General features: G+C 35.0%; 1 non-coding gene across 1 annotated transcript; it reads left to right on the top strand.

The window, feature by feature from the left end:
• Positions 1-45177: 45177 nt before the first annotated feature.
• LOC148761776 (small nucleolar RNA R71) lies at positions 45178-45284 on the top strand. The gene has a single exon (XR_016027773.1). It is a non-coding gene; the product is annotated as a small nucleolar RNA R71 (small nucleolar RNA).
• Positions 45285-72089: the final 26805 nt, after the last annotated feature.

The following is a 72089-nucleotide window of genomic DNA, read 5'->3' as shown; positions in this document are numbered from 1 at the left end:
GTTATTATTCACATTGTAATGTGGTGATATTGGCTTGGTTAGACAGAACCTTACCTTAGGAATGAACCCTCACTGTTATAAAGACTTATAAATGAGTTAGATTCAAGAAAATGCCCAAAAAATTGGATTTTGTGGCAAAAGTATCGATACATTTTCAACAGAATGCTACAGGAGGCACTTTTTGTGAAATGTATCAATACATTACCAAGGGTATAGATAGATTCATTGCATGTATCGATGCAATTGTTACAGAATTGGCTTCTTAATTGATTTTAGAGAGGTTTTCAAGATTATATGGTTTATAATGATTTATGTAAAGATGTTTCCATGCAATGTTATTAATAGGATGATTAAATGCTATGTTTCATGAACATCATGGTAATGTGAAGGATTTGTGAATCATATGCATTTATAATTGCATGGTTATGAAAATCTCATATCCCCTAGCTTGTCCCCTTCCCTGTATCTACTCATAGAGTCTTTATGACTCACATGTCATTTTCCCTCACTATTTTTGTTGTAGATCAATGACAGCTCTTTTGCTAGCAGCCAATGTAACAGAGATGTGATCCATTCATTTCTCATTAGTAAGTGTCTAGCAGCTGCTCAATGCTTAGCAAGTAGGGTCTTGTTCTATTGATGAGTCACTCTATGTTATGTTTATGTTTTCAGGCCATGGACATGTTTTATGGATTATGAGTATGTTACAATAATGTAGCCAAATGTTCGTACATATTAAATTATGAATGTTATGTTAAATGTGTAAATTGGCTTAAGAGCCAAAATGGATACTTGACGGTGTTGAGACATGTAAATGTTGTAGTGCACTAGAAATGTTGCACTCTGACGATATATGAAACGTTGCACTTACACTTATAAGTTGAAAAGTTCCATATATGTCTAATGTTGCATATAATGGTATGCATGAATTGATATTGTATGCCTATGGTTATTTATGTATGCTTTTGCCTTGATGAATGATAAAGAGACTTGCTTGGGCTTAGCAAGCAATACCTGTCTAGTTTCATGCGCCGACCATCTTCCACCACAAAATGAGATGTGACAAAGTTGGTATCAAAGCTTGAGGTTCATAGAGTCTTAGGATTTCTTTGGTTGTTAGCAGAATGATTTAAGTCATATGTAGGAATTTTGTAGGAATCTTGTTTTTGATTTTTGTACCCAAGCACAAAGCAAGAAGAAGAGACCTACATATAATTCTTTGTTTGTCGACCCACTATATGCTTAAGAGATATGTCTAGTATTGTTGTGAGTCTATAGTGTTGAGTTTTACAATATACGTTGCTCTTGTCTAGGTGAGATATGTTACCTAGAACATGAAGCTCCAGTAAAAACTACTGATAGATCACGTATGCGTACTGTTAGAGGCTGTGGTAGATGCGGTAAAGCCTCTAGTTCACGGAGGATTGATGCCTCCTACTGTACAGATAAAGGGACAAGGTCCCGAAGTAGTAGTTGAGGGATAAGCTCTCGAGGCAGTAATGCCTACAGCTAGGATAGTGACTTTAGAAGATTTAGCTGCCAGCTTATAAGGAGTCAGTTAGACCATGGAGCTTCTTGCTTAAGAGATATTGGATCAAAGGCGATGGGGTGACGATCATCCTATTGTTTAGGTATCCGCTGGGTCACAAAGTCAAGGTGACTAGCCATATGCTAGTATGGTTAGAGTTGGGACCGAGGATCTACTATAGGAGCTCATGAAGCTAAAACCTCTTACATTTTCTGGATTAGATTCGTTACATGATGCCTAAGATTTCTTGGATAACATTGAGGTCATATCCAACACTTTAAGTTGCACTAGCACTCGGATGGTGGAGCTAGTTGCATTTAGACTAGGTAGAGTAGCTCGGCAGTGGTATGATCTACTATGCAAAGGTAGATCACCGAGTGCTGCAATTATTACTTGGCAAGAGTTTAGTATAGCTTTTCTAGAGTGTTTTCTACCTGTTAGTGTCAAGGAGGATAGAGCTTGTGAGTTCGAGATGTTGGTACAGACTTTGGGTAAGGTAGTGTAAGACTATATATTAAGTTTATTGAATTGTCTCAATATCCGCCTTACTTATGGCTATTGAGGAGATTAGAGTTATGAGGTTTGTTAATGAATTGGTAGGACCTTTATATAGGGTCATAGTGCCCTAAGAGTTCACTGATTACTTTAAAGAAGTGAACTATGCTTAGAGGCTAGATATGAAGGATATGGAGACCAAAAGAGGTCAGGATAAGCCCAAGAGGGCTAGGATTGAGGGCCAATAGGGCCAAAAAAAAGGATTGCAAGCATCCCTGTAGAGGAGTGGCTCTAGTGGTAGTTTTAAGAAGAGTAAGAAGGTTGCCAAACCACTGAAGCGATTGGTCAGAAGATAGTCTAAAAGAGATAGAGCATTATGTTATTCATGTGGTAGGAAGAATAGAGGGCAATGTCTCCAAAGATTCACCTCTTGTTATTCATTTGGGTTGATTGGTCATTTTACTAAGGATTATCCCAATGGTCAGAGGACTCAAGGGTCAACATAGGGATAGACATAGCTATCTCTACTTGCCCCATCCGTAGTCGCTCAGAGTAGTAAAAAGGTTGAAGGAGCTAGGGGTCAAGATGTTGGTAGTTCATCCCAAGTGTATTGCATGACCCTAGTGCTACACATTCATTTGTATCCCTATACTTTGCATCTAGATTGAGTATAAAGCACTCCAAGAGGAAACAAGACTTGGTAGTTACCACACTCTTGGAAAAGGTGTTTGTGTCAAGGCATGTGTGTAGAGATTGTATGGTTTGGATAGGGAGTAAGGACACTTCAACAAATCTAATTTTGATAGACATGTTAAAGTTTTATGCGATATTGGGTATCAAAAGTTTGTCACCCAATTATGGTTAGGTTAATTGCCATTATAAGGTGGTACACTTTTTCTGAGAGAGAAACTATTTAGTATCCAAGAGGATTGTAGTATGGTGATGAGTAGTATGATTTCAGCTTTAAAGCCTAAGACATTGATTGGTCGTGGATGTTAGGGATTCTTGGAATTTGTTAAAAACACCCAAACGATGGTGGGTGAGGTAGTTGACATGCCAATTGTGAGGGAGTTCACTGATGTGTTTCTTGAAGAGTTGCCAAGATTATCCCTAGATAAAGATATAGAGTTTTGCATCGACTAGGTACATGGTACAAGTTTGATATCTATAGCACCATACCGAATGGCACAAGTTGAGATTAGAGAGCTCAAGGATTAATTAGAGGACTTGTTGGACAAGGGGTTCATTCCTCCTAGTGTGTCACCATGGGGTGCACCAATGCTATTCATAAAGAAGAATGATGGATCAATGAGACTGTGTATAGATTATCGATAGTTGAACAAGGGGACGATGAAGAATAAGTATCCTTCACCACGCACTGATGATTTGTTTGTTTAGCTCTAGGGAGCCCAATGTTTTTCTAAGATTGTCTTGAGGTCCAGCTATCATCAATTGAGAATTAGGCGAAAAGTTGTTCTTAAGACTACCTTTCATACTAGGTATGGGCATTATGAGTTCTTGGTGATGTCATTTAGGCTTATGAATGCCTCGGCTGCTTTTATGGACATGATGAAGTGAGTGTTCAAGCCATACTTGGAATAAAAATTAGAAAGAAAAGTAAAGAATACTTTATAATGCCATAGCTGCAGTTTACTGGTCATTTTCATCCCCACCAAAATCATCATTAGAGTCTAAATCCATAAGCAATAAAGGAAATGTAGACATATCAATCCCAATATGTTATGCATAGGCTCTCATCATTTGTTCGATTACTTGATTCTACCTCTCATGGCGATTGAGATGACGACTCAATGCACTCCATCCGTTGAACAACACTACAAGTAGGAGCCGATTGTAGAGGTAATGGGGTAGCTTGCGAAGAACTACCAGCTATCAGTGCAAGCTCTTCCAAATTTATTGAAGTGGGATAATGAATTTATCATGCAGTAATAGGCTTTATGTATAGATATAACATATTTGTCATGGGATAAAGGTAAAAAAGAAAGGAAAAACTTGTTCTAATACACCCATAGTTAATAATAGACGTTGATTTACATTGATTTAAGGTGTATATATATATATACAATTTACATAACTAATTAAAGTGAAAAAGTTTTGCATAAAGAGTTAGCATTGTGTTGTCAGTGTTGTCAACCTCAAGTTCACAATATAGAGATTTAACAGCAAACTCAAGAATTCACCACGATATAATTTATCGAAGCCAAACAGATAAATATAAATCAACAGATATAACAGGTAACACCAAAACTAAAGTACCCTAAATACACATAGAAATCCCTCCAACTGTAGAGGGAAAAGTCATGGAGAAAAATTCGTATAAAGTATACTTTGAAAAATAAGCAAATTACAAGATTTCAAATCTCAAGCCCTTTCCCAAAACTCATGATTCATAATTATTTAAAGAATGCAAAAAAGTTACATCTTTAGAAAACTACCACAAAATCTCATTGGATTTGATAAAGTATAGTAATTCCTTGTCATAAAGACACTTCAAGAACCATCCTTAAGAACACCCAATAATTAACTATGCTACTTTTCTTCTGTAGTTTTTGTGGAGCAAAAATTCTTACTATTCTTTTTGCTAACATAACCCTTCTTTTTTCTCTCAAGTTATTGCTTGAGCTTTTCTCTTATCAAAACCCTTGTCAATTAAATGACTGCAAGGGTAGAATGGGGTTGGACGTTTGTGGGTCATTATACCCTTAAAAATATAACAATCTCCCTCTTTAGCCCATCGACAAGAGATTAATTTCTTAACTCCTCACTTGGAGTCCACCGCAGCTTGCTTGCTGCATAACTCAAGCTTTTCCTTAATAATTACTTTGGTTAACATATCAACAGTGTTCTTATTTGTGTGAATATTTTCAACATCGTCATTTGTTACTCAATCACCAAATGTAACCAATGATACCTTACCTCAATGTGTTATGTACGATTGTGATACATGGTGTTCTTTCTTAAATCAATAGAACTTTAGCTATTACAATGTAACATCTTGTTTTCTGGAGAGATCGTGACCAGCACTAGGATTTATGTGAGTATAGCCTACTAGACCTTAGTAAGCCACTTTTACATCATTCAATCATCAATGAATCACATACGGTTCATTTACCACCATCAACATACTTGAAAACATTTATCATAATGAATATAAATTCATGCATGCCTAAACGTCTATACACGATTATGGAACTTCTCAACATAAACTTTCATTAACAATATCTATAACATAATCATTGCACGTAAACTTATAATGCACCCCTAAGTGTTGATATAGTCTCTTCGGCCTTCATCCATAACAATTACATAATGTCTTTATAAGAAAAATGTCCTTCATGGCTTAACATTCAAACATAAATAAGTATCTTTAGATATTAATATAAAAATTGACTCGTCAGTAAAACATGACCAACCTTCTAGGCATTAAGTGGGCTGCTATACATCTACCAAGAAAAACGAATGGATCATGCCTTCGTGACTTGGGTGGCTGAAGGGCTATCATTGATCTGCAGCACAAATAGTGGAAACTAATGTGTGAGTCACAAAGACTCCATGAGTGAATACAAGGAAAGGGACAAGCCAAAAAGGGAACGATTTTCATAGACATTAAATTATGTAACCATACGATTCATAATCTCATCAAATTTCCTTCAAAACCATTGAAATGTGTAGTTCAGTACCTTTGCATAAGAATTCAATTCAAATATTACTTGCATAAATCATTTAAGATGAAAAAAGAGTTAAATAGCTTGGAAACCAACTTAAAACACATTTTTGGAGGGAATGTATTGATAGATTCGACGAATCTATTAATACATTTCACACAGTTCTAAATCTATTGATACATTAAGAACACGTATTGATAAATGAATCATGAACTCAGTTTTTGTAAAACCCCTAACTTTCATTTCTTGGATTAATTTAACAATTAACTTGGTGACCTTAGGAAATGCTTTTATTGACTTGAATTCAATGGTTTTTAAACTTAAGGAATGATAAATAAAAGTCATGGAGGTTATGGAATGGAATTAGGCATGGAAAAGGCCAATTTTTACTAGTTCGAACTAGAAGGGTCGATCTCGATGCATAAGGCATCGATCCCAAAAAACATAGTGGGGTCAAAATGTATTCTGGATGTGCTAGGATCAACCCCCACCTTTAAAGGGGTCAATCCCTAAGCCGCAAAGATAGAAAACATGTTCTATTTTAGACTAGGATTAACCCTCACCCTTTAAAGAGTTGATCTTAGAGTGCCTAGACAAAAGAATAAAACCTAAAACCTTCCTTAACCTAAGGCTCATTCATTTATTTCATTTCTTTTTGTTCTGCCACCCATTTTCTCTCAAATTTCTCACCTTTCATGACCTACAAAGTTCTACTATCAAACCCCGGATTCTAAATGCTAAAGATAAGGATTTTCACACCAATAACTTGGTTTTTCTGCTTTTTCAACTCCTCTCTCTAAAAACTAGAAACTTTTTCTAAATTTTCAAGGCTTGACTAGATTGCTCCATAGAAAGCTCACCAAGAAAGAAAAAAAAGTTAAAGTATGTTCTTTAGGTAATGGGTAAGAGGTTTGGATGAAAGATTGATGGAAATGATTGGAATTAAGTGAAGATTAATTAAGCTGGAATACGAGTATATACTTATTATCAATTTAGGTTATCATCTTCTGAAAAATTTATATGCTTTATCATCTTTTGAAATATATATGTCTTAGCATCATCTGAAAAATTTAGATGCCTTAGCATCTTTTGAAATATTTAGATGCCACAGCATCTTCTAAAATATATAGATGCCTTGGTATCTTTTGAGATATCTAGATGCAGTAGCATCTTTTGAATTATTAGATGCCTTAGGATCTTTGGAAATTGCTAGATGCCTTAACATCTTTGGATTTGGTTGCGTGTCACAACACCTTTGGATTATGGCCATGGACCATAGCACAAATGCTGTTGATTTTGCACACGCTAGTGTACGTATTGAACAAGCAATATAGATAGTAAGTCTAGATTAATGTTCCCACAAGGATTTGTTTCTAAAGTTTCACTAAGTACTAAAATTATATAGCAAATTAAGCTTATCTAAGCTAATCGACAATTGAAAAGCTAATCAAAGACAAAATTTAAAAAAATGAACAATAAATTAACCAACAAAACTAAATATGTTGAGAAAAGTAGTAGATTAAAGACTTTTTAGAATCATGGGTTCATTCAACATTTCATCTGGTACTGGTTTTTCTTATTATTTATCTTTGTTGGGTGATTTTACTAACCTAGAATCCGAAGCTATGGACAAGTCTTCGTCGAGATGCTTGTACACGTACCTAACTGAATTAGTTCACTATATGTTTATAGGAATTAATTAAATTATGCTTTTTAAGCAAGTGTTGTAATTTGGCTATGTATGGCAATTGGCTTATGTCTGCCCGAATCGCGAATTAGATCACCTGATTGATGTGAACATATACTATTCAAATCTTAGTCTAACCTAATATCTTCTTGTCAATTTTCAATTAGATTCACAAATCAATTAATTGTTGATCAGGTAATTAAAGGCATTAAGAACATACTTGAATAAGTAAAACGATACCCATTCATGATAAATAATAGAAAAACAAGTAGTCAGACTACATGATGAAATCCACCACAATCCTAGATACGCAAATTAGTTCATAATATCTATTAAAACACTATCCAAAGACTTTAGCCATGAATTCAAAACAAGAAAACATGAATAGCACAAAAGGAGAGAAATAAACTAATGTTGAAGCTTGGTTGATCGTTAATCTCTCTCAATTGATTTTGAATTCTTGATTGATTCGTAGCTCTAATTCCCTAGAAAAATTGTTATCGTCTCCCTCTAAATGCTTTCAAAAGATTCCTTAAATATGTACAAGATGCCCTACTTTCTAATTTTTCGTCAAAATTTTAATTTTGGAAACTGAGGTGGCATTGCGGCCATGATTTCTTGGCGTCGTAGTACAGTGACTGTCATGACCCGAAACTTCCCATCGGGCCTGTGACAACCGCCGCGAAGCCTCGACAAACATTCTTCACCTCGAATGCTAATAGAAACCTCGCAAGGCTCTCGTATAAGCTTTCGCACTTCCCCGGTGAGCAATAGTTATCAAATATCATAATTCGAAGGATTACGAGTCATTTCCAAATCAGAACGTAGCATATTGTTTTCTGGCTCACAGGGGCATTTTCATCATTTTTCATTAAAAATCTTAAAACTTGCTAAAAATGTAGTAGGTAAGCAGAAAATATATAATTAGTGATTTAAAAACAATTAAGTATCTAAAATGTTCAGTTGAAGTGAAAATTTGACCATTTGAATATAATAAAAATATTCAATAAAATAAACTATTTTTTTGTAAAATAATTTTTATAAAGCTATCGGTAAATAATTCTTATAGCGTAAAAGTTAATTATATTCATATATACTATAAAGCAAATACCAAAGCATAAAATTACTTTTACAGTGACACGTGGGCCCACATTTAACCAAAATGTATCGAAAGCTGAAAACCTACAGCTTTTGCCTATTCAAGTCCAAATGAAAGTCCTTGTCAAAGTCAGCTAACTATGGAATTCCCCGAGCTTGAAATGTGAGGAAATGAGGGTGGTGAGATTATAAAATCCCAATGAGTAAATAGACACTATCTAAACTATCTAAAGGCAAGTAAATGGAGACGAATTAAAATAAGTCATCATATTGTAATTTTGTTACCTTTCAACTCATTTCAACCAAATAAACAACTAGGCTTATGATTTCCTGAAAAGCTTGGCTCGTGCCAAAAATTATTCTCATACTCAGTTATCAGGGATACTTGGATCGAGGGTTATCCCAACCGAGTCCGCCAAGGCTGTTAAATGTCTTTACATCCGATATTTTAGCCATGCCTTGGCGTTGGGTGAGTTTCACTCTCACGCGGTGGTCCACGTGAAGTGCACTCATATGTTTACCTCAGGAGATACTTCATCCAACATCTCCCCTCGGAGGTAAATATATAATTAGGTTACCGTGCCCCTGTCATAGGCAGTCCATGGAAACCCCCACCACTGCAGTGACTATGGATTATTTTATCTATCACCTGATTTATAAAATCTTTTTCTACACGACATTGTAATTTATCGCAACCTAGCCTCTCAAGGCTGAATACACAGTACAAATGATTCTAACACCAAAAATCAGTTTCGCCATTTATGCTCATTTATTGTCATAAGCCATTCAATTTAAAACCATAAATTTACAACACAAGCAAGAAGTCTTCAATTACTCTATTTTTAAAACCAGTATTCAATTTTTCAGAAAATTTATAAAATTATTTTATAAAATCACAATTTCTCCTAAAACATAGCAATTTACCATTTAAACCCATTTTTCACAAAATCACACAATTGTATAAAACTACTCTAGATAATTAAAACGATTTTAAATTCACTCACAATTCTAGGAGTCGATGTACTCCTAATCCTAGTCTCCAAGCACAATCTCTGTACTTTTACTAGTGTAATTTACTCACCATTTATCCACAATGTACAATACATAATTCACCACATCAATGCTTGATCATTATAAAATCAATTCAAGCTAGGTGTATATGCATGATATGATATGCAACTTATCCGACTATTGCTTAAATACGGTGCTGACCTAATTCGGCCTATTATCCGATTAAATGACAATTGTGTCCGATTTGGCTCCAAATTGCTTCATTTCATTTCTAATATTTCAATTCACTAAATACAATTCCAATAATCTAAAATTCAGCCTAACAACCCTCACAATTCTTCTTGAAAATTTCGGCCATTGTGGTGCACTATCACTAAAAATTTCCCATTCCATTTTCTCACCATAAATCATCATTTCATCAATTTTTCAACCAATTCACTTGATCACAAAATCAATTCATTACTTCTACACTTCACATAGGGCTCGGCCATTGAAGGTTCATGGGGAAAATGGATTCTTTTCTTGTTGTTTTGTTTCTAAACATGCTTAACTAACTAAAAACAATAACATAACATTGAATCAAATCAATCTAACATCATTCTCTCTCCATACCCATTCCAACCAGCCATGAATTCATCATGAAGACATGTTTTTCAACCATGGAAATTAAGGGAAAATGCATGGGTAAGGTAAATCACTAGCAAAATCAAACAAATTTTACCTTTACTTGATCAAATCCTTGAATTTCAACACTTTCTCTTTGATTTTTCCTACCTAGGGTTTGTTCTTCCTTGGTTTCTCTTCTCTTCTGGTTTGGCTGACCACTATAGGAGAAATGGGCTGATTTTTATGCCTTTTTATAGAGAAATAATAAAATAATAAAAGCATGACACATGGCATTTTCTTATTGGTTCAAATTTTAAATATTTGACTTTTAATTCTTTAATTCTCTACCACACATTTCTCATGTTTATCCATTTCCATGATGAATAAAATCTCTTAGGTTGACAAGTGTCGAGGGTGAAAATTTACCGATTTGCCCCCGAGGTGGCTAAATTACCATTTCGCCCTTATACTCCAAATTATATTAGAATTAAAATTTTTCACTTCTAAACCTCAAATCATACTCCAATACTGAAATCATACTCCAATAAGTCAAATGGGGCCAAAAAAATCTTTTTTAAAATTCTCATTTTATCCCCAGGTGGCAAATGATCATTTTACCCCTAGATAGTGAAAATTCTGGTTTGACTCCAAATTGATCCTTGAACTCCGAATTACCATTTTGAGTCATCCCTGGACTGTGAAACTCTTAATTTCATCTTAAAATCCCTATTTTTATTTGTTCAAGGTATAAATCGACTTACTTATACTTATAAGCACAATACCGACTTTTTAATATTCTTCCGAGGCTGTTCAAATATACAATCACTCTATCAGTCTCATGTATAACATGGTAGATAATTAAGGGCTGGGCTTGACAACACTGCCCCCCTTAAAATAAAATTTTGTCCTCAAAATTTCACTTATCAAACTCAAAGAAAAGGCGGGGTATTATCTTTTATTCAATGCTCAACTTCTCCTGTTATCTCCTTTATAGGGGATCTTGAGTTGCTCCTCGTATTTATTTCCAACTCAACTTGAATACTTCACTTATATCTATTATTACCCTTTAGAATTTGATCAGCAATAATCCTCTCAATCATGAGTCTTTGTGTCATTTCGCAATGTGGTTTTCCAAGATAAAGAGTTTACGCAGCCTCCTATTTATAATCGGTGACTGCAGTCACTGACTATAAATAAGACTCTACGTCAACTTCACTATTCCGCTATTTACCACAATTAGCAAAGGTAAATTTTCTATCACAGATGCATGATCAGGATACTGACCCCAATATATCTATATTATCTACGTGATATGCCACAGTTATCCCTTAGGGCATATTTCACTACCAATATTCACATGTCTTTGCCATGATAATTTCTCGAACAAATTAAAACTTGTAGGGGAAAACATACTTTACAATTTATATCTCCCTCTATAAGCATCTCCAAAAATCCTCATGTCCTATGTCCCACCTTAGGACAGTCTTCCCATATGGTTTAATAGATCACAACTTCATCACACGCCTAATAATTCATTTTTTATAGTATCCCACTATTCTCATAGTCGTAACCAATTATATTTCTCATCTTAAAATTTTACGGTATCACCTTCTAATTCCCTCCATACTCAAATTTATAATCCTTGACTTAATCCCGTTAACTGGTGATCAATTTATAGTACTACAAGGTTTAATCGTTATTAAATCTAATAATTCTGAAATCATTAATGGCTTCCTATTTCAACCTTCAGTACTTATTTAAAATAATCGATCTTGCCACTAAGATAATTATTTATCATCAATACTTATAATACTAATCTACCTTTTTCATACTAAAAGATTTTTATACTCCTTCTGTCATTTAAACAACTACTCCATCACCCGTATATATTATACAAGACAAAAGTTAACTCTTAAGCCTTTTATACAGGGGATTATTATCCTTCTTATACTACATCTATCTAGGATTACAGTATTACAAGCTTCAACAATGCACTAAACATCATTAGGATCATTATCATCTTGATCCTTTTTCGAGTCCATTTCAAGTTTTCACTTTTTCTTCTCTTTCCATTTACTTACATTGCTCCCACAGCCTGGGGGAGAATGTCTAACGATAATCACTTAATCTCTTATACACCTTAAAAACAAACAAGTCTCTATATGCAGACTCATGCATTCTATTCGACTTAATTTAACTTAACGTGAGGCCACGCAGTGTCAGTGTGGATTTCTTAAAACAACTTTAAAACCAAAAACTTTAAAATCCAAACCTTTAAAACGAAAATCTCTAATCTTTAAATCATGCTCTGATACCAAAAGAATTGTCACGACCCGAAACTCTCATCGAGCCCGTGACAACTGCCGTGAAGCCTCGACAGACATTCTTCACCCTGAATGCCAATCGAAACCTCGCAAGGCTCTCGTATCAGCTTTCACACTTCCCCGGTGAGCAATAGTTATCAAATATCGTAATTCGAAAGATTACGAGTCATTTCCAAATCAGAACATAACATATTGTTTTCTGGCTCACAGGGACATTTTCATCATTTTTCATTGAAAATCTCAACACTTGCTAAAAATGTAGTAGGTAAGCAGAAATTATATATTTAGTGATTTAAAAACAAATTAAGTATCTAAAAAGTTCATTTGAAGTGAAAATTTGACCATTTGAATATAATAAAAATATTCAATAAAATAAGCTATTTTCTTGTAAAATAATTTTTATAAAACTATCGGTAAATAATTCTTATAGCGTAAAAGTTAATTATATTCATATATACTAGAAAGCAAATAACCAAAGCATAAAATTACTTTTGCAGCGACACGTGGGCCCACATCTAACCAAAATGTATCGAAAGCTGAAAACCTACAGCTTTTGCCGATTCAAGTCTAAATGAAGGTCCTCGTCAAAGTCAGCTAACTATGGAATTCCCCGAGCCTGAAATGTGACGAAAAGAGGGTGTTAGGATTATAAAATCTCAGTGAGTAAATAGACACCATCTAAACTATCTAAAGGCGAGTAAATGGAGATGAATTAAAATAAGTCATCATATTGTAATTTCATTACCTTTCAACTCATTTCCAGAAAAGCTTGGCTCGTGCCAAAAATCATTCTCATACTCAGTTATTAGGGATACCTTGATCGAGGGTTATCCCAACCGAGTCCGTCAAGGCTGTTAAATGTCCGTACATCCGAAATTTTAGCCATGTCTTGGCGTTGGCTGAGTTTCACTCTCACGCGGTGGTGCACGTGAAGTGCGCTCATATCTTTACCTCAGGAGATACTTCCTCCAACATCTCCCCCCGGAGGTAAATATATAATTGGGTTACCGTGCCCCTCTCATAGGCAGTCCACGGAAACCCCCATCACTACAGTGACTATGGATTATTTTATCTACCACCTAATTTATAAAATCTTTTTCTGCATGACATTGCAATTTATCGCAACCTAGCCTCTCAAGGCTGAATACGCAGTACAAATAATTCTAACACCAAAAATCAGTTTAGCCATTCATGCTCATTTATTGTCATAAGTCATTCAATTTAAAACCATAAATTTACAACATAAGCAGACAGTCTCCAATTACTCTATTTTCAAAACCAGTATCCAATTTTCTAGAAAATTTATAAAATTATTTTATAAAATCATAATTTCTCCTAAAACATAGCAATTTACCATTTAAACCCATTTTCCATAAAATCACACAATTGTATAAAACTACTCTAGATAATTAAGACGATAATAAGTTCACTCATAATTCTAGGAGTCGATGTACTCCTAATCCCAGTCTACAAGCACAATCTCTGTACTTTTACCATTGTCATTTACTCACGACCTATCCACAATGTACAATACATAATTCACCACATCAATGCTTAACCATTATAAAATCAATTTAGGCTCGGTGTATATATATGATATGATATGCAACTTATCCGACTACCACTTAAATATGGTGCTGACCTAATTCGGCCTATTATTGGATTAAATGACAATTGTGTCCGATTTGGCTCCAAATTGCTCCATTTCATTTCTAATATTTCAATTCACTAAATACAATTCCTATAATCCAAAATTCAGCCTAACAACCCTCACAATTCTTATTGAAAATTTCGGCCATTGTGGTGCACTATCACTAAAAATTTTCCCATTCTTTTTTCTCACCATAAATCATCATTTCATCAATTTTTCAACCAATTCACTTGATCACAAAATGAATTCATTACTTCTACACTTCACATAGGGTTCGACCATTGAAGGTTCTTGGGGAAAATGGATTCTTTTCTTATTGTTTTGTTTCTCAACATGCTTAACGAACTAAAAATACTAACATAACTTAGAATCAAATCAATCTAACATCATTCTCTCTCCATATCCATTCCAACCAGCGATGAATTCATCATGAAAACATATTTTTCAACCATGGAAATTAAGGAAAAATGCATGGGTAAGGTATATCACTAGCAAAATCAAAGAAATTTTACCTTTACTTGATCAAATCCTTGAATTCCAACACTTTCTCTTTGATTTTTCCCACCTAGGGTTGTTTCTTCCTTGGTTTCTCTTCTCTTCTGGTTTGGCTAACCACTATGGGAGAAATGGGCTGATTTTTATGCCTTTTTATAGAGAAATAATAAAATAATAAAAGCATGACACATGGCATTTCCTTATTGGTTCAAATTTTAAATATTTGACTTCTAATTCTTTAATTCTCCACCGCACATTTCTCATGTTTATCTATTTCCATGATGAATAAAATTCTTTGGTCTTGACAAGTGTCGGGGGTGAAAATTTACCGATTTGCCCTCGAGGTGGCAAAATTACCATTTCACCTCTATACTCCAAATTATACCAAAATTAAAAATTTTCACTTCTAAATCTTAAATCATACTCCAATACTCAAGGCATACTCCAATAAGTCAAATGGGGCCAAAAAAATCTTTTTTAAAATTCCCATTTTATCCCTAGGTGGCAAATGATCATTTTGCCTCTAGATAGTAAAAATTTCGGTTTGACTCCAAATTGATCATCGAATTTCGAATTGCCATTTTGAGTCATCCCTGGACTGTGAAACTCTTAATTTCACCTTAAAATCCCTATTTTTATTTGTTCGAGGTATAAATCGACTTACTTGTACTTCTAAGCACAATACCGACTTTTTAATATTCTTATAGGGCTGTTCAAATATACAATCACTCTATCAGTCTCATGTATAACATGGTAGATAATTAAGGGCTGGGGTTGACAGTGACAAGTTTTGGTAGCGCTTCGATGCCGTGCTCTTAGCTTTTTGTATTATGCACCCATCAAACCCAACACTATAGCCACAAGTTTCCAACACTACGGCGGTGGTCCCTTCAGCACTGCATGTCACGACTCAATTTTTGGGCCATGATTGGCGCATGGACTCAATGGACATAGTCCACTAAGCCCAAGCATGCCTATTTATATATATTCTTGTTAATCATCCCGTCAACTATTCTTACATTTACATCTCATTGTCTCGACCCTTAGGTACTTAAATAGTAAGTTATAACAATCAAAAGACTACATTTATCGTAGCCCAAAATAACATTAATCATTACCACTCATGGTGGCTTTACCAATTAAAATATACATATATGGTCTAAGGCATACATCTTAGTACTTTACATCATGTACATATTTATAAACCAAATGACTCTGGCTTCCAACGGAGTGACCAAGGTGAAGGAGCGGCTACAGAATGCCAAGGTAACTACTAAGGATACGAAATTATGAAGACACCTCGACCTAGTTATCGGCTGCCTCATGATCTGAAAACATGAAGTGAAAAACGGTGAGTATAAACCTAGTGAGTGAACATAAGAAGGGAAAAAGCGAACGGGAAGGAAAGTTTAAAGAAATCATGATGCATTTATTTTCAAAACAATGCAATTTAGTTTCATTCTTATTAAAACCCCTCGTTAAACCCTTAACTGGTTAATCACTTGATAATATTGATTCCATACATAACAAAGAATTTGAAGAATGAAAGCTTCACTGATACATAAGCAAGTCAAATGAAATGACGGGTCCTCGCTGCAGCGGAAAGGTATTCTCGTTACAGCGAAATTTGGGCTTAAGTTATTAGCTGGACAAGGGTTTCACAACTGGTCGAGGGTTTCTCTGTAAACTTCCTCATTTCAAACTTAATTAAATAAACCCCTAAAGGTTGGGAGTCCATGTCAAGACCCAATTTTTTCGGGCCATGACAGGCGCATGAGCTCAATGAGCATAGCTCACTAAGCCCAAGCAAGCCTATCCATTTACCTTTGCTTAAAAAATTTATCATATCATGCATACACACACACCTTTTTCTGAGTGTGAACATAGCCAAAACACAATGGCATTATCAATAATAATATACATGCACTATATCAGCCATGTATTTAGCAATTTACATTGCATACACATATTCACATTGTTAGACTGTATTCCCAATACAAAAGAACCCATGACTTCCAGCGGAGACATTTACAATAAAAGGGATTACTATCGAATGCCAGGCATATACCTAGGAGATGCACTACGGGGACTCCTCGATCTAGGGTCCAATAGTCATCTGATCTGAAAACATGAATTTTTATAAAATGTGAGTACAATACTCAGTGAGTGAACAAGAAGGGAACAAGCATACCATAAGGAATGCTTATCGAAATCATGATGCATTCATTTTCTCAAAACCATGCAATTGTTTTAGCTCCTTTAAATCCCTCATGTAAACCCCACATGAGTAAATCACTTTACAAAAATCCATGCTCAACTATGGTACCAAAGAAATGGGAAATATGGCAAAAACCCACAAGTTAGCAAAATCGACAGAAAGTTTCTTGCTGTAGCAAGAACCAGTTCTGGTGAAGGCCCTCAAACCCGAGAGTTTCTCGCTGCAGCGAAACAAAGCAACAAGAGAACAATTTCCCTTCACTCAACAAAAGGGCCATCCTACTAAACCAACAAAATCAACATAAAACTCATGAAAATTCCCAAAGTGCAATGTATCAAATTTCACATATATGTCAACCATATATCACATTCATGAGCTTTCATTTCATAAGTCTAGATATGCATAATTTGATAGACAAACATCAATATCATCATAATCACACTCGGCTCATGTACATCCCCCCACATCGTGCACATATCCGGCACCATCGTTTGCATCCCCCCACATCATGCACAATCAGTGCCATTGTGTACATCCCCCCACATCGTGCACACGGGCACTATCATCATCCATCTCTCACACCACCATCATCACCGGCATGTGCATCCCCACACATCGTGCACACACACGATTAGAGTCATTATACACAATATCATTCATCATGCACAACACACATATATATATATATCATCATATTGGAATAATGCATGAATCCATAGCAATCAGATATCACAACATCAAACCATTTAACAAAAGCTTGTTCCCAAGGTACATTTTCTAAGACAAGTTGGATAGAATCTTTCATATTCCTCAAAACAAGTTTGAAATGCAAGTCCACTCACAGATATCGAAAATTCAGATTTCGGGTGCACTGGGACTAATAGTCCTCAAGCGCAATTCCTTTGGCTTTTCCGGACGTCTCACTACCTTGACAAATAACAAAGTCAAGGAATTGACTTTATTGTCCCTAAATTGATATAAACTAATTTAAATTACTAATGCTTGATATGTAAATGCAAAAATACGTCCAATCACCTCTTAATCGCGGTATCGATTAAATTTGACTAATCACTGATTAATTGGCGATTGTGTCCAAATCACCTCCAAATTAATCCATTTCTCCTCTAATACCTTAATTTACCACATACCATTTAAATAAAGTCAAATTCAGCATTAGAACCCTCGTAGTTCCTCATAGAAAAATTCGGTCATTCGGTGCACTAGCATCGAAATTTTTTCTACATAACCGTTTCACCTTAATTCAAAAATTTCCAAGCCATTTTCCCTGAAATAAAAACAATCCCCATTGATATTCAGCCCTCATGGTTCGACCAACAAGGAACCCTAGAGAAATTGAATATTTCTTTTGTGTTTTTGTTCATAACCATGCTTAACTATCCCTAAACACTAACATAGTCTAAAATCAAATTATTCCAACAACAATTCCTCTTCCATACCCATTTTTCAGAATTGAATTAATCATGATAACTCAATATTCAACCATGGAAATTAAGAACAAAAGCATGGGTAAGCTAGGTATCAAGGAGAATTAAAGAAATTCTAACTTACCTAGCTTGTTTCCTTGATTTCTTCACTTTTTCTTTGAATTTCCACTTAGGTTTTCTTGTTTTTCCCTTTGTTCTTCCTTTGTTCTTGTTGCTGGTTGCCTAGGCCGAATATGGTGAGAGAATTGGGGATTTAATAGGCTGATTTCTATAGAAAATAATAAAATAATCAAGCATGCCATGGGTCACATGCTTATTGGCCCAATTTTTTAACTTTTTGACTTTTTCTTCTTTATTTTCCACCATAAATATTCTTGTATTTATCCAATCCTACCACAATTAAAATCCCTTGGTCTTGATAAGTGTTGGGGTAAAAAATTTACTGATTTGCCCCTAAGGCGAAAAAATTACGATTTTGCCCCTATACTCCGAAATGTACCGGAATCACATTATTTCTACTTTTCAACCTCAACTAACAATAATATTGATCAATACTAACCAAATGGGGCAAAAATTGTTTTATAAAAATTCCCGTTTAGTCCTCTAGAAGCAAAACTACCATTTTGCCCTTGTGCTCTAAAAATACCGAGAATCACAATTTTTCACTGCTAAACATCATCTTATACTCCAATAATCATAATTATATTTCATATAATTATTCTTGATCAAATGTGATCAAATCTTGGCTAAAAATCTCCATTTTATCATCAAATGGTAAAATGACCGTTTTGTCCCTAATCGGTCAATTTTCCTGATAGACTCCAAATTGGACCTTGAACTCTGAATCACTATTCTAAGCCATTCTGTGGGTTTCAAAATTTTCAATTTCCTCTTAGAATTCCTAGTTGAACTAGTTCAAGGCTCGATTTAACTTAGTTGTACCACTTGGTACAATACCGTCTTTTAGTCGAGCTTAACAGGGTCTCACATTCTCCCCCACTAATAAAAATTCGATCCCCGAATTTAAATTCAATGTAGAGTGGCTTACCTTTACATATCGAAGAGGTGTGGATGCTTTGTCCGAATGTCATCCTCAGCTTCCCACGTCACCAAATTTAAATCCTGATATTAATATTATCACTAGGGGTTACTCCACCTTTCAGGGCAGCCCTTTCTCCCTTCTGCGACGAGCAACAAAGGGTACCTATCAGAGCACTTGGCAAGCAGTATCACTCAGCCTCGTTGCCAAGCTCCTAAATGTACCACATAGGCTGCCATATGCGCCTCTTCCAATATTTCTCTCCTCAATTCATCATTATCTGGCACATAAAGTCTATTTCCATACCTCAACATTTCATCTGTGCCTTTGGAAAACATTTTTTCTTTCTTTCCATAAGGATCCTCCAACTGATCCTTAAACTCCTTAAGGTGTCTAACACCACTAAATTCACTAAGGTATTTTTATCCTTGATTCGAGCTATGCAGGATTTATTTTCTTATTCAGTCACAAATACCTCCTTTAAAGGAGTAGGTACCACCAAGTATTCTTCTCTCCTATTCACAAGCGTACTCGCTCTCCCCGACCTAGCGACCCTACCACGTCTACCTCGCCCCCTATGGGTGGGTGCTAGTGGCCTGTTAGTCATCTCAGCAGGGGCATCTTGCTCCCCCACTTGTCTTAAAGTGGCCCGTGTCTTAGGTGGCATTCTTACCTAGACAAGAGCAAACACCTGTCATTAACTACAGTTAAAGAGATAAGGTGGTTTCTAAGATTGGGAATTTATACAGTTCCTCAATTATGAAATATGCCGTGGCTCAAAGTTCATAATTCAAAATCCCACAAAAAAACCTGACTCTCCGCTGGACCAGACCATAACACCCTAGGACCTAAACAACCTAGGGCTCTGATACCAACATTGTCACGACCCAATTTTTTCGGGTCATGACTGGCGCATGAGCTCAATGAGCATAGCTCACTAAGCCCAAGCAAGCCTATCCATTTACCTTTGCTTAACAAATTTATCATATCATGCATACACACACACCTTTTTCCAAGTGGGAACATACCCAAAACACAATGGCATTATCGATAATAATATACATGCACTATACCAGTCATGTATTTAGTAATTTACATTGCATACACATATTCACATTGTTAGATTGTATTCACAATACAAAAGGACCCATGACTTCCAGCGGAGACATTTACAATAAAAGGGATTACTATCGAATGCTAGAAACATACCCAGGAGATGCACTATAGGGACTCCTCGATCTAGGGTCCAACAGTCACCTGATCTGAAAACATGAATTTTTATAAAACGTGAGTACAATACTCAGTGAGTGAACAAGAAGGGAACAAGCATACCATAAGGAATGTTTATCGAAATCATGATGCATTCATTTTTTCAAAACCATGCAATTGTTTTAGCTCCTTTAAACCCCTCATGTAAACCCCACATGAGTAAATCACTTTACAAAAATCCATGCTCAACTATGGTACCAAAGAAATGGAAAATATGGCAAAAACCCACAAGTTAGCAAAATCGACAAAAAGTTTCTCGCTTTAGCGAGAACCAATTCTGGTGAAGGCCTTCAAACCCAAGAGTTTCTCGCTGCAACGAGAATGAATTTCGCTGCAGTGAAACAGAGCAACAAAAGAATAGTTTTCCTTCACTCAACAAAAGGGCCATCCTACTAAACCAACAAAATCAACATAAAACTCATGAAAATTTCCAAAGTGCAATGTATTAAATTTCACATATATGTCAACCATATATCACATTCATGAGCTTTCATTCCATAAGTCTATATATGCATAATTTGATAGACAAACATCAATATCATCATAATCACACCCGGCTCATGTACATCCCCCCATATCGTGCACATAGCCGGTACCATCGTGTGCATCCCCCCACATCGTGCACAATCAGTGCCATCGTGTCCATCCCCCCACATCGTGCACACGGGCACTATCATCATCCATCTCTCACGCCACCATCATCATCGGCATGTGCATCCCCCCACATCGTGCACACACACGGTTACAGTCATTATACACAATATCATTCATCATGCATAACACACACATATATATATATCATCATATTGCAATAATGCATGAATCCATAGCAATCACATATCACAACATCAAACCATTTAACAAAAGCTTGTTCCCAAGGTACATTTTCTAAGACAAGTTGGATAGAATCTTTCATATTCCCCAAAACAAGTTTGAAATGCAAGTCCACTCACTGATATCGAAAATTCAGATTCCGGGTGCACTTGGACTAATAGTCTTCAAGCGCAATTCCTTTGCCTTTTCCGGACGTCTCACTACCCTGACAAATAATAAAGTCAAGGAATTTACTATATTGTCCCTAAATTGATATAAACTAATTTAAATTACTAATGCTTGATATGTAATTGCAAAAATACGTCCGATTATCGCTTAATCGCGGTATTAGTTAAATTCGACTGATCATCGATTAATTGGCGATTGTGTCCAAATCACCTCCAAATTAATCCATTTCTCCTCTAATACCTTAATTTACCACATACCATTTAAACAAAGCCAAATTCAGCATTAGAACCCTCACAATTTCTCATAGAAAAATTCGGTCATTTGGTGCACTAGCACCGAAATTTTTTCTACATAATCGTTTCACCTTAATTCATCATTTTCCAAGCCATTTTCCTTGAAATAAAAACAATCCCCCATTGATATTCAGCCCTCATGGTTCGACCAACAAGGAACCCTAGAGAAATTGAATACTTCTTTTGTGTTTTTGTTCATAACCATGCTTAACTATCCCTAAACACTAACATAGTCTAAAATCAAATTATTCCAACAACAACTCCTCTTCCATACCCATTTTTCAGAATTGAATTCATCATGATAACTCAATATTCAACCATGAAAATCAAGAACAAAAGCATGGGTAAGCTAGGTATCAAGGAGAATTAAAGAAATTCTAACTTACCTAGCTTGTTTCCTTGATTTCTTCACTTTTGCTTTGAATTTCCACCTAGGTTTTCTTGTTTTTCCCTTTGTTCTTCCTTTGTTCTTGTTGCTGGTTGCCTAGGCCGAATATGGTGAGAGAATTGGGGATTTAATAGGCTGATTTCTATAAAAAATAATAAAATAATCAAGCATGCCACGGGTCACATGCTTATTGGCCCAATTTTTTAACTTTTTGACTTTTTCTTCTTAATTTTCCACCACAAATATTCTGGTATTTATTCAATCCTACCACAATTAAAATCCCTTGGTCTTGACAAGTGCTGGGGAGAAAAATATATCGATTTGCCCCTGGGTAAAAAAATTACTATTTTGGCCCTATACTCTGAAATGTACCAGAATCACATTATTTCTGCTTTTCAACCTCAAATAACACTAATATTGATCAATATTAACCAAATGGAGCAAAAATCGTTTTATAAAAATTCCCATTTAGTCCTCTAGTGGCAAAGCTACCATTTTGCCCTTGTGCTCCAAAAATACCGAGAATCACAATTTTTCACTGCTAAATATCATTTTATACTCCAATAATCATAATAATATTTCATATAATTATTCTGGGTCAAATGGGATCAAATCTTGGCTAAAAATCTCCATTTTATCATTAAATGGTAAAATGACCGTTTTGTCCCTAATTTGTCAATTTTCCTGATGGACTCCAAACTGGACCTTGAACTCCGAATCACTATTCTAAGCCATTCTGTGGGTTTCAAAATTTTCAATTTCCTCTTAGAATTTCTATTTGAACTAGTTCAGGGCTTGATTTAACTTAGTTGTACCACTCGGTACAATACCGTCTTTGAATCGAGCTTAATAGGGTTTCGCAGTTCATGATCAACTAGCATAAATGAAATGGAAAAATATCGCAAAAACCAACAAAATAGCATACCGGACAGAAAGTTTCTTGTTGCAGCAAGATTCAAGCGGTCAAAACAGAAAGTTTCTAGCTGCAGCGAGATTCATTCTCGCTGCAACAAGTAGCTCTAGTGAATTTCTCACTGTAGCTAGAATGCATTCTCACTGCAATGAGAACCAGGTCAGGTAAACCTCTCAAACCAGAGAGTTTCTCGCTGTAGCGGGAATCATTTTCGCTGTAGCGAGAAACAGGGCACCAAAGAAAAGTTTCCATTCTTTCAAAAAGAAAGCCATCCTGCTAAAATGACAAAATCAACATGAAACACTTAGAAATTCCCAAAGTTCAACATTCCAAATTTTCACATGCATTACAACCATATACCATATTCATGAACTTTTATTTCATAAACATATATCTACATATATATACATAGATAAACACCAATACCACCATCGTCTCACCCAGCTCATGTGCATCCCCCAACATCGTGCACATAACCGGAGTCATCGTGTGCATCCCCCCACATCGTGCACATGGGTACTATCACTATCCATCTCCCTCAGCACTGTCATCACCGGTAGGTGCACACTCACCCTGCACATGCACAGTTTGATTTATCACACAATGGTACCATTTATGACATAGTATATATATATAGCAACATTACACAGACACATATAGATTCATCACACTATGCATTTCATAACATAAAAAACATTTCATAAGGGCTTGTTCCCATGCGAGTTTTGAAGATAAAATAAATAAAACGCTTTAGGGATTCAATCAAACATACTTGTATACATATCCCAAAACCTTTTTAATGCAAGTTCACTCACTAGTATTTGTTGAACCTTTAGTTGACTCTAACTTCCCTAATGGTCCAATTGGGGTTGAGGGGCCTTGTTAGAACCTATCACAAACCAAAAACATCACAGCCAATCCAATTTACATTAATATTGCTCCAAAAGCTAATTCCCAAATCAAACTTCAAAAGCCCTTCCTATCTACCTTCTAATTGCCATTTGATTGGCTATTTAGTTTCTCTTCTCAAGTGACATTAGAAATAGATAAACAACTTTAGCAATATCACAACTCATTTCTTTAACTACTAGCCATTGTCAACAACTTAAAATCACTCCTAATTCATCAGTCACTTTTGTTGATTATAATGAAATTCCTTCTCAAAATTCTTCCAAGCTATTGTAAAAGTTCCCTTTTTCTCTCTAAAAGACCTAGCTAGTGAGAGAGAATATGGAAGTAAGACTTTTCAAGGGCTTCAAAGTGAGAGAGTGAAAGAGCACAAGGTTCTATGAAAGGGTACACAAAAGCATGAAAAGTAGAGCTAGCTTGATAGAGTTATAGAAATTTGAAAAGAACTCCCATGGAGGATGAAGAAACGTGAGAGGGAAGAAGAAAAAAGAAGAAGAAGTTGCTGGAAATGTGAGAAGAAGTTGCTAGAAGATGATATTTATAGCTCAAGTTTATCCAACTCCACTTTAATTACGAAAATGCCCTTGAGAAGTTAGCTTGTTATCCTTTAATCCTTTGTGCTATCTTTTTACTCTTTTTACATTGGGACAAGGTCCATAATAGTCTAGATATACTCAGGTTCATGAAAACTTAAAAATTGTGACTCGAGATGAAAAATGACCATTTTGCCCCTACCTTGGAAATCATCATTATTTTTATTTCCTTCGTCATTTTACCCTTATTTTCGTCAATCATCCATGCCTTAGGCCTACTTAGGCCTCAACATTGTTTGAAAGTCTACGTCTAGGGGTTCACTAAAGAAATGACAAAATTACCCTTGGCCCGTGTTATCATGTCTACACCTAGTCACGAGTCTATAAAGATCAAGGTCTCACACTGTGGCCCTGAGTGACTCATCAATGCGACCTTTATCACTTTGCTGCCTTATGTGTAGTCTACATTTGTCTATCTTTTTCAAACATGATTTTCACTTTGATCTGGGCTAAACAAGGCAAAGTGATAAACACAAAAGTTGTAGCTCATTCTCTTAGCTTTCCAATGAATTAAAAATCACATTGATTGGACTTCTTCAGCTAAAGTTATCTTTAAATTACTGTAGCATGTATGAGTGACTCCTTCACCATACTTGTGCTATCATATCTCAATTTCACCTTGCACATTGCATATCCCACACAAAAACAATAAGAGAAATCGACATTAACTCTTCCTAAAGTAAATTAAAAACAAAATAAAGTAAAATTAAACTAAAACAACTTAATTTAACTATTCAAAATGTAATCTAACTTACATTCAAAAAACATCTAAAATGCTAAAATCCAAACCCAAAACTCAAAGGTCTAGCTACTAAAGTTCCCAGAATGTGTTAAAAATAAGTCTATATAATAGAGTTATCAATAAACGAACACGTGCCTTATTCTGCAATGCCTTAGCATATTTGGAAATGTTAGGTGCCTTAGCACACTTGGATATTGTAGGGACCATAGTATCTTTGGACTTGGTTAGGTGCTGTAGCACTGTTGGATAATTGCATTGATGCATCATACATGAATCATTTTGCTTATATATTTTGCTTGCTCATATACATATTTTCAATGCACTCGTTATTATAGTTGAGCTACATGGTCATAATATATGATTGAGCAATTGAATTGAGAAATTGATTGGATTAGAATTCTTGGTAAAAACATGTCACAAAATATGGAATTATGCAGGTTTTGAAACCTTAGATTTGATAACTTGAAAAAGGGGAATTGATTTTAAAGTCAATGAGGTTAAATTGGAAGGCTTTAAGGCCAAAATTTTAAACCTATAAGTGTGGGGATCGACCCCCAAGGACCATAGGGAAGATCCCCTCAGCCAATCGAACATTCAGAAGGTGCTTTGTCTTTCAAGGTATTAACCCCCTTTCAAAGAGAGGTCGATCCTAGCTGAGCAAAATGTTGGGGGAGTTGTTAAATTAGTAAACTCAATGTAATAAACACGAAAAGGGGGGGTGAATTGGTATTTTAAAAATTTTCTTTGCGAGCTTAATGAAAAATAACCCCTCTTAAAAAGAAAATTTTCTTCTTTTGTCGAAAATAAAGCAAGTGATTTTTCTTTAAAGCAAGTATCAACAATAAATGAAAAAGCACAAAAGTAAATCAAGACACTAAGAATTTTATAGTGGTTTGTCTTTCTTAAATGCCTACATCCACTCCCTTGGCTCAGCAAAGCATTTCCAATCCACTAAAAAGATTCTTGCTTCTTAATGAGATCAAATTATAACTATTACATCGATTGTTAGAAAAGTTAGCTCAGTGACAATATCTAAAAGGGTGGTGAATTGAATAAAAAGAATATTTTGAACTTTAAAAACTGGAAAACACTATTGTAGTCGACTACAAAAAGTTTCTGATCAACTATGCTCATGAAGAACTTGTTTTAAAGAAATTTGAAAACCTTGTAGTTGGCTCTGCTAGTCTTATAATAGACCTTTGATTAGTAAAGTGGTTCTCAAAAGATGCAAAAGGAGTTTCAGGGAGAGTTATGATGCATATGCAAATCTTTACAAAACTACTGAATCAAATGCAAGCAAATGATTAGTTTTGAAATGCTTTAAATGATTTTCAAGTACAAATCTAATAAGTGTAAAACAAGAAAATATTTCCAAGAGTAAACGTGCATTGATGATAAAAAAGGAATCAATAAATGATAAAAAATAAGATGTTCAGAATATGAATAAAATTAACCACTTCATGGAATGGTTTTCTTGAAATGAAGTATAGCAAAACAAGACAATGATAAAACAAAAACATTAGGTAAAAATCATACTTTTTCCAAATTAGATTTCTTACTTGTGTTACAATCAAGGCAAGTGATTTTTTTTAAAATAAAATTTGAACAATAAATCATAAAGCTTAAAAGTAAATCAAAACACAAAGATTTATAGTGCTACGGCTTTTCAAGTGCCTTCATCCATTCCCTTGGTTCACCAAGGAATTTTCAATCCACTAAAAAATATTTTTGCTTTTTAATAGAAAATGATAACCTTTACACAATCCATAAAGGGATTTTTGGTTTTTAGCTGGTAACAATAACCCTTACAATGGCTTTTCGTGGTATCAACAAATAACCGATGGTTTTAATGGGTTCACCATAGACCCGTGATTTTTAATGGGCTTACCACAAACCCATGCATAATACATAAAAGGATTCTTGCTTTTTCGATAGGAAGTGATAACCTTTATAAAATAGTTTTTCATGACTAAAATAGAACCTTTACAAGGATAACAATAAAGCCTCTAAAAGGTGGGTTTTGCTAGTTTAGTACAATGGAGGAAGAATGCCTAACATTAGGTATAAAGATAAAATATAAGGATAGGAGTGAAAGCACAAAGGAATTTTAGCTCAAGAAGGCTTGTTTTCTCTCATTTTCTTTTAAGACTTTGATCCTCAATAGTTTGGCCTTTTTCTTTCTTCTTCCTCAACTTGAAATGCTTTCCAATGGTCCTTTTTATAGTTGAAAGAGTCTTGGAGCCATTAGAAGTTATTAGAGTAAGAAACTAGCTATTTTCCTTTGAATTTTGTGTCTAACAGTCACTTGTAGTTGAGTATGGAAGTTCTCTAACTGATCCCCTTCTAGAAAGCTTTTATTTTTGAGATGTAGCTTGGTGTAGTCGACTATTACTTACTCTGGGTCGACTACAAACTTTATTGGGTTGACTATGGTTGTATCTTTTAAAGTTATCTTGCTACCTAATGTAGAAACTACAATAGTCTAGTCTCTTTCAACACAATTTTGACCTCAATTAGATCTTAATTGGTGTTGTTGAATTTTCACACAAAAGCACGTTATCACAAACAAGTAATATAATGATAAGTAGAGTATCATTCCCATAGAGATTTGTTCTTAAATTTTTATTAAGTACTCAAATATTATAACAAAACAATCTTATTTAAGTAACCAAAATTTGCTGAATATTAATCAAAACGAAATTAAAATAAGCACTAAATTAACTAGCAGAAATGAAATATATTTGAAAAAGACAATAGACTCAAGACTTAGGATTATGGGTGTGAAACCTCGACCTTCGTAGACACGTAACTAGAGGTGGAACTTATGTTTAAAGGTTTAATTTGAGCTAATGATGCTAGTTTTACATTACTTATAATTATTTTATGTTGTTATAGGAGTAGGATTCAAAAATAATTTCAATTGGTGAATAAAGGTGTATAATGGGTTGTTGCTTTATTTGCATATGTTTTGATTTTTCAAACATATCTCCCACTATAGAAGTCCAAATGACATGATTTTTGGACCATTAGGAAGCGAAGAGGTAGGGATACAACTTTGATGTTTACCACTTTGCCCAGTTTTGCTGAGAAGATGGTCAAAATCTTTGTTAAAATGGAAGTACTACGCTAGGAGAATAGATTCGGACAGAACATTTGAGCGCTGCGGTGCTGGAAATTGAGAGCCACGACCCTCATCGTAATTTCCACAAATAACAAGTTTAGAGGATTTTTGAAGCTAGGACTTTTGGGCGCTACTTAAAGGACCTCTTTTAGAGGATTTTGGACCTTTTCCAATGTCAAAAGAGTAAAAGATTACACAAGAAAAGGAGGAAGACAAGTGGCCTTGTTAAGGGCATTATTGTAATTGCATGAAGATTTAGATAAGCTTTAACTATAAAAATCTCATTCTTCTAGCAGCTTCTTCATTTCTCCAGCAACTTCTTCTTCTCCTTCATCCCATCTCATGTTTCTTTGCTCTTCCATGAAAGCTTCTCTCAAGCTTCCATCACTCTCCTAAACTAACCTTAATTTTTGTGCTCTACACACCTTGTTGTAGGGTTTTTCATACTCTTTTACTCCTTCACCTTAAACAAACCCTTAAAAGTCTTTCTTCAATACTTTCTCTCACCAGCTAAACTTTGTAGAGAGAGAAAGAAAGGTTTCATGATAGCTTGAGGACTTTTGGGAAGAAATTTTATTATAATCCACCAAGGTGAGTGATGAATTGGGATTGGTTTTAAGTTATTGATAAAAACTAATAATTAGAGTTATGAATTCTGTATTGATGAAGTTGTTTATCTATTTCTAGTGTTACTAAAATGGAGAACTGAATAGCCAATGAAATGGTAATGGAAGATCGATAAGAAAGGCTAGTGAAGCTTGATTTTGGAAAATAGCTTTTGAAGTGATATAAATGTAAATTGGATTGGTTGTGATGTTTTTATGCGTGATAGGTTCCAACGAGGCTCTCAGCCCCATTTGAACCATTAGGGAAGTTAGAGTCAATTAAAGGTTCAACAAATACAGTTGAGTGAACTTGCATAAAATGTTTTGGGATATACCCATACATGTTTGATTGAATCCCCCTAAAATGTTTTATTGGTTTTTATTCAAAACTCGAAAAGGAACAAGCCCTTATGAGATGTGTTTATATTATCAAATTGATAGTGTGATGAATCCATATGTTTCTGCATAATGTTGATATATATATATATATATACCATTGTGTGACAACTGTAACCGTGCATGTGTGGGGTGAGTGTGCACTTACCGATGATGACGATGGTGAGGGAGATGGATGGTGATACTGCTCATGTGCATGATGTGGGGGGATGTGCATGATGACGTTAACTGTGCACAATGTGGGGGGATGCACACGACAATTATGGCTATGTGCATGATGTGGGGGGATGCACATGAGCTGGTTGAGATGGGGTGTCCGACTATGTGCACAATGTGGGAGGATGCACATGAGCTGGGTGAGATGGGATATTCGGCTATGTGCACGATGTGGGGGGATGCACATGAGCTGGGTGAGATGGGGTGTCCGGCCATGTGCACGATGTGGGGGGATGCACATGAGTTGGATGAGATGTGGTGCTATACTAATTGATATATGTTTAAGTATATATATATGCAATAGAGAGATCATTATTATAAAATTTGATTATATGGCATGATGAATATGGAAAATTTCCCATTTACTCGTAAATTAATTTTTTGTAGTAAGAAACATTATGTTTATACTGCTTTGCTCAGATGATTGCTGAAATTTCCTCTCCTTCCAATTTCTTGCTGAATATGGTTACTTCATCATTAAATGATTTAATAACCAGAGGTTCAATGAAGGGATTTTAATAAGAAGTTGAACTAAGTTGCATTGTTTTCAAATAAGTGCATCATGATTATCAACCTTACTAATCGTTGCTTGTTCCCTTCTTATGTTCACTCACTTAGTTTGTACTCAATGTTTTCAACTTCATATTTTCAGATTAGGAGGCAGTTGGAACCTAGTCCGAGGTGTCCAAGTAGTTTCGTCTCTTTGGTAGGTATGTTGGCATTCAGTAGTCGTCCCTTCACCTTGGTCATTTCGTTGGAAGCCTAGAGTCATTTTTTTTGTAAATACATACATGTGCTGTAAAGAGCTAAAATGCAAGCCTTAGAGCATATTTATATTTTGAATGGTAAGCCACCATGAGTGGCAATGGTTAACATTATTTAGGTTAATGTGAAATGCAGTTTTGATTGCTATAACATATTAATTAGGTTTTTATAGATTGGAAGTATGAAAGGTGACTTTAAGAATAGTTGATGGAATGATGAGTAGAATATATAAGTAGGCTTGCTTGGGCTTGGTGGGTTATGCCCATTAGGTCCATGCACCGATCACGGCTCGAAAATCGAGTCATGACAAAGTTGGTATTAGAGCCCTAGGTTGTTTAAGTCCAAGGACTTCTTTTTTGTTGGTCCAGCGGAGGGTCGAGGTCTTTATATGGAAACTTTGGTTGTGAAGTGTGAACCGCTGCACATTTTACAACCAAGTGACTGCATAGATTCCCTATCTTAAAACCACCTTTTTCTCTTAAATATGATTATAAACTGTGTTTAATAACAGGTGTTTGCTCTTGTCTAGGTAAGAATGCCGCCTAAGACACGAATCACCTCAAGATGGATGGAGGAGCAAGACACTCTTAATCGGAAGACAGATAAGCCACTGGCATCCACTCTTAGGGGGCAAGGTAGATGTGGCAGGGCCATTAGGCTGGTGAGGGTGGATACGCTTATGGGTAGACGAGAGGAGGGACAGTCTTCGAGTGATGTAGATAGACAACCAACTGGGGGCATTACCATTGAGGACTTGGCCCGGCCTACACGGAGTTAATCAAGTTGTAGAGATGATGGCAGCCCACATGGATGATATACAGAGGATAGTGGAAAAGAGACCTACAGTACAAGAATCCCCTAGGTCCCAAGGGCAAGCCGAACGCCAACATCTTGAGGTCGAGAGGGGTCATTTAGAGATTTCTCTTTTTGATTTTCTCAAGCTTAAGCCTTCGTCATTTTCAGGGTCTGATGTATTGGAGAAACCCTAGATTTTCTTAGATAAGATGGAGAAAATTTGTAAAGCCTTGGGATGTTCTAGTGTCCGATCAGTCGAGCTAGCCGCCTTTTGATTAGAAGACGTAGTGCAAGAGTGGTATAACTCTTTATTTAGAGGCAGACCAATAGATGCAGCATCGATGACTTGGAGTGAGTTCAGTACAGCCTTCTTAGATCGATTTTTACCACTTAGTGTATGTAATGTTAGAGCTAGGGAGTTTGAGGCTTTGGTGTAGACCTTGAGTATGATAGTGTCGGATTATGATATAATATTCACACAGTTGTCTCAGTATGCACCCTATTTAGTTGCTACAGAGGAGATAAAGATATAAAGGTTTGTGGATGGGCTAGTGGAGCCATTATTTAGGGCTGTGGCATCTCGAGATTTCAATACCTACTCTGCAGCAGTGGATTGGTCTTAGAAGATTGAGATGATGACTAGTGAGAGTAAGGCTGTGAGGGATAGAGTAAAAAGGGCCATGGTAGAGGGTTATCAAGGTCGTAGAGATTTTAGTAGTGGTATTTCGTCTTCTAGCTGTCAAGGTCCACAAAAGGACTAATGATTGCCCCAAAAGGGGAGTGACGTGACTAGTGTCAACGTTGGACCAGGGCAAAAAACTTTTAGTGGAGGAAGGTAGCAAGATTTTAGACAGGGTAGTCAAGTTATCCACCCTTGTGATACTTGTGGGAGACGACATAGTGGATGATGCTTACATACTACGAAAGTTTGTTATGGGTGTGGTTAATCTAGACATATTATGAGGGATTGCTCAATGTTCATCAATCACAAGGTTTTGCTCATGGCTCCACCCAACCAACTTTGTCTGCTCCTTCAGTTGCCACCTCATCTGATCGAAAAGCTAATGGATCAAGAGGTAGAGGTGCGGTTACTTCCTCTAAGGGCAGGTAGTCTAGGTCTGGACGTTAGAGTTTTGTTGGTAGGAGCCAAGCGAGGGTATATGCTTTAACACTCCAGGAGGCCCAAACATCCAATGCAATGGTCTCAGGTACTCTTTCTATTTGTAATATGGATGTCGAGTATTGTTTGATCCTGGTGCTACCCACTTTTTTTATTTCTCCATGTTTTGCATCTCGTTTGGGTAAAGATCGTGTTAAGAGATAAGAGCAATTAGTGGTGTCTACTTTTTTAAAGGAGGTATTTGTGGCTGAATGAGAATATGAGTCTTGTGTAGTTCTAGTCAAAGAAAAAGACATTGGTGAATCTAGTGGTGTTACATACGTTAGACTTTGACGTGATCTTGGGAATGGATTGCTATCACCCTGCCATGCCAGTGTGGATTGTTATTATAAATTGGTTAGATTTGATTTTTTCGGTGAACCATTCTATAGTATTCAGAGGGATAGGAGTAATGCTCCAACCAATTTGATATCAGTCATGGCTACCAGAAGGTTATTAAGACAGGGTTGTTCAGGTTACTTGGCTGTTGTGAGAGACACTCAATAAGGTTGGAGATATAAACCAAGTGTCGGTAGTGAATGAGTTCATGGATGTATTTCTAGAGGAATTACCAAGTTTGCCTTCATGAGCGAAAGATTAAATTTTGCATAGATTTGATTCCCGATACTAGATCTATATCCATACCCCCATATAGAATGGCACTAGTGGAGCTTAAAGAGCTTAAGGATCAATTAGAAGATTTGTTGGATAAAGGCTTCATCCGTCCTAGCATTTCACTATGGGGAGCAACGGTGCTATTTGTAAAGAAGAAAGATGGGTCGCTTAGATTGTGCATTGACTATCAACAACTTAATAAAGTGACGGTGAAGAATAAATGCCCCCTTCCAAGAATATAAAATTTATTTGATCAGCTACAAGGGGCACAATGTTTCTCTAAGATAGATCTACGATCTAGGTACCATCACTTGAGGATCCGAAATAAAGACATACCTAAGACTGCATTTTGAACAAAATATGGGCACTATGAGTTCTTGGTGATGTCATTTGGGCTTACTAATGCCTCTGCAACCTTTATGGATTTGATGAGTCGAGTGTTCAAGCCCTATTTGGACAAGTTCCTGGTGGTGTTTATTGATGACATCTTGATTTACTCGAAAAGCCAAGAGGAGCATGAGCACCATCTTAAGATTGTGCTCCAAAATTTGAGAGAACATCGATTGTATACCATGTTGTCCAAGTGTGAGTTTTGGCTTGAAAGTGTCACATTCTTGGGACATGTGGTTTCTAAGGATGGGGTACAAGTCAACCCAAAGAAAGTTGAGGCAATGGAAAAGTGGCCAAGTTCAACATCGGTTACAGAGATTAGAAGCTTTTTAGGTTTGGCTGGCTATTATCGTTGTTTTGTGAAGGACTTCTTCAATATAGTCACCCCTTTGACTAAGCTGACACGTAAAGATACAAAATTTGAATGGACAGATGCTTGTGAGAATAGCTTTGAGAAGCTTAAGGCATGTCTCACCACAACTTCAATATTAAGCCTACCGCAAAGCACAAGGGGTTATACGGTATTCTGTGATGCATCGTGGGTTGGTTTAGGTTATGTATTAATGCAGCATGGGAAGGTGATTGCGTATGCATCGAGGCAACTTAAAGGGCATGAACAGAATTACCCCGCACACGATTTGGAGATGGCAGCAATCATGTTTGCCTTAAAGATTTGGAGACATTACTTGTATGGTGAGACTTGTGAGATATATACGAATCACAAAATCTTTGAAGTATATATTTTAGTAAAGGGATCTTAACTTGCGGCAACATAGGTGGATGGAGTTACTAAAGGATTATGATTGTACTATTCTTTATCATCCTGGTAAGGCAAATGTAGTAGCGGATGCCTTGAGTCGAAAATCACTGGGGAGCCTAGCACATATCTCCACAGATAGGAGATTTTTGATTAGGGAGATGCATAGCTTGGGAGACATGGGTGTGCATTTGGAAGTTTCGGAGGCGAATGCATTGCTAGCATATTTTAGAGTGAGGGCTATCTTAATAGACCAGATTGAGGAAGCACAAAGTAAAGATGAGTTCATAGCTAAGGCCTTAGAGGATCTTCAATGAAGGAAAGGAAAGATGTTTACTAAAGGCACAGATGGAGTATTAAGGCATGGAACCAAACTTTATGTGCTTGATAGTGATGGATTGAGGAGAGAAATATTGGAGGAAGCGGACATGGTAGCCTTTATGGTACATCCAGGGGCTACAAAGATGTATCAAGATTTGAAAGAGGTATTTTGGTGGGAAAAACTTAAGAAAGATGTAGCTGAGTTCATCTACAAGTGCTTGGTTTGTCCAAAGGTTAAAGTCGAGCATTAAAGGCTTGCAGGGCCACTACAGTCATTACTAGTGCCCGAATAGAAATGGGAGCATATTGCAATGGATTTTGTAACGGGTTTGCCTTGAGCTAGCAGGGGCTACGACTCGATCTGGGTCATAGTAGACCCGTTAACAAAATCAGCTCATTTCCTTCCAGTTAAAACTACATACGGGATAGCCCAGTACACCCAGCTTTATGTAGACGAAATAATACAGCTGCATGGCATTCCTGTTTCTATAGTATCTGACAGAGGGGCACAATTCACTTGTAAGTTCTAGGAAAAGTTTATAAGAAGCGTTGTCACTAAGTTAGATTTTAGCATAGCTTTCAACCCTTTGACTGATGGACAGTTAAACGAACGATACAGATATTGGAAGATATGTTGAGGCCTATGTAATAGACTTTGGGATCAGGTGGGATTGATATCTACCTTTAGTGGAGTTTGCATATAACAACAGTTTCCAAGCTAGTATCCAAATGGCACCATTTGAAGCATTATATGGATGGAGGTGTAGGTCACCTATTTGATGGCTAGAGGTAGGAGAAAGGAAACTCTTGGGGCCCGAGCTGGTGCAGGATGCCACCGAGAAAATATGCATGATGCGACAGAGGATGTTCTCGGCACAAAGTAGATAAAAATCATATATTGATAACAGATGGAGAAACCTAGAGTTTCAAGTGGGGGATCATGTATTTTTTAAGGTCTCGCCAACAAAAGGGGTAATGAGGTTTGGCAAGAAGGGAAAATTGAGCCCTCGATGTATAGGACCCTTCGAGATCTTAGAAAGGGTTGCAGCAGTGGCATATCGTTTGGCATTATCGTCAGACCTTTCGAATATTCACCCCATGTTTCATGTGTCAATGCTTAGAAAGTATAACCTGGATCCATCTCATGTAATACGATATGAAACCATCCAGCTGAAAGATGATTTGACCTATGAGGAGCAACCGGTAGCTATCCTTGATTGGCAAGTCAAAAACCTCCGTTCAAAAGATGTAGCCTCAGTAAAAAGTGTTATGGTGGAATCAAACTAGTAAGGAGGTAACATGGGAAGCCAAAGAGGAGATGCGGACAAAGTATCCCCACCTCTTTGATGCTTAGAGGTACGCTACCTTATAGTTCGATTTAAATTCGGAGATCAAATTTCTTTTAGTGGGGGAGAATGTGAAACCTCGACCTTCATAGACACGTAACTCAAGGTGGAACTTATGTTTAAAGGTTCAATTTGAGCTAATGATGCTAGTTTTACATTACTTATAATTATTTTATGTCGTTATAGGAGTAGGATTCAAAAATAATTTCAATTGGTGAAGAAATGTGTATAATGGGTTATTGCTCTATTTGCATATGTTTCGGTTTTTCAAGCATATCTCCCAATACAAAAAGCCCAAAAGACATGATTTTTAGACCATTATGAAGCTAAGAGGTAGGTTTACAACTTTGATGTTTACCACTTTGCCCAGTTTTGACAAGAAGGTGGTCAAAATCTTTGTTGAAGTGGAAGTACTGCTCTAGGAGAATAGATTCGGACAGAACATTTGAGTGCCACGGCAGTGGAAACTGAGAGTCGCAGCCCTCACCGTAATTTTCACAAATAACAAGTTTAGCAAATTTTTGAAGCCAGGACTTTTGGGGGCTATTTAAGGGACCTCATTCAGAGGATTTTGGACCTTTTCTAGTGTCAAAAGAGTAAAAGATTGCACAAGAAAAGGTGGAAGACAAATGGCCTTGTTATGGGCATTATTGTAATTGCATGAAGATTTAGATAAGCTTTAACTATAAAATCTCATTCTTCCAGCAGTTTCTTCATTTCTCCAGCAACTTCTTCTTCTCCTTCTTCCCATCTCATGTTTCTTTTCTCTTCCATGAAAGCTTTTCTCAAGCTTCCATCACTCTCCCAAACAAACCTTAATTTTTGGCTTTATACACCCTGTTATAGGTTTTTCATACTCTTTTACTCCCTCACCATAAACAAACCCTTAAAAGTCTTTCTTCAATACTTTCTCTCACCAGCTAAACCTTGTAAAGAAAGAAAGAGAGGTTTCATGATAGGTTCAGGACTCTTGGGAAGAAATTTCATTACAATCCACCAAGGTGAGTGATGAATTGGGACTAGTTTTAAGTTATTGATAAAGGCTAATAATTAAAGTTATGAATTGTGTATTGTTGAAGTTGTTTATCTATTTCTAGTGTTACTAAAGTAGAGAACTGAATAGCCAATCAAATGGTAATGGAAGATAGATAGGAAAGGGTAGTGAAGCTTGATTTTGAAAAATAGCTTTTCGAGTGCTATAAATGTAAATTGGATTGGCTATGATGTTTTTGTGCATGATAGGTTCCAACGAGACCCTCAGCCCCATTTGAACCAATAGGGAAGTTAGAGTTGATTAAAGGTTCAACAAATACCGGTGAGTGAACTTGCATAAAATGTTTTAGGATATACACATACATGTTTGATTGAATCCCCCTAAAATATTTTGTTGGTTTTTATACAAAACTTGCATGTTTTTATATTATATACATGCGATGTTTTTATATTATCAAATTGATAGTGTGATGAATCCATTCGTTTCTGCACAATGTTGATATATATATATATATATATGCCATTGTGTGACAAATGCAACCGTGCATGTGCGGGGTGAGTGTGCACTTGGCGATGATGATGGTGGTGAGGGAGATGGATGGTGATACTGCCCATGCACATGATGTGGGGGGATGTACAAGATGGCATTATCGGTGTACGGGGATGCACACGATGATTCTGGCTATGTGCACTATGTGGGGGCATGCACATGAGCTGGTTGAGATGGGGTGTCCGGCTATGTGCACGATGTGGGGAGATGCACATGCGCTAGGTGAGTTGGGATGTCCGGCTATGTGCACGATGTGGGGGGATGCACATGAGCAGGGTGAGATGGGGTGTCCGGCTATGTGCACAATGTGAGGGGATGCACATGAGCAGGATGAGATGTGGTGGTATACTAATTGATATATGTTTAAGTATATATATACGCAATAGAGAGATAATTATTATAACATGTGATTATATGGCATGATGAATCTTGAAAATTTTTCATTTACTTTTAAATTGATTTTATTACAGCGAGAAACATTTTGTTTATACTGCTTTCCTTGGATGATTGCTAAAAATTTCCTCTCCTTCCAATTTCATGCTGAATATGGTTCCTTCATTATTAAATGATTTAATAACCAGGGGCTTAATGAAGGGATTTTAATAAGAACTTGAACTAAGTTGCATTGTTTTCAAATAAGTGCATCATGATTATCAACTTTCCTTATCGTTGCTTGTTCCTTTCTTATGTTTACTCACTGAGTTTGTGCTCACTGTTTCAACTTCATGTTTTTATATTAGGGGGTGGTTGGAACCTAGGCCGAGGTGTCCATGTAGTTTCGTCTCTTTGGTAGATATGTTGGCATTCAGCAGCCGTCCCTTCACCTTGGTCATTTCGCTGGAAACCCAAAGTCATTTTATTTGTAAATACGTACATGTGATGTAAAGAACTAAAATGGAAGCCTTAGAGCATATGTATATTTTGATTGGTAGGCCACCATGAGTGGTAATGGTTAACATTATTTGGGTTAATGTGAAATGCAGTTTTGATTGCTATAACATATTAATTAGGTTCCTATAGATTAGAAGTATGAAAAGTGACTTTAAGAATAGTTGATGGAATGATGAGTAGTATTATATAAGGAGGCTTGCTTGGGCTTGGTGGGCTATGCCCATTGGGTCCATGCGTCGGTCACTGCTCGAAAATAGGGTCATGACAACAGGTTCATTCAACATGTAATATGATGCAGCTTCTCTTATTATTTATCTTCTTGGGTGGTTTTCGTAACCTATAATCCAAGACTATGTACAAGTCACTGTTGAGATGCTTGCACAAATATCTAACTTAATAAGTTCACTGTATGTCTATAGGAATCGATTAAATAAAGTTCATTAAGCTAGTGTCCTAATTTGGCTATGTATGGCAATTGGCATATGTATACTTGAATCATAAATCAGATCACCTAAGTAATGTAAACATATACTAGTCCAATCTAAAATCTCTTTGTCGAGTATCAATTAGATTCACAAATCAATTAATTGTTGATTAGGCAATTGAAGGCATTAAGAAAAAATTTGAATAAGCAAAACTAAATCCATTCATGATAAATAAAAGAGAAACTAATATTTAAACTACATGTTTAAATCCACAATAATCCTAGAAAAACAAATTAGTTCATGATATTTAAAGGAAACATTTGCCAGATAAATTTAGCCATGAGTTCAAACAAAGAAAATAAGTATAACACAAAACAGAGAAATAAGCCAATTTTGAAGCTTTGTTGATCTCGAATCTCTCTCAATTGCTTTTATTCTCTTGCTTGATTCTTTGCTCAAAATCTCCAGAAAAGCTGCTACCATTCTCCCTCCTAAATGCTTTGAAAATGCTCCTCTAAACAATTTTAAATAAACCTAATTTCCATATTCTCAAAAAAACTTATTTTCGAAAAGCAGTGCAGCATCGCGGTCATGCTTCCTTGGTGTCATGGCTACATTATGTTGTTAGTGGCTCGCGGCGCTTGGACCTTGGGCAATTGTATGATGCACTCCATTTGTCTAGTGTCATGGTCATGCTTTACCCAGCATTGCAACCTTAACTCCCTTAGCGCTGCAGCCTTGAGTAACTCAAGGCCAAGGCCTTCAATCAACATACCACCTTGTGGAGAACTATAATTGTCTAGTGTATTTCAATGTGATTTTTACCTTGATCTGATCTGAATTGGGCAAAGTGGTAAACATGAAAGTTGTAGCCCCTTCTCTTAGCTTTGTCAATTGATCAAGAATCACATCAATTGAACTACTGTAGCTCATGTTATCCTTAAAATATTGTAGTACGTATGAATAAAGCCTTCACCATACGTATGTGATTTTAACTCAAGTAAGCTTTTCTCATCAAATATCCTACAAAAGCCATGAGAGAAATCAACAATAACTATTCTTAAATAAATTGAAGCAAGATAAAGTAAAATTAAACCAAAATAAATTAAAGTAACTATCAACATGTAATATAACTTAAACTAGAAAAACACTTAAAATGCTAAAATATGAACTTAAAATCTCTCAAATCTAGCTACTTAAGCCCTAAAATGTTTCAGAATAACTCTATATAATAGAGTTATAGCCTCCCAAACTTAAGACTTTGCTAGTCATGATATAAAATGAGATAAAATAATTGAAGAAAAACTTTTAACTATAAATGAATTGCACCAACTCATTAATTACCTTTAATATCCTTAAAAGTTAATCCATATTCTCAACTCTAAGAAACGCACAAATATTATTCAAGTTCATGTTGTAATCCCAGTGCAAGCTTATTGTCAAATGGATTTCCATGTATGTGTGCAATCTTTCCACCTAGAACATTATACAATCCAGATAAGTTTATGTTTGTGTAAAAGTCAAATTAGTAATTGAATTCCATAAGTTTGCTTTTCATCTCTCTCTCAACTAATGGAGACTAACACTAAGTTAAGGATCAATAGGACTTGAATTAGCCTGAAATTTATGGCTAAGGTCAAGGTATGATAGAATAGTGTGTAGCTCAAATCAACTTAAGCATGTTGTCAATCTAGGACCTATTAAGAGTTTTATTTGCGTTCACCTAATAAACCCCTTTTTTCTTTTTTTTTAATTCAACACTTCAATATTTTTTTTCTTGTTTTTTCTTTTTCTCAATTTCACACCCTTAAACTTATTCATTGTATTGGGTAGTGAAATGAATATAAACATACTTTTGAACTTTTCATCATTTATCATCTTTACTACCCTTTTTCATTATTTAGCTCCTAATACTTCCTAAATTGACTTATGCACTTAAGAATGGGGAATGAAAACTTGGAATTATTTATTTAAGGGTATAAGCTAAGAAATAAGTGTTCAAACAAAGAAAATGTTTCATTAGGTTTAAAAGGGGCAACTAAAGATAAATTATGTAAAGGAAAGCTAAAAACCTCAATCGGTCCAAAGATGGCCAAATCATCTTCTTAACTAAGTATAGCGTAGGATTTTGAATCTGGAGATAATCAAACAAATTCTAGAACTCAATACATAATTCAAAAATTCACATTCACATAGACTTTCTCTAAATATGCATAATGAATCTAGGCAAAACATATGGTGCTCAAATTGTAGAAATTTCATCCTAACAATAAAACTTAACAGAGAAATTTACATAACACTCAAACAATATTCACATGCATTAAAGAATCAAAATAGAATATAACTAAATTCTCATCATTGGATAGGTAAATTAAAAGAAATTGGCACAATTAAATCTAGTTCAAGTTTTTAAAACAAGCATAAAATTAAAAAAATTAACGAAAATAAAATAACCTAAAAATATCACAACTAATAACAATAAAACCTTCCCCCAAAACTTAAATTGCACATTGTCCTCAATGTAAAAGGCTAAAAAGAATAAGAAAAATAACTCCCTTATCAATAGTGGTAGTGCATTGAAAACTCTAAATTTCTTTTTCCTCGTCTTCATGCTTTCCAAACTTGCATACTCAACAAAACAAGCTAGGGAGATGTTATAACTCTTATTTAAATAGAAAAACAAAAACTAACAAAAAAACAACTAATTTGAAAACTTATAGTTTGGGTTGCCTCCTAATAAGCATCTTTATAATCACTAGCTTAATTATGATACCCTTTTTTTCTCTTCTTCATCACAGTAATAATGCTTGAATCTTTCTTTCGTTACCTTGAATGTTCTTGTGAGCATACTAAAAATCTCAATATAGTTAGAAGGCAAAACTTTTACCACTTTAAAGGTTATCCACCAACATGGTTGAAGTTTCCATGGTAAAAAATGGTTGTGTGAACTAGAAAGTACTACTTGTTGTCCAACCTCAAAATCAAGATCACTCGAAGGTGGTGAATTATGCTTATCATAACATTGCTTAGATTTCACATTTGGTGGCAGTGGCTTTGACTCATGAGTTAATGTTGGCTTACTTGTAGGTGGCGGAGTAAGAGTACCTTTATCTTCATTAATTAGGTCTATTTTATAGCAATTATCTATGGTTTAAGTCTTGGTATATGCCTTTAAGCCAATTGGATTGGTCAAGGGATATAGATTGTCATTTAATGCATACTTAATCACATAACTATATGTGATAGAGATTTTCCTTCATTTTAGTGCAATAATAAAGAGTTGTTAAGTACTAATTCCATTAAGCCCATGTGCTTTAAAAAAAATGGATGAAGCCCATGGAACATAAAGGTCTTGTAAGAGAATTGTAAAGTTGTTACAATTATGAGATCACTATGCATCAAAGTCATGTTCCTACAACCGTTCGTGGTCATCGTATTGTCAAGACAAAGCATTGATAATGCTTAAAGACTGGTACATGTTAAGCCTCTTTACTTGGAAAGTAAGTAATCGATCTCATAGATTGAAGTATACGGGATACTTGAGGATAACATGTGGGTGCTTGTTAAAGAACAATTTCACTGAACATGACATGCTATGAGAACTCTATTTAGTATTTCACTCAAGTGTCTATGGAATATGTTCTCATGTGATAGTTGTGCAACTAGTCCTCAAACTTGAGATATCGAGTCATCTTGTATAGGGAATAACATACTTTGATTTAAACCTTATGAGTTTGGAGGAGACTAAATGCCTGAACAGGGTGTTTTTGGGTATGCCATAAAGCATGCAAAGGTGAATGAGTTGTCAAAAGAGGATTCATCACCCTAATTGATATGAGGGGATGTATCTCACTTGTTCTCAATTCTTGATTAACCTGTATAAAGTCTTTGGTCAAAGCATGATGAATTTAAGGAAAGTTAGTTTCCTAAATTCATAAGGTTAGTCTTGAATTATGAGAACTAATATAGAATGTCATAGGTAGACACAGACCCATGTTTAATGACATATTTGGGATATTTAATGAAATGATCGTATTGCACTGAGAGGCTTATCACTTAAGGGCTTTGTCAAATTCTTTAATTGACTCTCCAACATTTGGTTGGTCATGATGTATTACCATAAGCCACTCATGATCTATAAATATAAGTCAATTATCAAATTGAAATTTGATTAGGATTTATATTTATTGCCAACATGTTAGAAGCTTAATCGATCAGACACATTAAGTGACATGATTGGGATTAAATAAGGATAATCAATTAAGATGGACTTAATTAGAATAGACCAAAATCAAGTGGAAAATTAATTAAGTTTACAAGGACTTAATTGAATTAAAATATAACTATTGTATCTAGGGTTACAACTTAGTTTGGCTATATAAATATGTTATGTTAGCCAGCTAAAACTCTAAGCCTCTAGCTACTTCTTAAGCGTTTCATAAAAATAAGGAAAGAAAAAATAGTTTTCTGTGTCTGATAGAAATAAGATTCGGTAAGAATTTTTTGTATTTTTATTTTAAAAACAAAACTTGCTGGCATAAACAAAATTCTACCTTTGAAAAAGTCTTATTCGGTCATTATGTGGACTACTGTTAGAGGCCAAACACTTGGGTGTCTGAAGATTTGACAAATCTTAAAGGTGAAGAAGTAAAGATTTTGATTTCAGATTGATTTGTTCTCTTTTTGAGTTACTTGCTTCATCACAAGCCTTTTGGATTTAATTAGCTATTAATTTCGATATCTAGAGTAAGGTATATAATACTTAAACTTGTAAATGTTTATAATTAATTTAAAAATTACATGAAAAACATAATCATTGATCTTATGAGATTTGACAGTTTCTTTAATTAAATGCTTATTCTATTTATCTACAGGGTTATATTTTTTATTTCTTAATTATTTTCATGTTTGAGCATGAGATCGAATCCCAACATGAAGGATTTTTAGTTGTATTGAAAATAGTAAAGTCAACTACTTCCTCCCCAGCTCTGAAAGGTATTTTACCTTCTTTTACATCGATGAATGCGCTTGTAGTGGCCAAGAATGGACGTCTTAGTATAATCAAAACCTCTTGATCCTCTTTAATCTCGAGTATAAAGAAGTCCACTATAATGTATAATTTCCCCACCTTAATCAAGACATCCTTTATAATCCTAAAGGATTTCCTTATTGTCTTGTCTATTAACTACAATTTGAATATAGTAGGTTGAATCTCCTTCAATCCCAGTCTCCTAGCGACAAACACAGGAATAATTGAGACATCAACACCTAAATCACACAAAGCTTTAAAAAAATTAACATTAACAATGGAGAAAGTGATAGAAAACCTCCCTAGGTCCTTAAGCTTTGGTGGAAGCTTGTTCCAGATTAACGCTTTGCACTCCTTAGTGAGTGTAACTGTCTTGAAATCTTCTAATTTCCTCTTCTTCATCACTTTGTCCTTCAAAAACTTCACATATGATGGCATTTGCTCTAAAGCTTATGAGAAAAGGATGTTGGTGTGAAGCTTTTTGAATACCTTAAAAAACTTTTGGAAGTGCCTATCAAGTTTTTGTTTCTAAAGGCATTGAGGAAATGGTGGTAGTGGTAAGCTTGCCTTTGCTTCCTGCTCTTGATTTTTGTGATCAACTGTCTCAATCACAAATTCATTCTCAACAAACTTATCTTGAAGTTTGGCTTTTCTAACACTATTCTCACCTCTTTTTTGCTCCTTAGGGTGATTGATATAACTTGTTCTTTACCTTTTCTCCTAAAATTCACTTCGGTATCAGTAGGTAAGGTCCTTTAAGCTCTGTTGGTAGATAAGTTGGCAAGTTGAGCAACTTGAATCTTGAGCTTTCATAGTGATGCTGTTTGACTTTGGATGATGCCATTAGTCTGTGTCATGTATTGACTTAGCAAATCCTCCATAGTTGGCTTCTTTTCTAATATAAGCACTCTTGCTTGCTTTTGGAATCTGAAAAGTGCATTTTAAAGTTGAGGACAATCCTTGATTATTGGCCAAAGAGAAGTTTGGATGGTTTCCCCACCTTGGATTGTAAGTGTTAGAGTAAGGGTTATTCTACTATCTATTCCCCACAAATTTCATTATTTTTATCAAACTTGGACACTAATGGCTTGCATGATGATCTGCACAATATTGAAAAGCTACAAAAGGACTTTGAATGGAGTTAGTATTAAAAGATTTTAGTGTCTTAGTTAGAGTTGTTGCCTGTTCAGATAATGCTGAAAAAACATCTACATCATGAATTCTAACAATTCTCCTATACATTTATCACTCTATTGGCCACTGGTAGTTATTCACAGCCATCTCGTCCAACAAATCATATGCCTCATCAATTGATTTAGCCATTAAAACTCTTCATGCAACAACATCAATGGTAGTCCAAACATGACCACTCAAACGATTATAGAATGTCTACACTTGAAGCCACTTTGGAAGACCATGATGAGGACAACATCGAAGTAATTCTTTGAATCTTTCCCAAGCCTCATACAACGATTCAGAATCATGCTACGTGAATGATGTGATGTCATTCCTCATTTTTGATGTCTTGGTCAGAGAAAAGAACTTAGCAAGGAACTTTTGAGCAAGATTATCCCATGTTGTTAATGAGCTAATATAGAGTGCATTCAGCCATGCTTTAGCTATATCCCTCAATGAGGAAAGGAAAAGCCTTAAATGAATTGCATCATTTGTGACACCATTGTGTTAAAAGTATCACATATCTCCAAAAAGTTTGATATATGGCCATTTGGATCATTATTTGGTAGACCCCCAAACTAGACTGAAATTTGAATTGTGGTGATGATAACTGGCTTGATCTCAAAATTATTGGCTTGAATAGCCAGCCTACAAATGCTTGATGAAATCCCTTGCACCAATGGAGCAACATAATCCTTTAAGCAATGATTTTCAACAACTGCTTGCTCTTGGATTTGTTGTTCATCCTGTTGATCAGCCATTGTATTTATTTGAGCAAAACCTTGTTGATTTTCTCATTGAAGTTTGTGGAATGTTCCCTTGATTTTTGGATTAAAAGGAACAATTGCCAAGCTTTTTGCTTTACTCATAAAATGACAAAATGAACCTACATAATAAAGAAATAAAGCTTAAATTAAGATGAACTTGTTGAATTTTAAAATTATCAAATAATAAAAAAGCAAAATCCTCGGCAACGGTGCTAAAAACTTGTTTCTAAATTTTCACACAAGTGCATGTTATCGCAAACAAGTAATACAGTGATAACACCTGAGCGCTTGGCTCATTGGTCGATGCATGATCCCCCTACCTAAAGAGCAGGGTTCAAATTCCCTTTCCTTCAATTATAAAGAACAAGTAATATAATAATAAGTAAAGTATCATTCCCATAGGGATTTGTTCATAAATTTTTACTAAATTCTAAAATATTATAACAAATAAATCTTATTTAAGTAACCAAAATTTGGAAAAATCAATTGAAACCAAATTAAAATATGCACTAAATTAACTAGCAAAAAGTAAATATATTTCAGAAAGACAATAGACTTAAGACCTAGGATTATGGGTGATGGGTTTGGCTATGGATGGCATGCTCAAAATAAGCAGCATAAAGAAAATTAAAACTTTATAACTAAAGAACAAAAACATGCCTCCACCCATTGATCACCTTGGTGATATTTAACACATAAAAGCACAAAATAAGTTATTGTTTAGAAAGTTATTTTGCCAAGTAATTTCGTAATCACAATGGCACTTCTGAAGCAATCCCACGAACACCCCAAAGAGAAAAAACACTAGCCAATCAAGTGCTTGGCCTGTAATGGTAGTACACACAATTGCACTTGAGCCTTCAACAAAGGAGAAAGTTTTTAACAACACTTTGTGCTAGCAAAGAGGACAACAATTGTTCTTTTCTCCTTTTTCACAATCTTAGCTAAACCTCTCTTGAAAATTGCCTCATAAGCAATTTTCTCTTTCACACAAAGGGAGTGGTAGCAATGAAAGAAAATGTTTTTCTTTTTTTGACAAAAACTACATTTCTTCAATTATGAAAAACTCTCATATGGAAAATAGTTAAAAGGTGACTTATATTGTTAGGTTAAAATAACTTCAATTTTACAATTAAGCCCTCAATATTATAACACATTATAATATTAGGCCCATTACTTAATTAAACTCTTTTAATTAGGTCCTTGGAAATTAAAACCAAAATTAATTTCCTTTATATTTTGCAATCAAGGCCTTATAATTATAACTATTTATAATTATGCCAAAAACTTAATTAAACTCTTTTAATTAAGTTTATAGAAGTTAATTACCTAGCATGTGATTTAAGTCTAACTTAAATCGTCACTCTCCCAATTTAATTCAAATGCAATCATTGTGTGTTACCCATTAGGTTGCCAACATGTTGGCAATGGAATTGATTAATGACTTAATTTATTAATATAAATTTTAATCAATTAATTTATAATCAATTTCATAGACCAAGATTGGCATCTAGCAATGCATCATGGCCACCCAATTGTTGGGAGAGTCAAACGGTTCTTTAACAACCTTTCAGTGTACAGTCTATCAGTGTAATTCATTCCCTCATTATATATCTCGGAGATGATAAGAGCTCGGTACAGTGTCTACTATTATTGACCTCCATATTTGTTCCTGCAATTATAACATTAGCTTTATAGAGAGTTATGAAACCTTTTTCATAATCTCCATGTCACCTTAGCCAAGGACTTTAATAAGCTAATGTTAACCAAGAACTGATAGGATATGTCCTCTAAAACACTTGAGGTGATGGTTCCTATCTTGACCACTCATTTACCTTCACATGCTTCATACCATACCTAGAAGCATCCTGTTTTGGCATCCTTGGTTAGACACCCGTAGGGATGAAATCAAAGCATAGCACTCCACACATAAGATAACCTGGTGTCTTAAGTCTAGGGAGTATTTACTCAACTGACACATGAGAAGTGTTACATAGACACTAGAGTGTATTACCAAATGCACTTCTCATGGCGGTCATGTTCAGTGAACTTGCTCTCCTAGGTAAGCACCTATATTCTAGTTTCAAGTATCTCTATACTTCAATCTATCAGATCGATTGCTTACTTTCAAAGTAAGGAAAATAGAATATACTAGTATCTAAGCATCATTGACGTCCAGTCTCAATGATACATTGACTAGGAACATTTTGAGATTATGCTTTGATGCATAGGAATCTCATAATTGTAACCCATTATAGTTTCCTTTCAAGCATATTAATCTCATGGACTTCATCCAATTAGACTTATAACTCATTATAATTAATGTCTTATTGATGAAGGAAAACCTTTAATCATTCAACATGAATCATACTGTTGCATGATTGGAATCAAGCTTCAACCAATCCTAATTAGTTGTAGGGCTCGTCCCAATAATGGGTTCATTCCACACTTCATTTGATACCAGTTTCTCTTATTATTTATCTTCCTGGGTGGTTTTGCTAACCTAGGATCTAAGACTATGTACAAGTCTCCGTTGAGGTGCTTACACAAATACCTAACTTAATTAGTTTACTATATGTCTATAGAAATCAATTAAATTAAGTTCATTAAGATAGAGTCCTAACTTTGCCATGTATGGCAATTGGCATATGTCTACTTGGATCATGAATCAGATCGCCTAAGTGATATGAACATACACTATTCAAATCTTAGTCTAATCTAAAATCTCTTTGTCGAGTCTCAATTAGATTCACAAATCAATTAATTGTTGATAAGACAATTAAAGGCATTAAAAACATATTTGAATAAGCAAAACTAAACCCATTCATGATAAATAAAAGAGGAACTAATACTCAAACTACATGTTAAATTCAACCACAATCCTAGAAAAACAAATTATTTCGTGATATTTAAAGAAAGCATTCTCCAATGAAATTTAGCTATGAATTCAAACCAAGAAAATAAGTATAACACAAAAGAGAGAAATAAACTAATGTTGAAGCTTTGTTGATCTTGAATCTCTCTTAATTGCTCTTGTTCTCTTGCTTGATTCTTAGCTCAAAATCTCCAGAAAAGCTACTGTCGTTTTGCTGGGATTCAACCTTATGCTCAAACATGAAAATAATCAACAAATTAAAATTATAACGTTGTAGAATAATAAACTAATATTAAAATAGAGAAACAGTTGAATCCTACAAGATCAATGTTTATGTTTTTCAAGTAACTTTCAAATTAATTATGAACACTCATAAGTTTAAGAGTTACATACCTTGCTTTAGATATCGTAATCAAGAGCCAATGAAATCAAAATCTTTGCTTCTTTATCTCTAAGATTTGTTAAATCTCTAGCCACCCAAGTGTTTGGCCTCTAACAATAATCCACATAGTGACTAAATAAGACTTTTTCAAAGGTAGGATTTTACTTGTACTAGCAAGTTTTGTTTTTTAAACAAAAGGACCAAAAATTCTTGTCGAATCTTATTTTTGTCAGACAAAGAAAATTATTTATTCTTTTCTTATTTTATGAAACAATTGAGAAGTGGTTTTTGAGGCTTAGAGTTTTTTTTAAGTTTGCTAACATAACATATTTATATAGCCAAACTAATTTGTGACCCTAAATACAATAGTTATGTCACGACCGAAATCCCAAGTCATGACCGGCACAAGGGCCCAATGGGCTCAGCCCACTAAGCCCAAGCAAGCCTACTTAATTGATCTTATACATTAATCCCTATTCCTTTAAAATCCAAAGCTCGAAATGTTCAAATACCGTTTCTTTGAAAACGATTCATAAAATCCAATCATACATTCATAATGGCATCATCCACCAATATATTCATAAATAGATTAACAAATGATTCTTCATGTTTCACATTAAATATTCATATACATATAATTAGACCTTGAGTGTGAACGAAGTGACTTTGGGCATGATTGATAACACTTAGTGTCAAGTTAAACCTACCGAGCAATGTATATGGAGGAGCACCTCGTCCAAGGATCCAATCACCTTTAACTCAAGAAACCTAAAACATGAATTTTAAAAACGTGAGTACAAACTCAGTGAATGGACATAGGAAAGGAACAAGCAATATAATAAGGAAATGTTTGAAATCATAATGCACTTATTTGAAAACGATGCACTTTAGCTTAAGTCCTTATTAAAACCCTCAATTAAACCCTTAATTGCTAAATCATGTGACGATAGAGAATTCATATTCAACATGAAATTGGAAAAGTGGAAAATATGGTAAAAACCAGCCAAATGATAAGCGAAACAGAAAGTTTCATTCTCGCTGCAACAAAATTCTGGCCAGACAAAATCCAAGGGGCTTTCACTACCACCGAGAAAATCCACTCATGCCACATTGCACAATAAACTGAACACATTGACAATACTCAAGTTTTCAATAGTCAATGCAAGCACATATTAAGTCCAAACATCTTTATATAGTAAATATATATATAAATACATACACCACCATCTCGCCCAACTCATGTGCATCCCCCCACATCATGCACATAGTTAGACACCTCGTCTCACCTAGCTCATGTGCATCCCCCCACATCGTTCACATAGTCGAAGTCATAGTGTGCATCCCTCCACATCGTGCACAAGCAATATCATCATCCATCTCTCTCACCACCGTCATCACCGACAGGTGCACACTCACCCTGCACATGCACGGTTGCATTTTTGTCACACAATGTACTATTTATGACATAATATATATATATATATACATTAGTATTATACAAAAACACATGGATTCATCACACCATCCATTTTATAGCATGAAAACATTTCATAAAGGCTTGTTCCCGTGCGAGTTTTGAAGAAAACCAATAAAACTTTTTAAGGGATTTAATCAAACATAAAGCTGTATATCCCAATACATTTTAATGCAAGTTCACTCACCTGTCTTTGTTGATTCTTAAAGCAACTCCAACTTCCACTAATGCCCCGAATGGTGATGTGGGGTTTCGGTGGAGCCTATCACACATTAGCATCACAATCAACTCAATCACATAACCATAATTCTAAAAGCTATCTCCTAAATCATGTTCCACTATTATAATCACACCAAAATGAATAAACTACCTCAACTAGAAAACACTCATAAATCTAACTATTAATCATTCTCAACAACTAAAATATTAACTCAATTTCAATGCTCACCTTGCTAGATTTACAATTGAATATTTCCTTAAGAATTCCCAACTATTATAGAAGGTATTTTTTTCTCTCTTCAAAACCCTAGTTAGTGAGATAAAGTATTGATCTAAGATATTTCAAGGGTTTTAAGGTGAAAGAGTGAAAGAGCATAAGAGGTTCTATAAAAAAAATGCACAAAAGCATGAAAATGAAGGCTAACTTGAGAGAGTTATGGAAGCTTGAAGAGTACTCCCATGAAAGGTGAAGAAATATGGAATGAGATAAAGAAGAAGAAGATGAAGTGCTAGAAATCTGAGGAAGGTACTGGAGAATGAAGATATTTATAGTTAAATCTTATCCAATTGTTCATGAAATTACAATAATGCCCTTAGCAATGCCACATGTCTTCTTTTTGTTCTTGTGAAATCGTTTACTCTTTTGACAATAGGGAAAAGTCTAAAATGCTCTAAAAGAGGTCCCTTAAGTAGCCCCCAAAAGTCTTAGCTTCAAAAACCCCAAAATCTTGTTATTTGTAGAATTTATGGTGAAGGCCGCGACTCTCAATTTCCAATGCCGAGGCGCTCAAACATTCTACCAATTTCGGTTCTTCTAGCGCAGTCCTTTCACTTCGACAAAGATTTTGACCACCTTTTCGCAAGAACTGGAAAAGGTGGTAAACATCAAAGTTGTTTCACTGCCTCTTATCTTTCTAATGGTCAAAAATCATCTTATTTTAAGTTATGTAGTGGGAGATATACTTGAAAAACAAAAACATATGCAAATTGGGCTACTGTTCATTATGCACCTTTCTTCACTAATTAAAATTATTTTTGATCCTACTCCTATAACGACATAAGGTAATTATAAGTAACATAAAACTAGCATCATTGCTTAAATTAAACCTTTAAACATAAATTCCACCTCGAGTTATGCATTTATGAAGGTCGAGGTTTCACACCTAAGCTTTATTAGCCACCATATCAAAGTACGGGGTACTACAAGTTGTATTTTAATTTAATTAAGTATCTAAGAACTCAATTAATTTCCCACTTTATTTTGGTCTCTTTAATTAAGTCCAACTTAATTAATTATCCTTATTTAATCCCAATCATGCCACTCAATATGTTTGACCCATTAGGCTTCTAACATGTTAGCAATAAATATAAATCATAATCAAATATCAGTCTGATAATTAATTTATATTTATAGATCATGAGTGGCATCCAGCAGTACATCATGACCACCCAAATGTTAGAGAGTTAATTAAAGAATTTGACAAAACCCTTCAGTGATTAGCCTCTCAGTGCAATATGGTCCTTTCATCAAATATCTTGGATATGTCATTAAGCAGGTCTCAGTGTCTACTTATGACATTCTATATTAGTTTTCATAATTCATGACTAACCTTATGAATTTAGGAAACTAACTTTCCACAAATTCATCATGCTTTGGCCAAAGACTTTATACAAGTTAATCAAGAATTGAGAACAAATGAGATACATCCCCTCATATCACTTGAGGTGATGAATCCTCTCTTAACCACTCATTCACCTTCGCGTGCTTCATGCCATACCCAAAAAACACTCTATTTAGGCATCTGGTCACCTCCAGATCAGTAAGAGTGTAATCAAAGTATGTCATTCTCCATACAAGATGAACTGATGTCTCAAATCCAAGGACTAGTTGCACGACTATCACATGAGAACATTTTCCATAGACATTTGAGTGAAATACCAAATGGAGTTCTCATAGCGGGTCATGTTCAATGAACTTGTTCTTTAACAAGAACCTACATGTTATCCTCAAGTATCCCATATACTTCAATCTATGAGATCGATTACTTACTTCCCAAGTAAAGAGGCTTAACATGTACCAGTCTTTGAGCATTGCCAATGCCCTATCTTGACAATACAATGACTAGGAACAATTTTAAAAACATGGCTTTGATGCATAGTGATCTTATAATTGCAACAACTTTACAATTTTCTTGCAAGGCTTTTATGTTCCATGGGCTTCATCCAATTAGTACTTAATGGCTCCTTATTATTGCACTAACATGAAGGAAAACCTCTATCATATATAGTTATGTGATTAAGTATGCATTAAATGATAATATATATATTTATTGATCAATCCAATTGGCTCAAGGGCATATACCAACATGTTCACCCCTCTGAATGCTTTAAAAGAGGTCCATTAAATAGGTTTAAATAAACCTAATTTCCATATTCTAATATAAAAAGTTATTTTTGGAAAGCACTGTAGCGTCATAGTAAGGCTTCCTTGGCACTGTGGTATTGTGCTGTTGTTTGTGATGCCATGGAGCTACTTTTTCTCTAGCCTCGGGCAAATGTATGATGCACTCCATTTGTCCACCGCGATGCCCATGCTTTTCCTAGCATTTCATCCTTAACTACCTTAATGTTACAACCTTGAGTAACTCAAGGCCGCGGCCTCTAGTCAACATACTATCTTGTGTAGAACTATAGCTATCTAGTTTCTTTCATGCGAATTTCACCTTGATCTGATCCAAACTCAGTGAAGTGGTAAACATGAAAATTGTATTCCCGTTCCCTTAGCCTCCCAATGGATCAATAATCACATCAATTAGACTGCTGTAACACAAGTTATCCTTGAAATACTGCAGTATGCATGATTGAAGCCTTCACCATACTTGTGTGATTTTAACTCAAATTAACCTTTCTCATCAAATATCCTACAAAGGCCATGTGAGAAATCAATAATAACTATTCTTAAATGAATGAAAGTAAAATTAAACTAAAATAACTTAAATTAACAACCAACATGTATTCTAATTTGAACTAGAAAAACACTTAAAATGCTAAAATCTGAACCTAAAATCTCTAAGATCTAGCTACTTAAGCCCTAAAAAAATTTGTCAAAATACCTCTATATAATAGAGTTATCACACCCCCAAACTTAAGATTTTGGTAGTACTCGAGCAAAACATGAAATAAAATGCAATAACCTAAATGAAGAAAAACTTTTAAAATGAAGTCAATTGCACCAACTCATTAATCACCTTTAATATCTTCAAAAGTTAATAAATATTCTCAACTCTAAGCAACACACAAATATTATTCAAGTTCATGTTGTAATTCCACTGCAAGCTTATTGTCAAATGGATTTCATATGTGTGTGAAATCTTACTACCTAGAATATTATACAATCCGGATAAGCTTATGTTCGTGTAAAATTCAAATAAGTAATTAAATTCCAAAAATTTGATTTTCATCTCCCTCTCCACTAGTGTAGACTAATACTAAGTTAAGGATCAATAGGACTTTAATTAGCTTGTAATGTATGACTAGGGTAAAGGTGCGATAAAAAGTACGTAGCTCAAATCACCCTAAGCACATAGTCAATCTAGGATGTATTTAGAGTTTTATTTTCCTTTACCTAATAGACCCCTTTATTCTTTTCTTTTGTTCAACACCTCAATCTTCTCTTTTTTTTTTCTTTTTCTCAATTTCACACCCCTAAACTTATTCATTGTAATGGGTAGTGAGATGAATATAACCATGCTTTTTAACTTTTCAACATTTTTCATCTTTACCTCCTCTTTCATTATTGAGCTTCTAATATTTCCTAAATTGTCTTATGCACTTAAGAATGAGGGATGCAAAAATTGAAATTATTTATTTAAGGGTCTAGGCTACAAATTAATTGTTCAAATAAAGAAAAGGTTTCATTAGGCTAAAATGGGGCAACTGAGGATAAATTATGTAAAGCAAAGCTAAAAGGGCTCATTTGGTCCTAAGATGGCCTAAATCATCTTCTTAACTAAGAATAGCCTAGGATTTTGAATTAGGAGAGAATCAAACAAATTCTAGAACTCAATACATAATTCAAAAATTACATTTACATAGACCTTCTATATATATGCATAATGAAGCTAAGCAAAAAATAGAGTGCTCAAATTGTAGAAATTTCATCCTAACAAAAAAACTTAGCATAGAAATTTACATAACAATCGAACAATATTCACATGCTTCAAAGAATCAAAATAGAATATAATTAAATTATCATCATTGGATAGGTAAATTAAAAGAAATTGGTGCAATTAAATCTAGCTCAAGTTTTTAAAGCATGCATAAAATTAAAAAAATTTAATGAAAATAAACTAACATAAAAATATCATAATAACTAATAACAATAAAACTCTCCCCCAAAACTTAAAATGCACATTGTCCTCAATGTGAAAGGCTAAAGAGAATAAGAAAATAACTGTCGTATCAATGGTGGCAGTGCAGTGAAAGCTCTAATTTTATTTTTCCTCATCTTCATGCTTTCTAAACTTGCATACTCCACAAAAAAGCTAGGGAAAGGTTATAACTACTTATTTAAATAGAAAACCAAAACTAACTAAAATAACAACTAAATCTTAAAAGGTATAGCTTAGGTTGTGTAAAGCCCGACCTTATAAAATACTATTCATGACATACATATGATGATAGCATGATTGCGTGCTAGGAGAGTCCCGAAAAATTTACAAAATTCGGTATTGTACCTAGAAGTACAACAAAGTTTATTTAATCCTCGAACTAGATCAAATAGGAATTCTAAGGTGAGATTAAGAGTTTCATAGTTCATGGATGACTTAAAATTGTAATTTGGAGTTTGAAAATCAATTTGGAGTCGAATCGGAATTTTCACTAACTAGGGGTAAAATGGTCATTTGCCACTTGGGGATAAAATGAGAATTTTAGAAAAGATTTTTTTGACCCATTTGACTTATTGGAGTATGATTTGACTTATTGGAGTATGATTTGAGGTTTAGAAGTGAAAAATTTTAATTTCGGTATAATTTGGAGTAAAAAGGGTAAAATGGTAATTTTGCCACCTCAAGGGCGAAATTGTAATTTTCCACCACCAGGATATTTTTCCAGCATATGGTCTTCTTTTATCTTCATCTTTGACCCTTGACTAATCATGTGGTGGAGATAAAATGCTTAAATTTTTAAAATTTTAAAAACGGACCAATGACATGATGCCACGTGTCATGCTTTATTAATTTATTATTTTCCTTTTTAAAAGGCACAAAAATCAGCTCATCTTCCACCCCATCGCCGGCCAGACCAGCAAGAAGAGAGAGCAAACAAAAACAAAACCCTAGAGAGAGAAAATCAAAGAAAAAGTGTGAATTTTCAAGGAAATTAAGTGAAAAAGGTGAGATTTTTCTATTAAGCTTGAGTTTTCTTATTCCCAAGCATTTCTCTTTATTTTCCATGATTAAATTACATGTTTTCGTGATGAATTCAATTCTGAAAAAATGGGTTAGGAGAGAGAAAGTTGTTGGATTTATTTGGTTTTAATTTATGTTAGTGTTTTTAGTTAGTTTAGCATATTTAGAAACAAAACAACAAGAAAAGAATTTATTTTCTCCCCCAACCATTAATGGATGAATTTACCATGTGGTGAGTGAGGATGAATTTGATTTTATTCTAGGAGAATTGGTTAAGGAATAATGAATTATGAGCCTAGGAAAATAATGAGAATTTTCGGAGCAAAAATATGAATTTTTACCCACTAGGGGTATTTTCGTAATTTACTATCGAGACTGATAATTTGCACCACACTGAGGGACATTAAGTTAATTTGGGTGCAATTGAGGTATAGAAACTGAAAAGAATTAAATTAGAGTTTAAACGGATGCGTTAGGAATTTAATCGGGTGATAAGACGAATTAGGCCAATACTGAGTTTAGATAGTTACCAGTGCATTTTTGCATTCCATATCATGCATTGGTAGTCAAAATTAGTTTAATTTTGATTTAGTACCAACTTGGTGAAATTCTCGATTTTGTACTGTGTCAAGGTGGTGAGTCCTCTGATAAAGGCAAGAAAATTGCATCCGAGGACCAGTAGACAGAGTGCTTCGAAAGTCTGCATTCTAGACATTGTGAGTAAACTTACTGTCATTTTAATTATCTAGGGTTGTTTTTATATGCTTTCATGAATTCTATGGAAAAAGGAATTTAAAAAGGTAAATTTTCATGTTTTATGAATAAATGAGTTTCAATGAAATTAATTTATAAATTGTTTTAGAATTAATAATGATTTTGAAAAATAGAGTACGTGGAGATTGTTAATTGTGACAATTTGATTGTTTAAATTGACTGGCTTATGATAAATCGAGCATGATTGGCTAGTTGGCAATTGTATTGAAATGCGAATTGTTTGGTTGCCTTGAAAAACTGCGAATTACAAAATTGCCATATCATGTTATTGAGTTTTATTATATGGTGGATTATATATTAATTAATCACTGCAGTAGGGGGTTTCTGTGGACCAGCCTTTTAGAGGGGCACGGTAAACCTCATTATATTCTTACCTTGAACGGAGAGGCGCGTAGAGTATCTCCTAGGGTAAAGCTTAGGGTTCACTTCACGCCAAACCACCACGTGAAGGGGAACTCAGCCAACGCCAAGGAACGGCTATGTTTTCAAAACAAAAATATGATTTATGTGAAATGTGAATTTTAATAGCCTTGGCGGTCTCGGTAGGATTCCTCGGCCAAGGTGTCCCCGAGAATAGATTTATGGCACAAGCCTAGATTTTTATGAGATTCATAAGCCTTTTTACGTATTTTGAACGAGATGTGTTCTAATTGTATAACCCAGTTTATGATGATTTACTTTATTGTCTCCATGTAGTCAACTCTAGATGTTTATAATGATGTCTGTTTACTCATTGAGATTTTATAATCTCACCACCCTCCTTTCCACCCATTTCAGGTTCAGTATAGACTGTAGATAGCTGATCTCATCGAGGACTACAGTGGGATCTGCATTTTCCAAACCGTAGGTTCACATTCCTCTTTACTTTTGTTTATTCGGGGGCACTGTTGTTATTGTAAATTAAATTAAATATTTTGGCTTACTGTACTTAAGTATGTATAAATTTATTTAGCTTTTACGCTATAAAAATTATTCACGTATAACTCTATCAATATTGTTTTATAAGAAAATAGAATATTTTACTTAATATTTCTTTTATTTTCTTATTATATTCAAATAACCATAATTTCGTTTTAAATGAAGATTTTAGACTTTTAAACTCATTTTGAATATGAATTATGTGTTTTGTACTTGTATATTACGCTTTAGCCAGTTTCAAAATTTTTGAGTAAAATGACCAAAATACCCCTGTGAGACGAAAAATTAATATTTTATTTGTTTAAAGTTAGAAACAGCTTAAAATCTTTTAGAACACGATATTTGGCAATGGTTGCTCACAAGGGAACAGAGAAACTGATAGTAAAGCCTTGTGGGGTTTCGGGTTGACATCCCGGGCGATAAGTGTCTACCGGGACACCGCGGCGGTTGTCACGGGCTCGAGGGGAGTACCGGGTCGTGACAGGTTGCCTGCTAATAAGCGCTTTTTTGCAGTCACTAGGTTAGCTATGATACCCCTTTTATAAATTTGTGTAAAAAAGAGTAATAGCAAAGATTTTCCTTACAAAGGCTGAGTGTTAAAGGTTTAAGCTTTGGTACAAAAAGAAGAAATAATCTCACAAATATTAACTCAAGGATTTCAATTGAATGAGCTTAAATGGCTTTAAATGCTTTATAGAAGACTAAGCTGATGTCTAGAGAGGTATAAAGATGTAAAAGTTCTCTCTCTAGGGTTTTCAAATGTAATGCTGGTCTTTTCTACCTTTAAAATGAATCAAGGGTGACCTTTTATAGTCTCAAGGATGTTTAGAATCATTAGACACAAGTTTGAATTAGATTTAGCCATTGGTGTGCTTGTAGGGTCAATTCCCACAATCTTAGGGTTGACTATGGTTCCACAAAATCTTGAATTAAGGCTTTTATCCTAACTCTTGAGGTCTTCTACTCATCTACTTCCAAAAAGCTTTTGATATTTGAAGTTTGGCTTGGTATTGTTGATTATAAGTGCTTAAAGGCCGACTATAGCTTTTCAAATCACTAATTCTTGCAAGTGTTCTGACTAAGGATTAACTATAGCTTTATCAGGGTCGACTATGGCTTTTTAAATCTCGAATTGTGCTTGCATTATGTCTTAGGGTCGACTATAGCTTCTATAAAGTCAATTATGGCTTTATATTTTTATGATTTTTCATCCATCTTGCCACAAGGCTGACTATGGAACTTACTAGGTCGACTATGCCTTCTTATAATTCATAATTTTTTAGTCATTCTTCAACCATTCTACGATAAAGTTGATTTTAGCTTCTGTAAGGTATATTCTTGCCTTGTGTCTTCAATATTCCATGACTTTTTTACTCTTCACTTCAACCGTTTCTTTTATGCTTTTTTCCTATTAAGAAGAATCGATTAAAGTATGTTTGCTCTACATTTACTCAGCTAAAGACTCAATGTTTTAAAAAGCTTTGTGATGGCTTCTAATCATTAATTTGCTTTCCAAACATTTCTATGGTATTAGGAGGATAAAAACATGATATTAGGCAATTTCAAATGGTTATTACCAAGATATCGTGCAATTTTGTCAAATCAAAATATAAGATATTCAGTTCTAATAGAAGTATTTTGTAACTCAAGGGATTGACCATTATCAAGGGTACGTCGATCCTAGAAATGAAAATTGCATTGCCTATAAGATTTTACCCTTATTTTGAGGAGTTTGTTTATGCACCCTTAGACTAAGACACTAGGGTACTTTGAACATGATTTTCGCATTTAAATGATGTTTAACTCCCTTGTTTAAATGCATTTGTTAAAGTTTGGATTTGGTTTGCAAATTGGCATTTTTTATACAATTGTGCTATTCAGAACTCCTCCATTTGGCTTATACTCCTTCACATATCTACTGTGAAATGCCATCTTTGATGTATAATGTTAAGGAATCCTTAGGTAAGCAAATGATTGACATGTTTTGAGCATTTGAATTAAGTTTTAAGCTTGCAAAGTTCATGTTTTGATGTATAAACGTGGCAAAGTTTGGTTACAAAAGAGTCCAATTGAACCAATTACAAGGTGCATTTTTACATACTAAAGCATATTTTCGATTCATGACTCTCATGCATAGATATATTCAACACAGAAGGCTCTAAAAAGGGATTTGAAGAACATGTATCAATACATGGTTAAATCTACTGATAAAAGTGGATTTTTATGAATATCTATCAATACATAGTGAAATGTATTGATAGAATATTTTCGAAAAGCATTGAATCAATACATGGAGCCAATGTACCGATACATTTAATCGATTTTAGAAATATAAAATGGCTAAACACATACTTCACAACCTAGCTTATAAATATACCACATTTTTCAATGGTTGGCAGCCTTTAGCCATATTAGCAAGGTAAAGTCCGAACTCTTAAGCTCTTTAAACTCATTTTTGGCCCAAACCACCATTTTTTATGATTTTGACGTTAGTTTTCTGTTTTAAGAGAAACATGGTATTTTTTAGCTTTGAAAACATTAAATCTTGGATTTCTAAAACTAAAGTTGTTGTTTTGATGCCCAAATTTTTCTGTTGATTGCTAAGATCCAAGGTTTTATAACTTTCCCTAAGCTTCAAAGCTCATATAAGGTAAAAGATGGTGGATATATGAATTTTCTGCACTTGGGTATTTGTAAAACAATGAACTTAGCCTGGAAAATTAATTTTAGAAAAATCCAAATGGACTCAAAAGAGCTTAGAATGTTTAGTACTTGATTCCTTTACTGATTACTAATTATAATAATTTTTGAATGTTTAGGAACTATCGAAACTCCAAAGGAATTATCGGAGTAGAGTTATGCTTAATCATAGAGGTTGACTTTTTGAGGTGAGTGGGTACACCACTTTTTGAACTATTTTACTATGTAAATTTGAAAGCATGGTTGAATGATTTGATGGATTACTAATGAGCATCTTTTCCATAAATAAAAATGTGTTTATGGATAAGAAAATATTTTAAAATTGGTTTTCAAAACTATTATGAATACATAAATATCCTACTAACAAGGAGGCAAGCCTTTTCAGTGTTTTTGAACATTTTCCTCGATTACTCAAACCTCCAAGCTAGTGTGGGTATGATATATTAGTTTGGATAATGGTTGTGGTTGATTAAAAATGCTCATGCATTTGAGTATGGTGAATGTGGATTGAAAAAGTCTCCACTATTCCATGATTTATGCATTTGACATGAATTGTTATTGATTCTTGATCATGTTATGACCTTGTATGGAGATTTTGATTATGTTGTGATTAATTCTAGTCCTGGTGGTGAGGTAAGAATACCATCTGGTTAAGTTAGGCATTATACCACTTTTCTCCTTTTTATGAGTCCTAGTGTCTGTGTAAGAATACCATAATGTTAAGCTTGGTCAATGTGCCACCTTTTCCCCTTTTTGTATGTCGGCTCTAGTCCTAATTAGGGGTAAGAATACCATAGGGTTAAGTTGTGCATCGTATCACTGTTCGCTTTTTGTGAGTTCCAATGTGGGGCTAAGAATACCACAAGGTTTCACTTGGCCAACGTGCCATTTTGTCCTTTTTTTGTATGTTTTCTCTAATCTTGGTGTGGGGATAAGAATGCCATATTGTTAAGTAAGACATTGTACCATTTTGCCCTTTTTGTGAATCCCAATTAGGGGTAAAAATACCTTAGGGACGAGTTGGGTGAACATACCCATTATCCCCTAAATTTATAATAGCATGTATTAATGCGTTATTTGTATATTGGATATTGTGATGCCTATGATTAACAATTGATGATTTTGTGCTTATCTAGAAATGATGGGACGATTTGTTGGATGAATGATACATTCTTGATTTGACTGTTTCATTTGAGTTTGAAAGTTGGAGGATTACCTTCTAATATCTCCTTGCAAAATGTTTTCTAAGTTGAGCTGCTGTATGGTTATTATATTTTATGCATTTAGAGTTATCAAATGTGTTTATGGTTATGGAAAAGACTTTTATGATTATCATGTTGTTTTGCAAATTATGGTTTATTGCGAAACTCTTTTGCTTGGCTTGTCCCCTACCTCATATGCACTCACAGAGTCTTTATGACTCACCAGTTATTTTCTTTTATTTTGTTTTAGATCAGTGGCTTGCTTGACTAGGCAACTTGTGGAGTAGTGGAGAAACTCATTCATGGTAGGTGCGATAGAGCTTTCTTTCCAGCCTTTCAGTGTTGTACACTCCATAATGTATCGAGTCTAGTCCTTGAACTATCATGTTTAGAATGAACTTGATTATGCAAATAATGTTGTTATTCTCATATTTGTTTATGCTTCCTCACATTATGTTGGGCCCCGAATTTGGGTGTACGCAAATAATAAGACTATAGTGGGTGACCCATAAAAATATAGGCATGGGATGTGTGTCGAACCATAGTTGATTTTAACATGTGAATATTTATATGAAATGTGATAAGAACCACACTTTACATTGAAAAGTTTCGTAATGTGGTGGCCTTGATGAATTAAATGTATATTCATAATTGATGGTGAATTATTATCTGAATGTGATGGATGACTAGCCCATTAATTATTGAATTAGACTTGCTTGGGCTTAGTGGGTCACGATCTCTCTAGAAAATGGGATTTGACACTACTTAGTGAGATTTTATATCACACCCCAATTAAATTTTATTCTATTTTCAGGATTATAGATTTTAGTTGGTTTATTGAGGAATTATCTCTACATTGTATAAGGTAAGTGGTCATCAAGGCATCCAATAGATTTTAAACACTTTTGTTGTGTTACTTCGCTTGTCATGTCAATTTATTTTGTTTGTACAAATATTAAATACATTTCTATGTTTGGGTCAACTACTGCTAATAGATGTAGAATCAAAGTAATTATGCTTTTATAACATTAGGATTTAGAGTTATTTGGACTTAATTTTGATAACAATTTAGTTTAGTTCTTATAGTAATGCGTAGAAATTAATTAGGTTTTATCTAATTATTTTATGTTAATTAATTTGGTGAGTCAATGTAATCTTAGTTAAATTTTTGCTTAAATTGGTGTTAATGTGCCTAAGAATAGCTATTATTAATTTATTTGTGTCTTTTCAAGTGTTTATTGAAGACAGACCTTTAGTGGAGGAAGGAGAGAAATTTTGAGATGTAGACGTTCACTGCACTTGTCTTGGTATTTAGACCATAACTTTCGTTATAGAACTCCAAATGAGTTGATTCTTGAACTACTGAAAAGCTAAGCAAAATATATATAATTTTATGTTTACCACTTTTCCTATTTTATCTTGGAAGATGGTCAAAAACCTTGTCAAAGTTGAACCATAATAGTAGTCTTAGAGAGATCATGATTTTTACAAATTAAATTGTTAAGGCCGCGGCCTTCATGGAGGTAGGCAACAGCATACATATTCTAATGATGAAATCCTAGCTAGAATTGACTTATTTCTTCAGCCAACTTGGGCAAACTTCAAAGCCTTATAAAAACAACGGTCTAAAGGACTTCTATTAACTCGAAACACCATTGAGAAAATGGTTAGAGTTAAGATTCAAGCCATCAAAATCATTGAGAAATGGTCTCATTTAAACTAAAAAGAAATCAAGGGATTTAAGAAGATTTGGAAATCAAGATTGCAATTTTTGGGTTTCTTTTATCATTTTGTTAATCTTTTATTTTCTTGGTTTGGTTTTGATGTTTAAACTTAATTTGATGATGATGTGAGACTTTATGGAGAACTAAATTATTATATAAGATTATGATTGAACTCAATATATAGTTTAATTTATTTATCTCCCTTTTACTTATGTTTGATGGTTTTAAGTTGTTTATTCTACTTTATTATTAATGCTTCTAATTGCTAGATAACCAATATTGATCTGGAAATCTAAGTTAGACCTTAATGAAGGAAATTTCGGTAAACCTAAAATAAAATAGTGTATAATCAAATGCACTTAGTTGATTAGGTGGTTTGATTTGCATATAGGGTAAACATACACCTATAAGCCATATGTAGCTAAGATTAGAGCATGAACTTAATGAATCTTTCTTCAATTTAATTTACATAGATACATACTAAGTTAATTGGGAAAGGTATTTTTTATGAGAACCTTGACAGAGACTTTTTAATAAATTATGATTCTAGGTTAGCAAATTAATCTGTTAAACTAAGTTAAGAGAGAGAGAGATGATATTTAAATAAAGTAATGAAGGACATAATAATTTTAGGTCTAGTAGTCAATCAAGTTTAATAAAGTACTTTTGGTCATTGTATGTGAAAAGCCTAAAATTTGAAAATAGTTCCTTTTGATCTAGAAATCGAAAAGACTTTTTGAAAACTTCAGAAGAAAAACCAACAAGCTTCTACTCTAAGTAAAATAATGGTAATCAACAAGGGGAAGAGACTAAGTCTTTGAGGGAATATGTTGTCCCACTAGTACAAAGTCTTCACTTAAGTATTCGAAGACTTACTATTCAAGCCAACAACTTTGAAACTAAGCCAACAATCATTCAGATGATTAAGCCTTCTATTCAATTTAGGGGTTCGCCTAATGATGATCCTAATGCTCATATTGTGAATTTCTTGGAAATTTGTGACTCATTCAAGACTAATGGTGTTACTGATGATGCCATAGGATTAAGGCTTTTCTCTTTCTCACTAAGAAATAAAGCAAACAGCTAGTTAAATTCACTTCTTATTAGTTCCATTAGTACTTGGGATGATTTAGCTAAGAAATTTTTGGCAAATTTCTTTCCACCTGCCAAGGCAGCAAAGATGCGGTATGTTACCACCTCTTTCATGCAATTTGATTTTGTATCACTATATGAAGCTTCGAAGAGGTACAAGGATTTGTTAAAAAGGTGTCCTCACCTTGGATTACTTAAGTGGATGGAAGTTCAGACCTTTTATAATGGTTTGTTGGGACCTATTAGATCTATCATTGATCCTGTGGTTGGAGGTGCACTTATGAGTAAATCCATTGATGAGGCTTATTATTTGCTTGAAGAGATGGCTTCTAATAACTATCAGTGGCTATTTGAAAGGTTGTGTGCAAGAAAAATTGTTAGAGTGCATGAATTAGATGCAACGTATTTTTTGTTTACACAATTGGCTTCTTTCACAAAGAAAATTGAGAAACTGAGTGTAAATGCTATTCAGAGCTCTTTTTGTGATTGTTGAATTTTGTGGAGAAGGTCATTTTAATGACAATTGTTCGATCTATTCTAAATTTTGTCAATTTGTTGGAAATAGGCAATAAAACAATAACCCCTATTCCAACACTTATAATCCTGGTTGGAGAAATCGTCCTAATTTCTCATGGAGTAATAACCAAAGGTTTTCATTAGCATCTAAGCCAAACTTTCCTCCCAGGTTTTAACTAGAGCTCTTATGCTAGAGAAAAAGCCTCTAATGGAGGATATGTTCATGCAATTCATGACAAAGACTGATGCCTTCATGATAAAGAATGATACCTTGATGGCAAAGATTGATGCAATCATTCAAAGTCAAGCAACATTAATCATAAATTTTGAGACACAAGTGGGCCAACTTGCCAATGCTCTTAATAATAGACCTCAACATACCTTACCTAGTGCCACTGAGCCCAACCCAAGAAAAAAAGCTAAAGAACATTGTAAGGCAATAAATCTCTACAGAGGAAAAGAGGTAAGTAAAAAGGTAAGTGGTAAGGAATCAAATTTTAAAATTTCAATTCAATCTAATGAGAAAGAAATCGAAAAAGATGCTAAAAAAGAAATTACAGTTGAAAAATTACTAAAACTTCAAAAGAAGAAAAATCACAATTGAAAACTGCTCCCACACCTTCACCACCCTTTCCTCAAAGATTTTGAAAAGAGAAACTTGACAAATAGTTTTAGTGTAAAACCCGACCCTATAAACACATGTCATGACATACATGCACTGAGTAGCATGTTATTATGCTAGGAAAGTCCCTAAGAATAGACGAAACTCAGTATTGTACCTAACAGTACACTTTAGTTGATTTAAGCTCAAACTAGTTCAAATAGAAATCGTAGGATGAAATTTAATATTTTACAGTCCAGGAATGACTAAAAATGATTGTTCAGAGTTCGAGGGTTCATTTAAGGTAAAATTGAAAATTTTTATGTTTAGGGGCAAAATCATAATTTTGCCACCCGCGGACAAAATTTGAGATTTTGAGAGAATTTAGATCAAATTTGACAAATTAGAGAATGGTATGAGTATAAGGGATGAAAAATATGTCTATGGGCAGTTTTTCACTTTTTGGGGTAATATTGTAATTTTTGACTTTTATGGGGGGGAAAGTGTAAATTTCAAAAATTACTCCACCAAGACTTTGGATAAGTCTAAGAATTTATCTAAGCTATGGATATGTGGGACAAGTGTATGGTGAAAATTTGAAAACAAATGGATGGCTAGAATTGAAGGAATTAATAAAATATTAAAAAAATAAATAAAATAATATTATATTATTTTAGCTTTTCAAAAGGTCAAAATTTCAGAATTCTCATCTTCTTCAAGCTGTCCAAACCAGGAGAGAAAAGGGGAAAAAGAAATAAGAACCCTAGCTGAAAATTTTAGGGAAAACCAAGAGAAATCAAGAAATCAAGCATTAAAAAGGTAAATTTCATTGAATTTCCTTGTGATTTTCACTACCCATGCATTTTTTCTCATTTCCATGCAAAATTAGAAAGTGGGTATGGACACCCACGCTGGCCAAACCTCCATGGATGAGTTTTGAGCTTGAGTTTTGGTTGATTTTAATTGAATTAAGTGATTTTAGTTAGGTTATATTGTAATATAGCAAAAATACGCTAGAAAAATAATTTTCTCCCATTGAAACCCATTATGCCAAATTTTCCAAGGAGGAAAGTGAGCTAATTTTGATGATTTTAGAAGGTTATTGGCTGATATTTAATGGTTAGAAATGTTGGAGAGAAAATGGGACAATTTAGAGCTAAAATGGAGCGCGTTAGTAATTTATCGGGTAAAGTGCCAAAAATAGGTTAATACCGCGTTTAAGCCGTTTTAGGCTATTGCATTTCATACCATGCATTAGTATAGGATTTAAGTCAATTATATAGTGATTTAGCATCAATGTGGTGAATTGTGTAATTTTTGCAATGTGTCTAAGAGGAGAGCTTTCAGGTAAAGGCAAGGAAGTCGTACTCGACGAACAGTGATCGGGGCTCCTAGAAAGCATTTAATTTGTACAAATAGTGAGTAAACCTATTATTATTGTAAATTCTCTAGAGTTTATTTTTAAATGCTCTTTATGTATTTTATGAAATGAAAATGAGATTAAAATGGGACTTTTGATGTTTTAGAAATAAATGTGACAAATAAATATATTGTGTTGATTATTTGAAATAAGAAACTTTTGATTATGAAATTGAGAAAATGGGAGGCTGCCAATTGTCTTAAAAAATATATTGTCCTATGAATGGCTTATGATATATGAGTATATGTGGCTATATTTTATAATTGCATTGGGAATTTATATAAGTTGTCTTTTACTATGCAGATTGGGTAAATAAATAAAAGCCACGTTATACTATCGAAATTTTATTAAAATTGGTGGGTTTAGTCACTGCAGTGACGGGTTTCTATGGACTGCCTATTAGAGGGGCACAGTAAACTCGGTTATATAGTTACTCCAGTTATAGAGGCGAAGAGGGTAACTCCCGGGGTAGTGTTAGAGCTCACTTCACGTCGAATCCCCACGTAAATGTGCAACTCGGCCAACGCCAAGGAACGACTTGTTTTCAAAATTAACATGTGTTTAACATGTAACTATCTTAACAACCTTGACTGACTCGGTTAGATGCCTTATCCAAGGAATCCCCGAGGATTGGTTTTTAGCTTGAGCCCTGTTTCTAATAAAAGTCATAAGCCTTAACAACTGTTTTAGTAAATTACAAATATTTTATGGTTTAAGAAATAAATTGAAAACCTTATGAAATGATTTGTGATTTGTCGTTTAAACTTGCCTCTATTTTACTCGCCTTTAGATATTTATAATAATGTCTGTTTACTCAATGGGATTGCAAAATCTCACCCACCTCCTTTCCAAATATTTCAGGCCTGTGGTAGCTTGTAGATACCCGATTTTGTCGAGGATTCCAGTTAACCCCTCTATCTCACAAACAGTAGGTTACTATCACTAACACTTGGAGTATTTATGGGCCACTTGTCATTGTAATTATTATTGTACATTATAACTTTGTAAATTATTGTATGTATGAATTTAGTTTACTTACACGTGTTTCTATAAATATTGTTTTATATAAAAATGCTATATTTTAATCAATATTTTGAGTAGTAATATTTGTCTAAAAATCCTTTAAAAAAAATTTTGTCTTTTGATTTACTTAAGCCGAAAATGACTGGTAATTATTTAAAACGGAATGTTTAACAACGATTGCTCACAGGAAAGGCAAGAAACTAATACGTAAGCCTTGCGGGGTTCCGATTGTCATTTTAAGCAGTAAGTGTAAATCGGGACATCGCGACGGTTGTCATGGGCCCGAGAGAGGTTCCGGGTCGTGATAATTCGGTTGGTACCAGAGCTTTCGGTTTAAAAGCTTATGGTTTTGAAAGAAGTTTTTGATTTTTAAAGTTCTTGGATTTAAAGTTATTTTAAAATAATTTACAATGTTAGTGTGGCCCAGTTAAGATTAGTTAGTTGTATGTAGTTGCATATAGAGTCTTAAGTCGTCTAAACCAATTCTGTTCTTTTGTAGATCATTATTCCTCCTCGACATGAGCTACCACCTATCACTAGATCTACTGGTAGGGGAAGAGGTCGCTCTAGACAGAGTCGGTCGAATTCCATAGAAGAGGAGTTGATTGCGTCTTCTTTTAGAGCAGCTTCTACTGCTAAGTCTACTGACATTCCTGTACCTCTTCCATCACCTGTTGCTACTCTTGGTGTACCTGCCATGTCACCCGAGGCAACTCAGGCATTAGTGGCTTTTCTCCCTACTCTTACGGGCCAAGCTCAGGCTGGTCTAGTTCCACCAACTAATTCCCCTATAATAGCCCCAATACCACCACCTCCTATTACACCTCAAACATCAGACATCTTCATTTCTAAGAAATTGAAGGAAACTAGACAGTTAGGTTGCGTCTCGTTTACTGGTGAGTTGGATGCGACCGTAGCTAAGGATTGGGTTATTCAAGTATCGGAGACACTAGCAGATATGGGATTAGATGATGAGATGAAATTGAAGGTGGCTACACAGTTATTTGAGAAGCGAGCCCATACTTGGCGGAATTCAGTAAAGTCTCGCTCTTCTATACCGCTGACTTGGACGAATTTCTTCCGAGAGTTTAATAGTAAGTACTACACCTATTTCCATCAGAAAGAGAAAAAGAGAGAATTTCTGAGCTTGAAATAAGGGAACATGACCATTGAGGAGTATGAAACTCGTTTTAACGAGCTGGTGTCTTATGTACCTAAGTTGGTGAGATTGGAGCAAGACTAGGTAAACTACTTTGATGAGGGACTCCGTAATGAGACACGGGAGCGCATGATAGTGACTTGCAAGGAGTCGTATAAGGAAGTTGTGCAGATCGCCTTACGGGCTGAGAAGCTCGCCACTGAGAATAAACGGATCCAAGCTAAGTTCGCAAAGAGAAAGAATCCGCCTACGTCCCCAGGTTAGTTTTCAAAGAGAGGTAAAGATTCAACATCTACTGCAGGAAGTACTACCTCAGCGTTTGTGGCATCCATTGGACCTGCATCTCAACAGTCACAGCCGAGATCTTCTAGATTTGGTTGGCCAGTGATGAGTAATCAAAGGGGGACTTCAGGAGAATTGGACAGATGCCGTAATTGCGGAGGATTTCATGTTGGGTCATGTAGAAAGCTTGTAAGATGTTTTCAATGCAGCCAACAAGGGCATATCCAGAGAGATTATCCTCAGTTGAGACGGGGTACAATAGCTACTTCTACTCCTCTGACTCAACCTAGTATACTGCGGAGAGACACTTCGGGATCACAGTCCAAACAAGGCCCAATTATACAGTTAGGCATGAGGAGTAATACCCCAAAGCAGCCATCTTCCAAACCGTAGCCCCATATTTTGACTAGGGTTTTTGCAGTGACTGAGGATGAAGCCCGAGTTCGACTTAGCACAGTGACAGGTACTATGATTGTGTTTGATAGAGATGCACATGTTTTGATAGATTCGGGCTCCGATAGATCATACGTGAGCATATGATTTGCATCATTCTCATATAGAAACCTGTCACCATTAGAGGAAGAGATTATAGCGCATACTCCTCTGGGCGAGCGGTTAGTAAGAAATACGTATTATAGAGACTGTGGTATTAAATTTGAGGAAGAAGAATTTATGGGTGATTTAATTCCTTTAGAGATTCGGGACTTTGATTTGATCTTGGGAATGGATTGGTTGTCCACTCATCGAGAAAAGGTAGATTGTTTGAAGAAAGAAATGATTCTCTAGAGTTCAGAGGGAGCAGAAGTTGTATTTACGGTGGAGCGTCGAGTATTACCATTTTGTGTAATCTCGGCCCTCAAAGCTTTGAAATTGGTGCGAAAGGGATATCAAGCATACTTGGCTCACGTGATTGATATATCGAGGGAAAAAACCTAAGTTAGAGAATGTCCTGGTAGTAAGTGAGTTCCCTGATGTATTTCCTGATGAATTACCGGGACTTCTTTCCGATCGTGAGATCGAATTGACCATTGACTTACTTCCGGGTATTGCCCCTATCTCTATTCCTCCATATAGAATGGCTCTAGTAGAGTTGAAGGAGTTGAAAGTACAGTTGCTAGAGTTAGTGGACAAGGGTTTTATACGCCCTAGTACATCTCCGTGGGGAGCATCGATTTTATTTGTGAAAAAGAAAGACAGTACACTTCGGTTATGTATAGATTACCTATAGCTTAACAAAATCACCATTAAGAACAAGTATCCGTTGCCGAGGATTGATGATCTTTTCGATCAATTACAAGGAGCTACAATGTTTTCTAAGGTTGATATGAGGTTTGGGTATCATCAATTAAGGATTAAAGAATAGGATGTACCGAAGATAGCGTTCAGGACTCGGTAAGGTCATTATGAGTTCTTGGTCATGCCTTTCGGGTTAACTAACACACCGGCAGCTTTTATGGATCTCATGAACAGGGTGTTTCCCCCTTACTTGGACAAGTTTGTTATTGTGTTCATTGATGACATCCTGGTTTACTCAAGAGATAATGATGAGCATGCTACCCACTTGCGTATAGTATTACAGACTTTGAGGGAAAGACAGCTGTACGCAAAGTTTTCGAAGTGTGAGTTTTGGTTACAGGAAGTGGTATTCTTGGGACACGTAGTATCGGGAACTGGAATATATGTTGATCCCAAAAAGATAGAGGCAATTTTACAATGGGAGCAACCTAAGATAGTGACGGAGATTCGTAGTTTCCTCGAATTAGTCGGTTACTATCGGAGGTTTGTTCAGGAGTTTTCCTTAATAGCAGCTCCTTTGACCCATCTAACTCGTAAGGGAGTTATGTTTAACTAGGACGATGTGTGTGAAAGTCGATTTCAGGAGCTAAAGAACCTGTTAACGTCCGCTCCCGTTTTAACACTTCTTGTTAATGGAAAAGAATTTGTGTTGTACAGTGATGCATCTAAGTTGGGGTTAGGGTGTGTGTTGATGTAGGATGAAAAAGTTGTGGCTTATGCTTCTAGACAGCTAAAGAGGCATGAAGCAAATTACCCTACCCATGATTTAGAGTTAGCAGCAGTGGTGTTTGCTTTAAAAATCTGGAGGCATTACTTGTATGGTGAGCATTGTCGGGTATTTACGGATCACAAGAGTTTAAAATATTTGCTCACTCAAAAGGAGCTTAATTTGAGGCAAAGGTAATGGTTGGAGTTGATAAAAGATTATGACTTAGTGATAGACTATCATCCGGGAAAGGCGAATGTTGTAGCTGATGCTTTAGGTCATAAGTCTTCATCGTCTTTAGCAACAATTCAGAGTTGCTATTTTCTAGCATTACTAGAGATGAAATCTCTTAGGGTCCAGTTGAGAAATGGTGAGGATGGATCCTTATTGGCAAGCTTCATTGTGCGACCTTCATTACTTAATCAGATCAAGGACATACAGAGGTCTGATGATGAGTTAAGAAAAAAAATTCAAAAATTGACCGATGAGGGAGTTAGTGAATTCAGATTCAGAGAGGATAACGTCTTAATGTTTAGAGATCGAGTTTGTGTTCTTGAAAGAAACCAGCTGAGATAGGTGATCATGGAAGAAGCCCATTCATCTGCC

The sequence above is a fragment of the Theobroma cacao genome, chromosome 7 (genome assembly GCF_053813885.1).
Source record: "Theobroma cacao isolate CCN51 chromosome 7, ASM5381388v1, whole genome shotgun sequence".
Classification (NCBI taxonomy): Eukaryota; Viridiplantae; Streptophyta; class Magnoliopsida; order Malvales; family Malvaceae; genus Theobroma; species Theobroma cacao.
Note: the sequence above shows the minus strand (reverse complement) of the source record. Positions and strands in the feature narration are given on the sequence as shown.